Genomic DNA, 72,089 nt, shown 5'->3' on the forward strand with positions numbered 1-72,089 from the left:
TCGGGCCAAGCGGGCATGCAAACATGGTGTCCACCTTCTTATATTCCTTGGGAGTGTCTCTTTGGCCTCTAGATGTGAGGAAAGCTTGAAGCCTTTCCCTTGGGCTGAAGCTCCAGGCCAATAAGCCTTTTTCATGGCAAAATGGGGTGGTTTTTTGTCTGTCTGTGCAGGGCCCTGGGGATGCTGGCCTGCCAAGAGTGCTTTGTTCCTGATTGTTACCTGCTCGTGGAGCTCAGGAACACCGACCTTCTTGGCCACTAAGGCCAGGAAATCAAGGGGCATCCTCCGAGTGGATTGTGCCCTTCCGTGGCTTTGGCGAGGCGGCTGGAGAACGTGGGAGGTGGGCACACCTGCCAGCTTTAGAAAGGCAGCGGGCAAGCGTCTTGACCGTGTGCCCCCGGAGGTGCCAGGAATGTAGTGGCAGCAACAGGGTGCCACCGCCGCTCCTGTCCACCAGTCCCAGTCGGGGAGGGGAGGAGGGCGCACCTGTCTGTGCGCTCCAGCACAGCAAGACAGAGGGTTAGCGCCGTGACTGCTTGTCCCTGCCCGTCTCAACAAGGGTGCCACACTCGAGCTCGCCAACTTGTGCTGGCAGGGTCGGGAGAGAGTGCAAAGACTGTCCCTTGCCTTTCCAGCAGGTGCTTTTTGGTCAGAAAGTGTATCTCCTTCACATACAGTCCTCTTGCTTCTCACACTGCTGTTTCTTTGCTAGGTCTCGGGGCAAGTGAGACTGCATGTGAGCTCTTTAAAAGGGGAATCTCAGTTCCTCATAGCGCTTCGGGTCCCTCGGATGCCAGCCCTGTTGGTTTTCTAAACCACACACTTTCAGAACTCGTCTCTTCAGGGTAGATCCCCAGGACGTGGGTACCTTTTTGAAGCACCAAGCCCTCACTTCAGAGAGAAGTGCTGGGCTAGTGAGATTCCCTCTCTCTATTGTTCATTGCCATGCCAGGGATGGGGTTTCTGGTGAGGCCGTGTCTCTCTTACCTGTCTCAATGTGGTCTTTTTACCATTTTTTGTGGAGAAGCAATATATCCAGTTTTCAGATATTTTTCGGAGGCAGATGGTCCACTTGTCGTTGTAGATTTGGTGTATCTATGGAAGGATGTGAGTCCAGGATCTTCCTGCACCACCACCTTTCAGAAGTCCCCCCAAATAGGCATTCTTTTTTTTTTTTTTAATTTTTTTAACGTTTATTCATTTTTGAGACAGAGACAGAGCATGAACGGGGGAGGGGCAGAGAGAGGGAGACACAGAATCTGAAACAGGGTCCAGGCTCTGAGCTGTCAGCACAGAGCCCGACGCGGGGCTCGAACTCACGGACCGCGAGATCGTGACTTGAGCTGAAGTCGGCCACTCAACCGAGTGAGCCACCCAGGCGCCCCTGAATATGCATTCTTAAGTGTGCCTGTAACATTCTCCAGGAGAATCCACATGCTGGGCCAGAAAATACAGCTCAGTAAAAGTAAAAGGATTGAACTTTTACAAAGTGTACTCTTTTGTCACAACGGAGTGGAGTATGGAATTAATAACAAAAAGAAATTTGGGAAATTTAAAAATACGTGGAAATTAAACAAGATGCCAGTAAAGAACTCATGGATCAAAGGAGAAATCAGAGGGAAATGAAAAAAATACTTAAGGATGAATGGAAATGAAGACACAACACGTCAAACCTTATGGAATGCAGCTAAGGCAGTGCTTCGCATAAATTCTTACGTTCAAAAAGAAGAAAGATCTCAGACCAACAACTTAAGACACACAAAAGAAGAGAGAACGAAATCCAAAGTAGAAGCATCAACACGTTCAATTAGGGCAAGAAGCCAAACCGAAAGTAACAAACCTTTATTCACTTGTTGTGACAGTTCAGGCAAGAGGCAAAAGAGAAAGGTCCTGGCCTTCCAGTGTTCCAATATGCTCCAAGGAGCTTATTAAATGAAGGTGAAGTGACAGATGGGAGGCATGGTCTCACGGCCTAGGAGCTCCCCGCTCCTTGCCAAAGATGCCTGAACTTTTATGACCCTGATGAGACCAGAGGGATAAAGAAGGGGAAGGTCTAGGAGTGAAAAAGTACAAGTCAGCATGGAGAAAATGCTTCGGCCTACTCTGTCCCCACCCCCAAAAGAAGGCCTCTTCACAGAGGCACAGGGCTAGGAATGCAGATATCCATGTGAGCATAGTTGGCTCAAGTAGCCTAACTCCTTCCCTGCAAGTCCTTCCAGAGACCGCAACATCTTGGCTGTGCCCCAAGCCTGGTGTGGGGAGGCAGCTTCCCCCATGACCATGCAGGTAAAGCTTTGTCAGGCTTCAAAAATGGCGCACAAGATTTTGGCCTGAACTCCTCAGAAGAAAGGAAATAATGTGGATTACAGTGCAAATTAATGACATGGAGAACAGAAAAATAAGAGAAAAAAAGCAACGAAACCCAATGTTGGCTCTTTGGAAGATTCACAAAATTGACATACCAGTAGCTAGATTCACCCAGAAAAAAGGAAAACTAAAATCACTAAAGCCATGGATATGTGTGCCTGCAACCAAAGATGGGCTATTTGGGCCTAACATGATCTCTGGTATCCTGTCCTGGGTCTTTTTTTTTTTTTTTTCGCTATTTTATAGACTTAGTTTATTGTGAAAAGAATACTTAACATGAAACCAATCCTCTTAACATAATTTTAACTGTACAATGTGATATTGAATATAAGTAGAATGTTTTACAGCAGATTTATAGAGCTTAGTATCTTGCTTAAATGAAACTTTGGGTTTACATGGTCTTGGTGTCATATCTATAAAATAATTTCCAAGGTCAAGGTCAAATTCAAAAGATTTTGCCCTGTTTTCCTCTAGGAGATTTACAATTTCTGGTGTTTCATGTAAATCTTTTAAAAGTTTTTTTTTAAATTTACATCCACATTAGTTAGCATATAGTGCAAAAATGATTTTAGGAGTAGATTCCTTAGTGCCCCTTCCCCATTTAGCCCATCCCCCCTCCCATAACCCCTCCAGTAACCCTCAGTTTGTTCTCCATATTTATGAGTCTCTTCTGAATTGTCCCCCTCTCTGTTTTTATATTTTTGTTTCCTTTATCTTATGTTCATCTGTTTTGTCTCTTAAAGTCCTCATATGAGTGAAGTCAGATGATTTTTGTCTTTCTCTGACTAATTTCACTTAGCATAGTATCTTCCGTTCCATCCATGTAGTTGTAAATGACAAGATTTCATTCTTTTTGATTGCTGAGCAATACTCCGTTGTATATATAGACCACATCATCCATTCATCCATCGATGGACATTTGGGCTCTTTCCATACTTTGGCTCTCGTTGATAGTCCTGCTATAACCATTGGGATGCATGTGTCCCTTCGAAACAGCATACCTGTATGTATCCCTTGGATAAATACCTAGTAGTGCAATTGCTGGGTTGTAGAGTAGTTCTATTTTTAGCTTTTTGAGGATCCTCCATGCTGTTTTCCAGAGTGGCTGCACCAGCTTTCATTCCCAGTGTCTTGGGTCTTAATCTCCCTGTGGGAGGAAGGCTCTCCCCTTTCAGGTCCTTCTTTTGAGCTTTGGGAGGCCGTCTATCTCTTACCTTACAGAATCATTTTCTTCTGATTGATTTTATGGCTTTGGTTCCTGGAGAACTTGTTTCTCCGTGGTCTATTTCTTTCACCTAGAATTGATTTCCTAATCAGTTATAAGGGGTTAATTTTATCCTTGGGGTATAGGTTACTTCTGCCCCCAGATAGTCTCACTATTGGTCTGCTGACCTTCATGACAATCACTTTTATTCCAGAAGACTGTCTTGCACATAAGGCCCTGTTAAAGTTCACAGAGGATTTCTGTGTTTTGCTATTCTAACTCTCTGCTCCTTTGAAACCCTAAAAATTTGTGGTTCCAGTAAGATGATGGTGGCTGGGGGGCTGTAGTTCATAGCTCATCAGCTAAGCGGAGATGAGTAGTGTACTCTGAGCCTCGTGAAACCTCAGACTTGTCCAACTCAGTTTGTAGTTTTAGCCCCTTCTCTAGGTTATTTTAGCTGACTCATTTCAACTTTCTCTTTCTCAATTTACAGAGTCTTCCATAACTTGTAGCTACTGAGTGAAAACATGCCTCAACAACAAAAATATTTTCCATCAATAGAAAGATATTGAGCACTCCCTCAGAGAAGGTATTCTAGGCCAAGTGAGGTAGCAGGCCATGAATAAAAGGAAGTTAGGTGGAGAACCTTGTTTCTATATCTATACCTACATACAAAATTTTGATGTCAGTAGACTGTAATAAATTATGTGTTTATAATAAAATAGAGATGTATGTATAAGTTATATAGATATAATGCAATACCTAGAACAGCAACTAAAAGAATTAAATAAACAAATATACCCCAAACTACTATAGATAAATCAGAATAGAATACTAAAAATCAAGTAACCTATAGGAAGGCAAGCAAATAAAACAAAGAAACAAAACAAAGAGAACAAATAGAAAAAAATAATAAATGGCACATTTAAGCTCTATCATATCAACAACTTAAGTCTAAAAGGTCTAAGTATATGAATAAACACACAGAAATTGTCATAGTGGATAAAAATATCCTGGCCCTTGGCCAGGATATGCTATGTATAAGAAACTAACTTTCAATTCAGTGACATAAGTATGTTAAAGTAAAATGATTGGAAAAGTATGGCATGCCAACATTAACAAAAGAAAACAGAAATGTTCTGTAATGTATACTTTGGGACAAAAAATTTATCATGGAAAAAGAAGGACATTACAGGATAAAACAATTAATCCGTAATGAAGACATGGCAATCCTGAATGCATCCAACAGCACAGCTGAAAGAATTTGCTGCAAAAACTGTCACATAGAACTCTTCAGATTATAGTTGGAGACTACAACATTAAATACTCAACAATTGGTAGAACCACTAGACAGAAAAGCAACAAGATATAGAACTCAGTATTATCAAACAACAGGATCTAATTGACATTTATAGAATGCTCTATCCAACCACAGTAGAATACACATTCTTTTCATGTACCCATGAAACATTCACCCAAACAGACCATATTCTGGGTCATAAAAGAAATCTTAACGAATTTAAAAACAATTGAAATCTGAACACAATGGAATCAAACTAAAAATGAAAAAGAGAAAACTGGAAGTTTCCAACTACCTATAAACTAATGGACACACTTGAAATAATCCAGAGGTCAATGAGGAAGTCTCAATGGCAATCAAATAATATATTGAACTGAATAAAATGAAAGTAAAACTTAGCAAAATTGGGACGATGCAGCTAAAGTAGTGCTGGGAGGCAACTTCACAGCATTAAAGTGCTTACATTAAAAAAGAAGAGAAGTCCAAATTAACAATCTAAGCTCCCTCCTCAAGAGCCTAGGAAAGGAAGAGCACAGAAAACCCAAAACAAGTGTAAGAAAAGAAATAACAAAGGGGTGCCTGGGTGGCTGGGTCGGTTAAGTGCCCGACTTTGGCTCAGGTCATGATCTCGCTGTCCCTGAGTTCGAGCCCCAAGTCGGGCTCTGTGCTGACAGCTCAGAGCCTGGAGCCTGCTTCAGATTCTGTGTCTCCCTCTCTCTCTGACCCTCCCCCATTCATACTCTGTCTCTCTGTGTCTCAAAAATAAATAAACGTTAAAAAGTTTTTTTGAAAAAAAAAAAGAAAAGAAATAACAAAGATAAAGGATGTCAATGAAGTTGAAAACAGAAAAACAATAGAGAAAATCCATGAAACAAAATGTTGGTTTTCTGAAAAAAAAAAAAAAAAAAAATCAGTGAAATTGATTAACCAAGACTGAGAAAGACACAAAGAAGAAAAGATACAAATTTCTAATGTAAGAAATGAAGCAGAGGATAATAGTACAGAATCTGAAGACATAAAAAAAATTAATAAGGAAATTCAAATAACAATTCTACACATCTAAATCCAACAATTTAGATGACATAGACCAATTCCTTGAAAAAGACAACTCATTCAACATGAAATAGGTAATTTGAATAACCCCATAACTGTTAAGGAAATTGCACAAAGAAGTCTTTAACTACATGTAGTTTCACTGGAGAGTTACACTAAACATTTAGAGAAGATTTAACATCATTCTACATAATCTCCTCTGGAAAAATAAAAGGAGAGGGAACACTTGCCAAAGTATTCTATGAGATCTGTGTCATTATCATACCCAAACCAACAACAGTACAAGAAAAGAAAACTACAGACTAATAGCCCTTGTGGACACAGATGTCACAATTCTGAGCAAAATATTAGCAACATATCAAAAGAATTATACACAGTGAGTGAATGTGGCATATCCCAAAGATGAAAAGTTGATTCAACATTAAAAATCAACCAATGTAATCTACCATATCAACAGATTAAAGAAGAAAAATAATGTGATTATACCAATTGATCAGAAAAACATTCAATAGAATTCAATACCCATTCATTACAGAAAAAAAAAAAAAACCTCTCAGAAAAGTAGAAATAGAGGGGAACTTCCTCTACCTGATAAGAAACATCTAAAAAAACCCCACAGCTTAAATTACACTTAGTGGTGAAAGAGTAATTGCTTTCCCCTTAAGATCAGGAGAAAGGCAAGGGTGTGCATTTTAGCCAGTGATATTCAGCATAATTCTGGATGTTCTAGCCAATGCAGTAAGGTGAGAAAATGTTATAAAAGCATTGAGGTATGAAAGGAAGAAATAAAACTTCATATGCTGACAGCATGTTTGGCTACACAGAATAACTTAGAACTAACAAGTAGTTGAGGAAAGTTACAGGATACAAGATACACCTCTATCCAAATTAAAATATACAATATCAATTATAGTTGTTCCAAAGAAGATGAAATATATAGTAATAAATTTAATAAAACACACAATATTTGCATTCTGAAAACTACAAAATTCTGAAGAAACTGAAGATCCAAATTAGAAGAAGTTAGGGATCTGAATAATGGAGATGTATACCATGTTCAAGGATTGGAAGGGTCAGCATTGTAACAATGCTGGTTCTTCCTAAGTTCATATACAGGTTTAGTGCAACTCCTATTAAAATATCCACAATATTTTTGTAGATGTAAGCATGATTATCCTAAAATTTATATGTAAAGGCAGAAGAGCTAGAATAGTAGAACCGTCTGGGAAGGTAAAAATACAGCGTGAGGTGTCAGTCTACCTGCTTTCAAGACTAATATTCCAGTAATTAATACTGAGTGGTGTTGACAGATGGGTATACAAGTAAATCGGACAGAATAGAGAATCCAGAGAGAAAACTCACAAGAGCAAGGCCAGCTGATTTTTGATGAAGATACAAACACAGTTCAGTAGAAGGATGAATAGTGCTAGGGTATTCGATAACCATTGGCAAAAAACATAAACTTTGATTTAAACCTCACATGTTATACAAAAATCAACACGAGATGGATCACAGATTTAAAAGTGTAGACACTTTAGAAGATAAAATAGGGTAAAATTTTCAAGCTATAGGCTTTCAAGAAATCTTAGATATGACATCAAAATCATGAACAATAAAATTTTTAAAATGATACATGGGACTCAAATTAAAATCCTTTACTTTGCAGAAGAACTTGTTGAGACGATTAAAAAAAGCTAAAGCCTAGAGAAAACATTTGAAAACCACATATCTGACAAAGATCTCATATCTGGAATTTATGAAGTACTTTCGAAATTCAATAGTAGAAAAATAATCCATTTGGCAAGTTGGCAAAATACATAGACATTCACAGAAAATGACACGCAGGTGTCAAAGGAGCACATGAAAAGATATTCAACATCTCTAGCTATTAAGGACACACAAGATAAGATATCACTTTATACCTATTAGAACAACGAAGATTAAAAAAAATACTGGCAATACTAAATGCTGTTGTAGATGTAGAGAAATTGATTCTTTCATATATTGCTGGTGGGAATGTAAAATGGTACAGATACTCTAGGAAGTAATTTGGTACTTTGTTAAACAAACAAACAAACAAACAAACACATCATATACTTACCATGTAACCCATCAATTACACTGCTGGGCATTTATCTCAGAGACATAAAAACCGCCAACACCAAAACCTGTACGTGATTGTACTTAGTAACTGTATTTGTAATAGCCCCGAACCAAAAATACTGAAAATATCCCTAATAGATGATGGCTAAGTAAACTGCAGTATATCCATACCATGGAATGCAATTCAACAATAAAATGGAATGAATTGATGATTCTGGCAACATTCTGGGTCGATCTTCAGAGAATTATATGTTAGAGTATAGAATATAGAATGCTGTTGGAATATATAGAATTATATTATTATGAATAATAAGAGCAAATATCAAAGGTACACATGCTGCATAATTCCACTCATGGACCATTCTCAAAATGACAAAATTACAGTAATAGAAAATAGATTAGTGGCTGCCAGGGATTAAGGATGGTGAGGGGAGGAGTAGGTATGATTATAAAGTGTAACACAAAGGAGGCCTTTACAGTGATGGCGCAGTTCTGCATCTTGCCTGAGGTGGTGGTTGCTAGAGTCTGCACATCTGACAAAATAGCATAAAACTAGCACCCCCATTGCACCAACGCTGCTTTTCTGGCTTTGATTTCATGCTATGCTTCTGTAGGATGTAACCACTGGGGATAGCCGGGTGAAGGGTTCACGGAACCTCTTTATACTATCCCTGCAAATTCTTACAAATCTATAATTATTTCAAATAAAATGTTTTTTTTCAGTGTATTTGGTAGTCTCTAAAACAGCCTCCTAATCTCTGCCTCCTGTTTTCATACCCTTTGTAATTTCCTCCCTTTGAATGTAGGCTGGATTTAGTGGTTTACTTCTAATCAACAACATACAGCAGAAATGATGGGATGCCTTTCCTGATATTAGGTTATAGAAAGGTGGCTGCCTTTCTGGGGACCCATTGTTATTCTCTCTTTCTCCCTTTGGGGAACAAACTGCCTTATTGTGAGCAATTCTGTGGAGAGGTCCATGTGGCAAGGGAATGACATCTCTAACAACCAAAAAGGACCTGTGGTCTTCCAATGGCCACAAGAGGCAATCTTGAGATTCAACCCCCCAGTTAACCTGTGAGTTGGCTGTAGCTGTGGCAACGCCTTGGTGACCTTGTGAGGGGCTCTGAGCCTGAGGGGTTCAGGAGTACTTTGTTTCCTAACCCACAGAAACTGTAAGACATTACATGTCTGTTGTTTTACGCTACCAAAAAAGATAAAACTAAAAATAAAGGTGGTAAGGTGAACATTTTCATACAATGTTTCTTCTTTGACTGTTGATATGGTAGATTACATTGGCTGGTGTTTGAATATTGAACCAGCCTTGCAGTCCTGAAATAAACTTGACTTGGGACATGTATAGATCTAGATCTATCTGAATTTTATTTGCTAATATCTGATTAAGAATGTTTGCATCTAGGAGCGTCTGGGTGTCTCAGGCGGTTAAGCGTCCTACTTCGGCTCAGGTCACGATCTCATGGTTTCTGAGTTTGAGCCCCGCGTCGAGCTCTATGCTGACAGCTCAGAGCCTGGAGCCTGCTTCCGATTCTGTCTCATTCTCTCTCTGCCCCTCCCCCACTCGTGCTTTGTCATCTCTGTCTCTCGAAAACAAATACATGTAAAATGAAAAATTAAAAAAAAAGGAATTTATGCATCTATATTCATGAGTGATATCGGTCAATGTTTTTCTTTTTTGTACTGTATCTGGTTTTGTTATCAGGATTATACTACCTTTATAAATGAGATGGGAAGTGTTCTCTATTTTCGATTTTCTGGAACAGATTATGTATACTGGTGTTAAACTTTAAACATTTGGTATAATTCTTTGGGGAAAACATTTGCTAAAAAATGTCATTTTTGGAAGTTATAAATTATGAATTCAAATCTCCACATGTAGAGTTGATGAAATGATCTATTTCATACTGAGTGAATTGTGATATTTACTTTTTAAGAAATTGGTACATTTTATCTGTGTTGTCAATTTTACACTTGCAGAGGTGTTCATAGCAAGACATTTCATGCTCATGGATTGGAAGAACAAATATTGTTAAAATGTGTTCACTACCCAGGGATGCCTGGGCGGCTCAGTTGGTTAAACATCTGACTGGCTTAGGTCATGATCTCATGGTCTGTGGGTTCAAGCCCCATGTCGGGCTTGGTGCTGACAGCTCAGAGCCTGGAGCCTGCTTTGGATTCTGTGTCTCCCTCACTCTCTGACCCTCCCCCCACTCATGCTCTGTCTCTCTCTGTTCTCAAAAATAAACATTAAAAAATTAAAAAAAATGTGTATACTATCCAAATCAATCTACAGATTTTAATGCAAACCCTATCAAATACCAACAGCATTTTTCACACAGCTAAACAATCCTAAAATTCATGTGGAACAACAAAAGACCCCATATAGCCAAGCAACCACAGAAAAGAACAACAAAGCTGGAGGCATCACAATTCCAGATTTTAAGTTATCATACAAAGCAGTAATAAATAAAACAGTATAGTACTGGCATAAGAATAGACACATAGATCAATGGAATAGATTAAAAAAGCCATACGTAAACTCACAATTGTATGGTCAATTAATCTTTGACAAAGGAGGAAAGAATACACAATGGGGAAAAGTAAGTATCCGTAACAAATGGCATTGGGAAAACTGGACAGCCCCATGCAAAAGTATGAAACTGGACCACTTTCTTCCACATGCACAAAAAATAAACTGAAAATGGATTAAAGACCTAAATGTGAGACCTGAAACCATAACAATCTTTAAGAAGAGGACAGGCAGTAATGTCTCTGACATTGGCCACAGCAACATTTTTCTAGATATGTCTCCTGAGGCAAGGGAAATAAAAGCAAAAATAATCAATTGGGATTACATCAAAATAAAAGGTTTCTGCACAGTGAGGGAAACAATCAACAAAATTGAAAGCCAACCTACTGAATGGGAGAAGCTATTTGCAAATGACACATTTAATAAAGGATTAGTATCCAAAATATATAAAGAACTTAAACAACACCTAAAAAACAAAAAATCCAATTTAAAAATGAGCACAAGACATAAACAGACATTTCTCCAGAGAAGACATTCAGATGGCCAACAGACACATGAAAAGATACTCCGCATCACTCATCATCAGGGAAATGCAAATCAAAACTACAATGAGATATTTATTACCTCATAACCTGTCAGAATGGCTAAAATAAAAAATACAAGAAACAACAGGTGTCGGTGAAGATGTGGAGAAAGAGAAACCCTCTTGCACTGTTGGTGGGAATGCAAACTGGTGCAGCCACTCTGGAAAAGAGTATGGAGATTCCTCATAAAGTTAAAAATAGAACTATCCTATGAACCAGGAATCTGGCTACTGAGTATTTACCCAAAGAATACAAAAGCACTAATTCAACAGGATACATGCACTCCTATGTTTATAGTAGTATTATTTACAATAGCCAAATTGTGGAAGCAGCCTAAGGATACATTGACAGATGAACGGATAAAGAAGATAATATTCCACACAATGGAATATTATTCAGGCATTAAAAAGAATGAAATCTTGCCATTTACAATGACACAGACATAGCTAGAGAGTATAAGGCTAAGTGAAACAAATTACTCAGAGAAAGACAAATACTATATGATTTCACTCCTATGTGGAATTTAAGAAACAAAACAAATGAGCAAGGAAAAGAAAAGAGATAATCCAAGAAATCGGCTCTTAACACTAGAGAACAAACTGATGGTTACCAGAGGAGAAGTGAGGTGGGGGGGATGAGGAATAGGGGGTGGGGTTAAAAGAGTATATGTATCATGATGAACATAAAATATAAAATACACATAAATATATATAAAATACAAGGAACATAAAATATGATAAAGAGAAATGCCCAATAAACCTGTCTTAGCCCAAAACAACAACAACAACAACAACAACAACAAACCAAAAAACAAAAACAAAAACAAACACAAACACAAACACAAAATAGAGTTCTTCATAGCGTTACTTGGGAAGTGTTCCCTCTCTTCTAAATTTTCTGTAAGTCTATGGTAAAATTTATCTCTTAATGACCTAGGCCTGGAATTATCTTTTTTAGAGATTTAAATTACATATTCAGTTTATCTCATAGCTGTACAATTATTTAAGTTCTCTTCTTGGTAGTTTGTGTTTCCCAGGAATTTCTTATACGTTTAATTTACAAGTATAAAGTTGTTAGCAGTATTCCCTTAGCATCCTACAGAATGTTTGGTGATTTCACCTGATTTTTTCTTAATGTTGGTGACTTGTGTCTTCTGCCTTTCTACCATTGTCAACTTGCTTATAAATTTGTCAATTTCACTGACTTCCCCCCCCCCAAATAACCAACTTTCCCCCCATGAATTGTTTTTTTGTTTTCAATTTCATTGACTTCAGTCTTTATTATTTCCTTTGTTTTGCTTGCTTTTAGTTTCTTTTGCTTTGCTTTTCCTTCTTTGTGAAGTTGAAAATTAGATTTTTGATTTGAGATCCATCTTATTAATATTTTAGCTGCATCCCATAAATTTTGATGTTATGCCTTCATTTTTATTCATCGGCTCTTTTAAAAAATGTGCATTCTGTTGCCATTGGATGGAGGGTTCTATAAATGTCAGATCTTATTGGTTGATGGTGGTGTTGGGTTGCTTTATATCCTTGTTGATTTTCTGTCTAGTAGTTCTATCAATTTCTGAGAGTGGGTGTTGTGGTCCTCAAGTTTAATTTGTTTATTTCTCCTTTCACCTGTGCTAGTTGGAGCTCTGGTATTTCACGTGTACAAAATTAGAATTGCTATATATTCTTGAAGGATTGATGAATGTCCCCCTTTTACCCTAGTAATTGTCTTTGCCAGGAAATCTACTTTATTGGATATTAATATATCCACTGCTGCTTTTTAAAAATTCATGTTCCATAATGTACCTTTTCCTATCCTTTTACTTTAAATCTAGCTATGTGTTATGTTTCCGGTGAGTTTGTTGTAGACAATATATATTGGGGTCTTGTATTTTTTTTTTTTAATTAAACCACCGTGTTAACCTGTGTGCTTTTATTGGTATACTTGGATCATTTACATTTAAAGTAATTATTGTCATGGTAGGGCTTAGGCCTGATTTTTTAAAAATTTCTTTCCTGTTTATTCTGTTTCATATTTTTTCTTTTTATTTCTTTCTTTCCTGTGTTTAACCTGAACAGATTTTTAGAATTCCATTTTGATTTCTTCCTAATATTTTGAGGATATTACTTTGTAGAGTGTCCTTTCTGATTGTTCTATGTATCATCATATATATGTAACATCACAGTTTACTGGTGTTAATATTTCTCACTTTAAATGAAGTGTTGACCATGCTTTGAGCTAGGTCCCTTTTCTCTCCCTCATTTTTAAATATAATTGTCTTAAGTATTTCCTTTACATATATTAGCATCATATCAAATGGTGTTATAAATTTTGCCTCAACCATAAAATATGATTCATGTAACTCATCACAGAATAGCCCATTATGCTTACTTGTATTTTTACTCTTTTCATTGCTCTTTTTGTTCTGAAATTTTTAACTTTCTCTTATTATAACTTTCTTATGTTTCTAGAACTTCATGTGCCAGTCTTTTAGGATAGGTCTGCTGTAACAAATTGTCTTAGTTTTCCTTTGTCTGAGACTTTCTCTATTTCCTCTTCATTCCTCAAGGCTGGTTTGTTCAGATATAGGATTCACAACGGAGAGTTCTTTCCTCTTAGCGCTTGAAAATTGTGCTACTTCTTTCTGGCCCCCACGGTTTCAAATGAGAAATCTGCTGTCATATGAATGTTCTTTTATAAGTAATGTGTCATTTTACATTTTTTTCTTTGCCTTTAACTTTCATAAATTCAGTTATGATGTGCCTTGGTGTGGATTTCTTTGGGTGTATCACATTTAGATTTCTTTCAGTCTCTTGTAGGTTTATGTATTTTATCAAGTTTGGAAAGTTTTTAGTCCTATACTCTTTTCTCCTCTCCTTTGGGACTTTGAAAATGTGAATATTCGATCCTTTATTATCCCACAGATTCTTCATACTCTGTTCATTTTTAAGTCTATTTCCTTCCTGCTGTTCAGACTGAGTCAGTTTTATTGGTCTGTCTTCAAGTTCACTGAGTGTATCATCTATTGTCACTGCTCAACTATTGAGTTCATGAAGTAGTTTTAAAATTTTAGCTATTGTGGTTTTCCATTTTGTTCTTTTTTTCACTTAATTTCCATTCTGTTCTTTTTCTTTTTTAAAATGTTTTTATTTATCTATTCTGAGAAAGTGTGCGCTCACATGAATGGGGGAGGGGCAGAGAGAGAGAGAGAGAGAGAGAGAGGGAGAGGGAGAATCCTAAGCTGTCTGCCCTCACTCAAGGCTCACCTGAGCTGAAATCAGGAGTAAGATGCTTAACAGACTGAGGTACCTCTGCGCCCCCATTTTGTTCTTTCTCATTTCTTTACTGAGATTTTCTGTTGTTGCATTTGTTTTGAAATAACATTGAAACGTTTTTATGGTACGTGGCTTAAAATATATGTCTAACAATTCCAACTTTTAATTCAGCTCTGTTTTTGTGTCAGCTACTTATCTTTTTCATTGAAGTTTTAGTTCTATCAGCTCTTATGATGATGAGTAATTTTTTATTGTATCCTGGACATTTTTTTATTATATTAGGAGATTCTTAAACTATTTAAATCTTCTGCTTTAGCGGATCATTACTTTATTTATTTAATGTTTATTTTTGAGGGAGAGAGATAGAGTATGAGCAGGGGAGGGGCAGAGAGAGAGGGAGACACAGAATCTGAAGCAGCTCCAGGCTCTGAACTGTCAGCACAGAGCCCAACGTGTGGCTTAAACCCGTGAACTGAGAGATCATGACGTGAGTTGAAGTCGGACGCTTGACTGACTGAGCCACCCATTATCCTATTTCAATTTAGCCCATAGATGCTGACTCTTTTGTTGACTCTAGTTCCAATATTAATTTGGTTTTCAGACTTTTGCAGTGCTGTTCTGGTCTGATGAATTCTCCCGACACTTCTGGGGCTTCCTTTCCATCTCAGTGGGTGTTGCTTATGGGAATGGACAGAATGTCTCGGGTTGCCTCGTGTTGCTGGCCCACATTCTGTCACTGGGGGGCAGAAGCTCAGAAGCCAGGAGACCGAGGTGTCCTACGCGGTTGTCGGAGGGCAGGGCAACGGAGGGCTCTGCTCAGCGGGGCCTGCAGGTAGACTGGCCTGGCTGCTAGGGCCCAGGTCACAGAGAGGAAGTTGGGGCTTCCCTCCAGGACTCTGCTGGGTTTCCTCTTTCCCATCCCTTTGGCTAGAAAGTAAAGGTTAGAAAAGGTTTGTTGTTGTTTAGGGCTGCTGACAGTTCTGATTGGCAGGCTCCTCAGACCCCTTAGTCTGAGGTCTACGCAGACAGAAACCCAGCAAACCACGCTGCTTTGCCTCGGGTCTTGAAGTCTCTAGTCAGCTCATCTCCTTCTTTCCAGGCTTTTGAGATTGTTTTCATTCACTGTGTGTTTGTCATGTCCCGAGTTATTTAGCTGTACTTAGAGGAGCTAAGCAGAGAAAAGTGGGTATACACCATCTTGTTCCAGACCCAGGAGGCTTAAGTGGAGTTCGAAATGTGGACGTTTCCTTTGTGCTTGTGACGAAGTGCAAGAACTGCAGCTACAACTCTAGTCTGAGCTCAGAAATACACACCTGCTGCGCCTTGGGTGGGGGTGGGGTCTCGTCTGCTGTTTTAGATTTTAGCAGCACAGAAAGCGTATGAAGAATCCTGACATTACTTTTGATGCAGACAATGTTAGCTGCTCATGAAAGGACTTGATCACATTGTAAATATTGTGTATAAGCACTGTTTCTGTCCTACAAGTTTCGCTTGAATTTATTAAGAAATATTCTCAAATCTGTAGCGCGTGCCAATTTCCAGAGCTAGTTAGTGCTTGATTATAGTGGTCGGGGATGGTTCTTCCAACCATTTGAAACCACAGACACACAAAAACATTCTTAGCTTGAGCCATCAGAAAATAGGCAGAAGGCCTGCGTTTGTCTCTTTCTGCTGCATAACTTTTCCCAGTGGTATGCTGGTAAATATTTCACAGTTAGATCTCTGGAGACCAGAAGCCTGGAGACCAGGTTTATAGAGTTTGCTGGGTTTTGTGGTGGAAACACCCCCACCATGGCTGATCTCAAGTACCAGTGTGATGTCACGCAATGAGTTGTTCTGAAAACGTGTGCTTAGGGGCGCCTGGGTGGCTCAGTCGGTTAAGCGGCCGACTTCGGCTCAGGTCATGATCTCGCGGTCCGTGAGTTCGAGCCCCGCGTCGGGCTCTGTGCTGACAGCTCAGAGCCTGGAGCCTGTTTCAGATTCTGTGTCTCCCTCTCGCTGACCCTCCCCTGTTCATGCTCTGTCTCTCTCTGTCTCAAAAATAAATAAAACGTTAAAAAAAAAAACACACACAAAAAAAACGTGTGCTTAACAGGCTCTCTCGAGCTGGGGCTGGCAGCCTGCAGCAAACCATTGATGGAAGAGACCTTCAGAGACCCACTAAGGAGACCTTAGCTTCTATGCCACACACGCTGAATACCTGCAGCGGGCATCATATTTTGATACTTGTTCGCTTAGACTCGCTCTCACCTTTATAAAACATGCACACATACAGAAAAGTGGCTTTCTGCACAATGTCATTGTGACAGAACAGAACAGAGGAAGAAATAAATCAGATTTTTACTTTCCTGCACTGGGCCTGAAAAACTGGTTTAACCAATCCCACTATTTTCCTCATAAGCAAATGTTTACTTTTGCAATGACAAACCCTGCACCCAGGTAGTTGTTAATGCCACACGTTAAGCAATGTTTCTTTACGTTATTTACAGAGGCATTACCCTGGCTTGGGTCTCTGAAAACAAATGGCAAGTCTGGTTTTAGAGGTCTTTGTGGCAGCCTCTGTCGATATATCAAAGTGATAAAGAAATGTGCTTCTTTGCAAGTTAGCTACTCGGTCGGCTGCTTGCTTCCCTGCCCACGAATGGACACGTTTCCAACTGCACGGGCACCGGGGCCATGTCTCACGGAACATGCTGACTACAGCTGGCTCTTGTCCACTTTCTGGCCTCCCCTGCCCTCTGCCTCCTGTGGTACTGCAGCCTTTCGTCTACGGTACTGGCCACTTTGTAGCTCTGTGTTCTGCGGCCTCTGCTGTGTCCCCTCTGCCCCGGCCTACCCTCGGGGGTATGGAACACTACCAGGACCCATGCCTCCCTACCCGAATCAAAACAGTGGCTGGTATCTCCTGCCATTGGAGCCACCATGGCAAAGAAATGAAACCAGAGTGAGGGGTCTCTTTTACCTTGAGACCAGTTCCAGTGGGGGAGGGGTGTTTCCCTGCACCAACAAGCAGTTCTCAGACAGGAATTCAGCTTAATTCTGACACTTTCTACCTGGGGACTTTCTTTCCACAGGTTAAGGACTCAGTCCTTCAAGACTGCCCCCTACCCACTACTTCAGATGCCAGCCACAAGCCCCACGTTGTTACCTGGGCTACGATTGACCAACAGGCTGTAAGTCAGAGGTTTCCAGGTCATCCTGCCTAGATTTGAGTAACGTGCTGGAGCGGCTCACAGAACTCCGAGAAACATCTTACTAGATCATTTGTTTATTACAAAAAGATACAACTCAGGAAGAGCCGATGGAGGGGGACAAGGTATGGGGAAGGGGTGTGGGGCTCCCTCTCACCTCCATGTGTTCACCAGCCCCAGAGCCTCTGAATCCAGGCCTCTTGGGCTTTACGGAGGCTTCATTAAGCAGGCAGAATTGATTAGATCATTAGCTGCTGGCATCTGATCCCAATGTCCAGCCCCTCTCCTCCCCCTGGACATGGTGGGGGGGGTGGGGGCGTAGGACTGAGGGTCCCAACCTGCTAATCACATAATTGGCTTTACCTGAAACCAGCCCACATCCTTAGATGCCTTCCAGAAGCCGTCTCATTAACGTAACAAAACCACCTTTATCACTCTCAACACTTAGGAAATTCTCAGCATTTTGGGAGCTGGGAGCCAGGAACTGTGGATGAAGCCCAAATATATTTTCTTATATATATCTGAATGATCAAACATATATTTCTTATAAATCAGAGTATCGCAGGGCCAAAGACCTGATGGGCACTCTGCTTCAAATGCAGCTGCATTGTTAATCGAGAGCTCTTGTCTCCTCGGGTAATCTTGGGATGGTAGAATTTCTGGGAACAAGCAGGGCAGTGGGACAGTCAGGGTCCTCAGGGCAACTGCTGACCTCTGTCGCTCACAAGGCCTACCTGAAGTTTGGCATGAAGTCGGTAAAGTTGTCCCCTTTGCCTCATTTGTGGAGCTGTCAGTCACATGGGGTCAAAACACAGCTTAGTCCTGGAAACAAGGGGCTTGCATTTCTCCCCTGGGCCTCCCACTGACTCCGGAGTCTGTCCGCTCTTCTATTTTGGGGAATGGGACCCAGCCCCATCTGTGGGAGAGGCGTTTAAAAGCATTCTGCTGAATCCCTTTGTTATCACTCTTCATAAAGCCGAGGGACTATGCGTGGTGTGGGTGGAAGGGCACGGACAATGGCAGAGCAGGACCAGGGTCGCGGGGGTAGGTGGTGCGTGATGCCATCCCGTTCAGAGCCACCATGCTCTTTCGGGGGGTTGGTGACTGAAATTTATGATTGGAGGCTCCTTTGTTTTTCTTTTTCTTTTTTTTTAAGTTTCAAAAGTTTTATTTTTTTTTAATTTAATTTTTATTTTTTAAAATTTACATCCAAATTAGTTAGCATCTAGAGCCACAATGATTTCAGGAGTAGATTCCTTGAGCCCCTTCCCCATTTAGCCCATCCCCCCTCCCACAACCCCTCCAGTGACCCTCAGTTTGTTCTCCATATTTATGAGTCTCTTCTGTTTTGTCCCCTCCCTGTCTTTATATTATTTTTGTCTCCCTTCCCTTATGTTCATCTGTTTTGTCTCTTCAAGTCCTCATCTGAGTGAAGTCATATGATTTTTGTCTTTCTCTCACTGACTAATTTCACTTAGCATAATACCTTCCAGTTCCAACCACATAGTTGCAAATGGCAAGATTTCATTCTTTTTGATTGCCGAGTTAATACTCCATTGTATATATAGACCACATCTTCTTTATCCATTCATCCATCGATGGACATTTGGGCTCTTTCCATACTTTGACTATTGTTGATAGTGCTGTTCTAAACAGGGGGGTGCATGTATCCCTTCAAAACAGCACACCTGTATCCCGTGGATAAATGCCTAGTAGTGCAATTGCTGGGCCGTAGGGTAGTTCTATTTTTAGTTTTTTGAGGACCCTCCATACTGTTTTCCAGAGTGGCTGCACCAGCTTGCATTGCCACCAACAATGCAAAAGAGATCCTCTTTCTCCGCATCCTCGCCAACATATGCTGTTGCCTGACTTGTTAATGTGAGCCATTCTGACAGGTGTGAGGTGGTATCTCAGTGTGATTTTGATTTGTATTTCCCTGATGATGAGTGATGTGGAGCATTTTTTCATGTGTCGGTTGGCCATCTGAATGTCTTCTTTGGAGAAGTGTCTATTCATGTCTTTTGCCCATTTCTGTACTGGATTATTTATTTTTTGGGTGTTGAGTCTGATAAGTTCTTTATAGATTTTGGATACTAACCCTTTATCTGATATGTCATTTGCAATTATTTTCTCCTATTCTGTTGGCTGCCTTTTAGTTTTTCTGATTGTTTCCTCCTTTTTTTTTTCCTTATGGATGCATTGCTTGTGGAAAAGGAACCTTCCCAGAGAAAAGTGCAAAACTCCTTAAGAAGTTACCAGTGATTTAAATGCTTAATTGTGGTTCATTCATCATGTCCTTTTCAGAAGACTAGGGGCCAGCAATAATTTTATAAGAGGACTACATGATGCTCAGGACATTCATTGGGAGGACGTAGATGTGCCCACGGGATCCTTGTTTTCAAAGAATGTAGTTTTTATTCTAATTGAAACATATCCCGACTCAGTCGGGTCACAACCTCTCTCTAAAGCACAAAAGCAGAATGGGACTTGGCTGGCAAAAGAAAAAGAAATTTGCTTTCTGAGAGATGTCCAATCACCAGTGTCTTCAACACCTTCTATAGTTTCTTTCATATTACTGGATGTGGAGATTTCTGACTCAGAACAACATTCTAGGGCATTATATGATCTTATGTTATCAAAGGGAGATCGTCCTCAGTGCGAGCTTGGGGAGAGACAGCTAGCTTCTGCTGAGCACCTACTTTGAAGTGGGAACTTGTCTAAAGTTCTGTTAAACCTCATTCTCTTAGTCAGCTTGGGCTGTTCTAACAAATACCACAGACTGGGTGGCTTACACAACAAATATTTATGTTTCAGTTCTGGAGGCCGGAAGTCCAAGATCAAGGCTCTGGCTAACTGCATTTGCAGTGAGGGCCCACTTCTGGCTTGCACACAGCCACCTTCTCCCTGTGTCCTCACGCAGCCTCTCCTTGGTTCACAGGGAAGCAGAGATCCTCTCTCTTCCTTTTCTTAGAAGCCAGCAATCCTACCGGATTGGAACCCCACCTTTATGACTTCATTTAACCTCAGTATCTCTAAAAGTCCTTTCTCCAAACACAGTCACTTTGGGAGTTAGGGCTTCAACATACGAATTTTGGAGGACATGATTCAGTTCATAGCACCCACTTTGACTCAAGGTAGAGTGTGTTTAAGATAATGAAACAGTTGAGGAAGAGGAAACTGAGGCCACAGAGGTGAAGCAACCAACAAAGAAGCGGCTCGTAGACTCTGGAGTGCCGGCTGGCAGGATCCAGATGCACTCTCTTGGTGAGGATGCCGAGGCCCAGACACTGGGCTCTTTTCGGAGGATGGGCACGGTGAGGGCTGCATCCCGTCTGTCTGGGCTGAGCCCGAAAGCTTCCTGGAGAAGGGCAGGCACGTAGTGCTTCTCCTCTGTAGGTGTTTGGCAACTTGAAAAGCAAAATTCTGAAAACGCTGAGAGTTCCCTCTGAAATTCACGGCCCCGTTGTGCGCTCCATGGTCCTGAGAGAAGAACAGAGGCTCTAACAAGTGAATGATGCGGGCGAACTCCTGAGAACTTGTGACGGAACCACGGTGCCCGCTCAGGTGACCAGTCGCACCCCTGTCACCTGCGCTAAGTTATTCTCTATCCTACCTGTTCTCAGGGGAGTCGGAGCAGAGCTGTCAAAACCTTGCCGAGGCCAGTGAAGCCTTTCCTTTCAGTCACCCATTTAGCATTTGCTCATTAAATATTTGTTAGTACCTACAGGGTGTGGGGCCTGCGGGTGCTGGAGGTAAGGAGAGGAGCAGAACAAAGCTGCAAGCCGATTGCCAGCGCTCGGTCTCCTTCCCAGGAGGCAGGACGTGCAGGGGCCCGGTTACCTGAGGCTTTTGGACAGCCCTGCTGTTGTTTATCCTTACTTGGTCTTCTTTGACTCTTATTTAATGTACTTCATTTCATTTCACTTCATTTAGTTTAGGACAAATGTGGAAGGCCGTGCTGCCAGGGCAGGTAGTGCCACAGAAGAAGCGAATTATAAGGCCCAAGTGGTCTTACGCTGGCAGACGAAACACGGTTAATCGGGCACGCATGTCAGGACGCCCGTGGTCATCCCTGTGCTGTATGATAATCAGGCATAAATGGTCAGCAGGGAACCAAAGTAACTGTGATCAGCACGACTTTTACACAGACACGTGTTTTATTTTATTAGGCCTCTAGCCCTCAGCTCTGGTGTCGCTCTAGCTTTCCCGGTAGTGTGTGTGGGGGACAGAGCTCTTCATCCAGTGTGTTCCATCCGCGGGGCCTTCCTGCGCCCATGGCCCTGCTCCAGGTCCCTTCGGCACCTGCTTACTTTCACCAGGATTCCCACGTTCTCCCCCCTCCTCCCTCCAGGCACCTTTGCCCCAGTCCTGAGACCCACGCTCTCCCCCTCCTCCCTCCAGGCACCTTTGCCCCTGTCCTGAGACCAGTGCCGTAGGAGGAGACTGGGATCTGCAGGGCGTGGGGTCCGTCTCCCAGCGGGAGAAACCAAGTCGGGGAGGAGCGAGATGGCAAATCCACATCCCCTGGACAGCCCTGGGTGCAGGGGTGGGAGGGCGGCCACGAGCTAGGGTGAGGGCTGGATGGTGAGGGCAGGCGGAGAGGAGCGCAGTCCCTGAGCCTGTGCCTCTTTCGTACCCGGGCTCCCCTCTGCCGTGGATACGCAGTGCCCTCACAGTGGTGAGTATCCCCGCCCGTCATATCCGGGCTCCAGGAGCTCTTGATGTGATTGGACGTATAAGGAGGATTTATCCCAAATCCTACACACCCCTCTCCCCCCTCCCCCCCCAACCGGACATTCCTTCAACAAGACACAAAGCTGCCCTTTAATGACTGGAGATGACAATCTGAAATGCAAATGCTGGGAGAATTGCCCCTCTGGCTTGAAAGGGTTTGGGTTCCAGGAGAAATACGCTGCTTTCATTTAGAAAGGGGTTAGGAAGCCAGAGCCCAGGGAGACAAAAGAAGGCAGGACCGACATGCCTTTCAGGAGGGAAGGAGGAAAATGTGATTGGCTCCTGAATTCAGTTCCTGATTGGGCCTCAGGCCTCTGCTTTTCTAGATCTGTTCTAGGCCAGTGGGAGTTGTGGGTTATGTGACATTGGGCTACCTGCACGCCTCAGGTCACGGACCAGTGTGGCTTTCCTGCCAGAAGAAGTGGCTCTTGGTAGAAACAGATGACTCACATTAATATAGCGAGGGAATCGCGGGGAAGCTGTCGAACGTGTCAGGCACTACATTTCAGGGCAATTGGTGCTCTGGGTGGAGTTACAGGCATAAGGCCAAAGGTTGAATGCCGTGAAGCCACCCAAGTAGAATGATCCTTGCTGAGAAAAGGGTGGCCTGAAGTGTGGGGGGTTGGGTGGCCGGTGGGCTGGGAGTGAGTGGGGGCGGCTCCGCCTGGCAAGAGGATCTGGTGGGTGGCAATGCACGGCTTTGTAGGGAAGGCTTCCATGGAAGGATTGGGCGAACGCAGGAGCCCAGGAGAAGAGCAGCCACTGCGTTCCCTGTATCTGGCTGTGGACACACGGTCCCCATCCCGCTGGGGCCGGGGCAAAGCCTGCCCCCCAGCCAGGGCGCCCCACACAACCTGCGCGGAACATGCGAGGAAAACAGGAGAGATGCGGACCAAACTACAAATTTCTAAGGAGCCCTGGGAGGCAAACAAAGAGGCTCCCGATTCACGTTCGTCTAACCAGGGTCCTATCAGTACAACAGAATTACTGATTTCGAGCTAACTACTCCTTACTGACGGAGGCAATGCACCCGAAAAGAAACGAAAGACACATGGCTTGCTCTGAATCATATTTTTTATCGGACAATATTTAAGGCCAAAGGAAGTAGAAGAAAAAGATTAGAACCCAGAGTAGCCTCATGTAGCACATTCTCTTGTCATGATTGTTTCGATTTCTTGGATCTCACATGGGAGGTTGCTCTTACTTGGGACAGGGATCTAACTCTTGTCATTTAAGACGCATTTCACAAGGAAACACTGTTCTTGATGTCAAGGAAAAACACTGGTCTCTCTGAAAATCTTAAATTCTCGGAGTCATCTTACCCACTTTCTCCCACCATGGAGAATAACATGTGTTTCTCATAAAGTTGTACTTGTTTATCAAATATGTAAATTAACAAATACCATATCCATTTTTTGTATTATAAAATATATAAAAAATGTTTTATAGCTGATAGAGAGATTTTCTCCATCAGAAAGGGGGTGGAGGTTGGTCCACGCACCATAACCTTCTGTCTGGAGTGAATTCCATTCCTGGCCCCAATCCAAACTGTAGGCAGTTGGCCCACCTCTTCCTGACTCCCTGTCTCAGTCAGCAGAGGAAGCGGAAATAAATGCCCTGCGGTCACAGGAGCCCTGAGACTCATCTCATCCATGTTTCTTCCATGCGGTCCTTGAGTAGTTGGGACGTGCAGAGATTTAGGATATCAGACCCCGGGGTTGGGGGGGGGGGACACGTGTTCTCGAAGAAGCCCCCATTCCCACCCCAAGGATAAATGCACTTTTACCTATTCACAGAGCTAGTTAGACTTGCTGGGAAGGTTGAAGATATTGCTCGAAGTGAATTACCTTTTGATTTAGCTATGAGTTAGGATCGTTGGATCTGTTGTAAATTCATAAATAAGCACATAATGGTGTCCTTCCTATCATCTTTGCGCATCTGATCAGTTCCGCTCACAGATGGTCACTGAGGGTCTTTGTTCCCACAAGGAACGCGACCCTGCCCCACCAGGCCTCGGTCAAGGCTCTCTTCGTGAAAACTTCCCTGATGGACTCTCCCAGCGTGACTTTCCTTAGCCATCGAATCAGAGCTACAGCATCTAACTTACGTCTGAAAGCAAAATAGTAGTTAATTCCTGTTTAGCACTCACGACGTGCCGCTTACTGTTCCAAGTGCTTTTCGAATGTTAACTCATTCCACGTGCCTAAAACTACAAGACAGATGCCATCATTATTCTCTGTGTGCAGGCGAAGAAGGTGAAGGCCTGAATGTTTACCCGATTTCTTCAGGTCCCACCGCTTGTCAGAGCTGTGAGGCAAAGCCGTGCTTGTGGGCATCGGGTCCAGCCCCTTTCCATGGGCATGACTACTCTCCTGGGGAGGCATGGATATGAGAACACACCCTGCCGGTGGTTCCTGGCTGCATATCAGAGTGATCTGGGGAGTCTTTACAAATTAAAAGTTCCTGGGCTTCCCACTCAGAGTCTGCGATTCAGTGAATCAGGGAATGTCTGCAACATTCCTTCAGTGCTTTGAGGGCGAAGCCAAGTTTGGGGACCTTCTTTCCTGCAGCAGGATCCTAAAGGCACAGTAGGTGTAAAATGTGTGTGTGTGTGTGTGTGTGTGTGTGTGTGTGTGTGTTGCCTAGCAGAAAACTCAACATCAGAGTTCTCAGATGTATGTGAGTCTGTAGATCAGATGACAAGCCGCAGACACAGGAGAGCTGTCACTGATCCTATCAGATATAGGAAATTTTGACAATGGTGGGCGACTAATTTTAGGGAAATTTATTGTCATTTAAAATCAACACTTCTGATGGGAAGGCAGATTCCTCCCAAAGCGTGAGCTCCCAGCGTTGTCACTCAGTAACTACGGCGTCCACCAGGTCAGAGTGTGCCCGGCCATGCTCTTGGGTGACGCTGATGTCTACTCTCCAGAAGGACGAGGGCGAGCCAGCCGCGGAGCTGGGACAAAGGAGCCGGTCACTCTCGGTGGAGATGTGGCCTCAAACTGCATTAAGTTAGTTGTCTCACTGTGTTCCGAAGCCAGATCCAAACACCTTTTTAAAAGTATAGCACCTTGTTCATGGCACTGGGTCCACCGAGGGACGTTTTGTTTGGTTCAGAAGATGAACACTCTCTCAGCAGGACTGGCCTCCCCAGCGTGTGAGCGGCTGTCTCACTGCCCTTCCCGACTGCTTCCCTTCCACCAGCGCCCGAAGAAAGACATTTTAATATGAATTCCTGCTCCCTGCAAGCTTCCAAAGTTCACATCTTTCTCTCTTACATCAGAGCAAAACACAAAAAGCAAAAAATCCCAGGGCAGTAACTATCCAGGATTAATTTCCCCTTCCTTTTGGCCCTTCTCTCCTCCTCTAAGGGTTAAGTATGTGGAGGAAAGAATTGCTAGACTTTGTGTCTGTGCTTGGTGGGAACTATTAAATTACCGCTGGATGTTTTTGATTATACCACACATCAGTGCCTGAGCTCCGCGGTCCTGGGAGCCACATGTGCCTTGCCGGCCTGGCCCCCGGCGCCCGGCCCCACGCTCGCTCGCGGGGGCCTCTCCGTGGCACCGAAACAGTGCAAGGATGGGAGCTGGTCCTGGCAAAGCGAAAGGAAGCAGGCAATAAAACCGAGAGCTGAGCGGCTTAGTGCAGCCAGGACGCTGGGGTCTGCTTAATTGCTCTGAAATGAAAAAGATTCGGGGGTTTGCATGAAATCCCCTAGGTACACTTGCCAAGCCTCAAATATTAGATTGAATTACAGTTTCTAATCTCTCCCCTCTCCCGCAGCCATGTGTCTTATTTCTTCTGGAGGTTTGTCCACAGCTTCTGGCCGGGAGGAGGAAGGTTAACCCGAGGGGTGGCCAGGCTCCCCCAGGTCTCGGCAGGCACAGAGGCGCCCTCCGGGAGCCCTCATCTCTGGGCATCCGCCGTCCGTTGGTGCCAGTGCCCCAGAAACATCAACAACAAAGGTGCCCCCCCCCCCCCGCCCCCGCCCCAAGCCTAGGAGTGGCCATGCCCTGAGGCTGGCCAGGATCAAAGTGTACCGGTCACTTCTCTGGGCAGGATCGGTGTCTTTTATCAGAGTCTCAAGGAATCTTGCAAAAATTAAGAAGCACTAATAGAGAAAACAGAAGTATGAGAACACAGGGATTCTCCCGGGAGAGAAGATGATTTTAAGGACCGACGGAAGGAGGGATGGGAAAAGGGGCCGAGGCCGCTGAAGCCTGAAGGGTGGTAGACAGCCGGTAGCCAAATGACAGAGAGGGGAGGGGGCACCGTACTCTCCATCTGACCTCACCAGTGGGAAGTGTCTCACTGAGCAATTGAGGGCAGGAAGCCTGGCTGGGGTAGAGAGGATGTACACGCAGAGCAGCCCGATGAGTCATGCGCGATGAACACTGGCCTGTAATAAGCGCGCAGAATTGTTGGAGGGGAGAAGCCGAGAGCGCAGGGGGCTGGGTGGGGCGGGCGGGAGACGGGGCTGGCTACGCGGGCAGGGCAAGCCGTGCTGGTGGTGTGGCCCGCGGCGCCTCGGTTCACAGTGGCTTCACACTGTCCAGGCAAAGCCCGGAGGGGAAGGCTAGTGTGACCTCTGAGACTGAGCTAGAGGCAGGGACCTGTTCTTGATTGGAACAAGTGCACTAGGGTTATTTCACAAGGTACGGGCTTCCAGGTTGGGGGGGGGGGGCGTACAGCAGGTGCCTTCTGGGTGACAGAAACTCTCCGAATTCGGAACGCTGTGGGAATAACAGTGACAGAGGTGAATCAAGGGAAATTCGGAGGCCACCAAGGCTGATATGTAAGGAAAACGGGGGAGGTCTACCTGAGCGTGAGCTACTGTTGGCACCCTCATGGACGAAGACGTTCTTAGTTTTCTGGTTTACTGAGCACACGGCGTAGTGCGAACCGAATTGGGAGGTTCACTTCTTTTCTACATTCACAGCAATATGTTCATAATGTCTTCTGTGGCAGGATATTCACTGCTGCCGAGAGGTGGCACTTCTGTGACAAGGGTGGCGTTGCTCTCCTAATGGTCATCCTATTTCTTCCCGCCTCTCTGAGGTCCTACCTGGCATCCTGTGTTTGGTGCATGTTTGTAGTTGCTGGTTGTGGTTTCTCCCTCATCAACTCTGTGTCACCTTCTTGTGGTTTTGTCAGAGGGAGAAGGGCCTTGCCCTCGCGTTCTGTCTCTCAAAAATGCCACGTGACAGCATGGCATTCTAGAAGGAGTTGTCCCGACTTTCAGTGTGTGCTATCCCCCCAAAGGCCATGGGAGGTCTACCCCATGCTTCCCTGGCAGACAGAAAACTGGGATCCTGTGACACCGGTCTTCCTGGGATGACTCTTGTCTCCAAGGCACGGCATGGTCTTCAAGGTTAGGACACTTGCTGAACTTCAGGGTGAGGAAAAGCACTGTGGAGGCAGAGAGGCAGATGAGGCACAGGAGGACAATCCAAGTGGCTGTCCAGCTTCCCTAGCCCTCAGAGAGATGAACTATCCACATGCCTTGGTGCCCAGGCTTGTGTCATCACGCGAGGAAGGCCGATGCAGCCCGCGGGGGAACGTGGGCTGGCGAGGCACTCTTCAGAAGGACAGCACCCGTTGGCGGACCTCGTGGGCATGAGCCTTGCCTCACTCACGCTCACATGGCGGAAGAGGGGTCTCTGTGTCCTCTGTCTGCAGCTGGATGGAAGGAGGGAGCAGAGACATAACACACACCCTTGCAGGTACGCCGTGGGCCCTCCAACACACGTCATTTGATTTAAGCCTCACAAAAACTTCCTAGGTGCTAATTATTATTCCCATTATTTTATTTTTTATTTTTTAAGTATTTTGTATATATTTAATGTTTATTCACTTCTTGGGAGACAGAGACAGAGTGCGGGGGGGGGGGGAGGGGCAGAGAGAGAGGGAGACACAGAATGTGAAGCAGCTCCAGGCTCTGAGCTGTCAGCACAGAGCCCGACGCGGGGCTTGAACCCAGGAACCAAGCCGAAATCGGACGCCCAACCGAATGAGCTACCCAGGCACCCCAGTATTTTTTTTTTTATCATCCAGGTTGGGAAGAACATTTTTTTAATGCTTATTTACTTTTGAGAGAGAGAGAGAGAGAGAGAGCGCACGCGCGCACGAGGTGGAGGAGGGGCAGAGAGAGAGGGGGACAGAGGATCTGAAGCAGGCTCTGCACTGACAGCAGACAGCTGATGTGGGGCTTGAACTCATGAACCAGGAGACATGACTTGAGCCACAGTCAGACGCTTAACTGTCTGAGCCACCCAGGCGCCCCATATCATTATTTTAAAGGACAAAACTAAAGCCCAGAATCATCTTAGTTAAGAGTAGCTGCTGTAACAAATAAACCCCCACATGTAAAAGGTTTTAAAAATGACAAAGGTCTATTTCTCAGGACATTCATTCATCTAAGTCCCAAATGGCTGTTCCTTCCCAAGGGGAAATCTCTTCCAGGCATACTTCAGAAATGGGGTTCCCTCCACCCTTGAGACTTAAGCATTTTCTAGTCTTTTCCAGTGCTTTGGCCCTTATGGTGAGATCGATTTGAAATTTAGTGAGAATGGTATTTTAGAACTGGAATGAACCAAGCAATAAATAGTCCAAACGCTATACTTTATTAGTTAAGAAACTGAGATTCAAGGAGATTGAGGGATTGGTCAAGGTCTCAAAGCGAGGTCATATAAAAAATCTGTGGGGCGCCTGGGTGGCTGGGTCGGTTAAGCGTCCAACTTCGGCTCAGGTCATGATCTCACGGTCCATGAGTTCGAGCCCCGCGTCAGGCTCTGTGCTGACAGCTCAGAGCCTGGAGCCTGTTTCAGATTCTGTGTCTCCCTCTCTCTCTGCCCCTCCCCTGTTCATGCTCTGTCTCTCTCTGTCCCAAAAATAAATAAACGTTAAAAAAAAATTAAAAAAAATATGTTTGTGCATTCAGTTTTACAGATGTGAGTGAAAATTGCTGAATGGGCCAAGATATAGATAAGGTTCTCCCTCCTCCCCCACAATAAATTAACACACACACACACATACACACACACACACACACACACAAAGAAACCACAAATTCAATTCAGCTTTCTTTGTAGATATGAAGCATGGGAGTTCAAAGTTCTAGAAATCCTTGGTATGAATATTTGGGCAAGGAGAAACTAACGCATGTGACTGCACGCAATGTAGGAAATGCCTTTCAAGGGAGGTAACAGTAGGTGCTCTTCAATTTTCACCTGTTTTTCAAAATATTTATCTCTATTGACTAAGAGAAAGTGTTTCCAATAGGTGACAAGTAGGGTTTACTGATCGATCATCACAAGAGCAAATCTGATTGTGTCTTACCTTTGCTATTCCCTATGTTCCCATGAACTGCAGTGTGGGGCAGGATAGGAAAGAGAGAAAGCAAATGGTCCCCAGATATTTATCAGCCCCTCCCCCACCTCACCCCCCCTTCGCCCCGCCCCTGTCCCCACATCCAGCCCAGGAAAGCAGGAGATGACCCAGCTTGTAAGACTAGCATACAAGGACTGGCTAGAGGAGAGGGGGGTAGTGGACAGAGAGGAACCCAATGTTTTATTTTATTATTATTTTTTAATGTTTATTTATTAAAAAAATTTTTTTTAATGTTTATTTATTTTTGAGAGAGAGAGAAAGAGAGCAAGCGAGGGAGGGGCAGAGAGAGGGGGAGACAGGCTCCCTCCCAAAGCAGGCTCTAAGCTTTGAGCTTCCAGCATGAGCCTGACGTGGGGCTTGAACCCACAAACTGAGAGATCATGACCTGAGCTGAAGTCGGATGCTTAACCGACTTATCCACCCAGGCACCCCATAATGTTTATTTATTTTTGAAAGAGAGAGAGAGAGAGAGAGAGAGAGAGAGAAAACGAGCAGGGGAGGGGCAGAGATAGAGGGAGACACAGAATCTGAAGCAGGCTCCAAACTCACCAGGTGAGATCAGGACCTAGCCAAAGTCGGACGCTTAACGGATTGAGCCACACAGGTGCCCCAGGAACCCGGTGTTTTAAGTAGAAAACAACAGGGGCACCTCGGTGGCTCAGTTGGTTAAGTGTCTGACTTCAGTTCAGGTCATGATCTTGTGGTCTGTGAGTTCGAGCCTTGCGTGGGGCTCTGTGCTGACAACTCAGAGCCTGGAGCCTGCTTTGGACTCTGTGTCTCCCTCTTTCCCTGCCCCTTCCCCATGCGCATTCTGTCTCTCCAAAATGAATAAACGTTAAAAAATTTTAAACAGAAAGCAGCAGATAAAGATGAGTCAAAATAGCTCTGGCCCAAAAATGTATAGGGAGGGGATGAAGAAGTGATAGGGTAAATATCAGCCTTTGATTCTCCTCTATCTAGAGCCGCAGAATGAAATCACTTCTCTCCCTAGGAGATTAAAACCCAGTCTCGCTGTCTCCACCGCAGAACGTCTGCTTTTCTCATTAACTGGACTTCCATATGTGGTACGGGATGACATAAACTGTGAAGGGCAACAGGCTGACCAGAACAAAGGTCAGATTGTAATCTCCAAGCATCAGATCTATTTTTTGTCCACACTCTCAACATTCACTTCCTACCACCAAATAATAGGTAGAAGAGAGAATAACAACATAAAACTGTAACAACAATAGGGTGTGATATGCAAGAAAGCCCTGGAGGAGTCTATGTGCCGTTACCAACGCATTTAGGACTGAAATCCCCACCGCTCGTTCCTGTCCGGCTGTGACAGCCTGCAGGACGACCCTGGTGAAACCTGTAACAGTGGGGCCAGGAGACATACCCGGCCTGGTCAGGAGACCATCACCAAAATGGAACGTATGCTTCCTTTATCTGTAGATACAGTCAGCCAGGTTTACGCGATGCCTTTTCTTAAGTGAGAGAAATAATTTGTAAGAGAAAGAGTCATTGGTTTTGAACGCTATATTTCGTCCCTCTTTGGTCGTCTGTGTTTGCCAAATCTACCGAAGTACAAAATTTGAAAAAAAAAAAAAAGTGCCAAACAACTCGCGTTGAAATCACTTGGAAGATAGACAGTCTCCCAGAAACTCCCCCGTGTTTTCCTTTAAGTTTGACGAGTGGAGAGAAGTGGGTTTGTTGCCCCTGGAACCACGGGTTACAGAGGCGGAGTTTAAGTCTGAAGTTTGAAGCATTTTGATTCTTATCAATTGTGTAGTTCAAAGTGGAAATAAGTTACATCGATTTCAAGTAAAATTTGTTCCCCGAACTCTCTGGAGTCTTGGGTGATTTTAGTAGTAGAATTCTGATGCTCTCTAATACCAACAAAGGCAAAAACCCATACAAACCATAGCTCAGAGTGGAGAAATCTCAACTACGACAGAATTTTTAGACATCTCTTTTTAAAGGAGCACTGGCCTGAAAGATCTGGGAGATTCGTTATAATGTTCAGACCAGTTTCCTGGTAAAGGTAACTGTGTGGCCGGCAATGAAGTCAGAATGAAAAACACACATAGAGCGCGAAGGATAAAAGACATATTTCTTTTCAGTTGCAGAAGTTTCGTGACCAACTACCTTCTTTTACATTTTAAAGTTTTGTTTTATTTTCCGATTTTATTTGGTTTGTAATACTATTTTCCTTGGGCTTGATACGGCAAATGTGCAATACTTTCGGCTGCTTTGGAGAATAAGATGGAAAACCCTCAGTTTCTAGACAGGAAGAAACAGAGCTCCGCATAAGGCTGAAATGCCATTTGACCCTCACAGTGAAAGCAGCCTGTACATTCCTGCCTGCAGGCTCCCGGAGGGAGAGCCCGCTTGGGTCTCCACAACCCTCCTCCCCTCCTCCTCCCCCTCCTCCTCCCCCTTCTTCCTCCCCAACTTCTCCCAAACTGTGTAAGCTTCAAAGCAGTCCCTAGTAGCTGAGTGACCAAGTCTTGGAAGCTCAACGTTGGGATAAAACTTGGATGTTCTGGAAAAGACTTTGGAGACAGACTGGGGCAGGCAGCAAAACCCAGCTGCATCTAGAAACAGCTCCATTTCAGGGAGGGTTCCTGCGATGATTTTGAGTTGGCAAAATATCTCTTTAAAAAAAAAAAAAAACCAGATAATCTTCTGGCTGCTATGCTGAGTTTCTGTGTGTGTGTTTGTTTGGTATGAAACCATTTTTATAGTTCAGAAAACTTTCTTTAATAAAAAAAGTTATATATTTTCTTCAGTATTGCAGTCCGGGAGCTAAGGTGTCGAAAATGTTACCAGCCAAGAAACCCTATTTGTTGTAACTAACTTGGTCTGATGGCTTGCATTTTTCCTTCCATCTCGCTCCACATTTCTTTTGGTCTTATTAAAAGGATACCCATGCTGACCTCCTGGGTATATTTACGAAAAGAAAAAAAGATCCTTTTGTCTTAAATTCCATTAGTTTCTGAGCCTCTGGAATTTCACAAGAGGTGTCAAATTTAGCTGACCCCAAACTTTTCACTTGAACAGAAATAGAAGCCTAGAGGGGAAAAGCCATGCTGTGTGCTAAGGATATATGACCCATAAAAAGAACTACAATAGAATATTTTAAATGATCTTGTTAAGAGCATTATGGCTCCTCAGAGTTCTGTTTCATTCACCTCTGTTGAGTGGGGTGTATAGAACTTTGTTCATATTTGCTGTGGCTATCTCCTTTAACAACAACAACAACAACAACAACAACAAATCATACCCGAAATGAATTTTCATTCACTAGTTCAATGCTTTTACCAATGTTACTTTTTTTCTTTTCTTTACCTCTTTTGTTATCAGTTGCTATTCATTCACTGATCCAATTCTTTTTTTTTTCTTTTTAATGTTTATTTTTGAGAGAGAGAGAGAGAGACAGAGTGTGAGCAGGGGAGGGGCGGAGAGAGAGAGACAGAGAACCCGAAGCAGGCTCAGAGCCTGACGTGGGGCTCGAACTCACAAGCCTTGAGATCATGACCTGAGCCGAAGTTGGTGGCTTAACTGACTGAGCCCCCCAGGCGCCCCTTGTAGATTCAGTTCTTAATGAGTGCTCGTCACGTTTCCACGGGGAATAGAAACATAAACAAGACACTGATCCTACCTGCAAGGAGTTTCGTGTCAAGTTCGTAATTTTAAAATTGAAACACCATGTTTCTGATTTTTTGATTCCAATGAAATGATCAGATGTTATTTGCATGGCATGTCTTGAGTGCATCCTACAAATACACATTGGTATTCTACGGCAAACACAAGCTGGTTCTGAGGGACTTTTGCTCAGAGAACTCTCGCTGGTCTTCGGGGTTTGCTCAAAAGACCCTTTGCTATTTCTAGTACAGGACCTGGCACTTGCTGGTGATACCAGAGGTGTAGACCACACGCTTGTTCTTCCTCAGAGTCTGTGCAGTCACGTACAAGACTGCACATGAGCACAGGAAACCGTCCCTGCCGCAGGAACTCTCGGCACAGTGGGGGCAAACGCAGCAAACACCTACCATATGACAAGTTCCGCGACAAAGGTTCGTAACAGGTGCCACGATGGGGGGGGGGGGTAGCCGCTAGGACTTCGGAGAAGGGGTGTAGGTAGTCTGTGAAAGCTCACCCAGCAGATGACGCAGGATGTGTGTTCTTCCCAAACCCAGTCTCAAGAAATAACTACGACGCTCCAACACACGTGCCTGTGTGAGTCAGTCTAGACGTAACGGCCATTCACTTGCGGATACTCTGAGATTCTAGGGGAACTGTCCTTGGAGTCCCGGACGGTGTAACAGCCTGCCCTCTGCACTCAGAGGGGAAAACAATTCTTGAAGAATGTCTCTGCTGACTTCAGCACATGTCACCACATCTGCATCAAGACTGAGAAAGTCCCATATAAAGTCCTGGAGCGTGCCAGGCACAGCCTGACAGGCACTGGACGGTCTCAGCCTTGCCCTAGGGGTCTGCCCAAGGGCACAGAGCTGACGGGGGTGCAGCCCAGCTCTCGGGACCCTCTGTCCACTGTATGACATCAGTCTGAGTTATTAGAAATTGGCTTTTTTTAGACAAGGGCAGTCTTATGATTATGCAGAATAATAAACTGCTTTACAGGCATCTGAACATTCCTGGCATCTGAAATTCCGTCTCTAGGGATTTCTTCCTCCTGTGAATAGTTGTGAAAAGGGAACACTCCAGCAAGCCTTATCAGTTGTGTATGCAGAGAATATCAGAGGCTCTTATCAGAGCGGGATGTTACGGGGGAGGGGGACTCTCAGGGTGGGTGTTGCCCAGCTGTCACTGGGCAGGTGAGGGAGGACAGAGCCGCAGGAGCAACGAAAAGGAGCTGAGAACCATGTTACCCACCACATGCTTCTGCTCGGGACATGCTCGAACCACTTCTCGGATTGGCCATCGAAATTTGCCAGAACTTTGGTTGTCAATGTGACAGTGGCAATGAGGGAGGGCTGCCTGCTTTCTTTCCTTGTGATCCAGGCCTTAGGTTGTGGACTTTTTGGATGATTCCAGCGGGGTCCTCCTTGTCACCCATAATGAGAACTCGGTACAAAGTGGAGAGAAGCGGGGGCGGGACAGCCTCGCCTTCCCTGCAGGATGGCCTGACCACCGTACCCTGTAATACGACCCCTTCCCCTCAGCTCAGGGTGCCCTGTGAAGTGGGCACACTGGAGACGGCCTGGGAGTGTGGCCCGTTTCTGCTGCTGCGGGGAGACTCTGGGCAGATCAGGAGGGGCCGCGTAGGCGGCCTGTGTGCCCAGAGCCAATCGGCACCGCGAGCTGGAACACAATTAACGGGTAACTCTGTCCTCTTCCAGCCTAATTCAGATGTTCCATTAGGAGTCTTTAGAGTTGGGCCAAGCTAGTACAAATATCATTCTGTTTACCTGACCTAGTTAAATGGATTGTTTTTCTTCTTAAAACAAGGAACTGAATTTGTAGCTATTTTCACCCTATAATTATTGCACATGAGAGCTGGAAGGGAAACTTCTGGTTCTTAATTGCTTCATTTTGCAGAGTTGCAGTGTGCCCACGGTGGCCAGAGCACAGGCTTTGGAGGCCTGAGGATCTGGGTCCTGATTCTCAGGTCTTAACCGTGTGAGGTAGACAAGGTTTCGGTGTCTGAGTTTCTTCCTTTCTAGAAAGGGAATCGCAGCACTTACCCTCAGATTGCTGCAAGGATTATGTGAGGAGGGCAGGGTGCTGTGATCTCTGCTATCGGTATTATCGTCATTAAAGGCGCCGTGTGTGCTTAGAAAGACAGGTGCAGGCCCAAAGTGGCCCTCAGCTCTGAGTCTCGTCATTCTACACCGCGTGCCCCGTATTTGTATGTGGCGCTGCTCACAGCCACCCCCTCACTGTTGCAATGAAATCAAACCAAGGGCGCGAGCGGCATTCTTTCCCACGTTCGTTCCGTGTCCTGGGTAGACATGCTCCTGGGACACAGAGGAAGGAAACAAGCTTTAAGAAAACACAAGGCCTGACACGACTTTCAAGGAAGGCTCTACCCTGTCCCTGTGAAACCCGTGCGATGCCCTTGATTTCTCGAAACCTTGGTTTCCTCAGGTATAAAATGGGAACGGCAATCGAGCCGCCATCGTGGGGTGACTGGTAGGGGTGAACACTCGATGAGGGTGCTTTGCACAGCGGCTGGCACGTAGCCAGACCGCCCACATGGAGTTACTGATATTTCTGGTAGCATGCTTATCATCATCATGAGGGGCGCTGGCAGGAAACTGAGGTCACCGTCCTCTTCCATCCGAGCGCTGGGAGAGAACCTCAGCACTCTGCTCCCACAAACTCCACACAGTCACAACCTGTAATTAGACGGTCACTTGTGAGGAGCTTGCGTCCCTGCCCGTGTCCCTGCTCCACAGGGAGCTGGCTGGCTCTGTGAGGCAGGAATCCCATCTGTTTGCTTTTGCTTCTTGGGTCCTGGCTCCTGACCCAGGCACATGGTAGGTGCTCAATAAACATTTGCCGAACAGATGAATACAGAGGGATAACACATTTTTGTTACCTCTCTGGACCACCTCCTTCTGGGACGGTTGAAAGAACACAAGCTCCAGATGTAGCCTGGGTTCCACTCCTATGCATCTGGCGGACTGTCCTTGGTGGTGCTGCTGACCCTCGTGCCCGGGGCCCTCGGGCGTGCGGTACGGAACCGGTGACCACCCCGTCCGCCAGAGTCCTTCTGAACGTCCGGGGAAGTAGGGGAACGTCACCTCGGCAATGTCCCCTCCTTACGAAGACATCTCCTGGGAACAGAAATGGCACGCTGTGTGTAGTTCTCTTAATCACTGCATCGGACTTTTAATACCTTTTCCAAAGAGAGGAATTCTCCCGTTTTTCATTAGTTTTGTCTGTATAAACAGATGTGCTGGACATAAATGCACTAAACTTAAATCCAGTTTCTGAAAACTCATAAAAACTAAATTATGCCAGATTACCAATTTGAGCTTGTATTTCAGCCTTTAGGAGCTGACTACTTGGATTTGCTAAAAACGGGGTAGTGTTCTCACTGAGGCATCTTAGGGTGGCTCTCTGGTTTGTGTCTCTTGCTTTTTTATTTTTTTCTTTGTAATTTGTCTGCTAGACTAATCCTGATTCTAGCAAATGTCAAAGCAATACCTCTCTTTGATCCTTAGAGATACACCTCGATGAGAGCAGCTTACCCAAGAATAGGTGTCAGTTGGTCTTTGAGAATCTCCTCCAAAGACAGTTCTTTCCAGGAAGTACCCTCTCCTAATTCCAGGATCCCAGGAAGGATGCCATGACTTGGGCCTCCTCTCTCACTGCCTCCCACCTCACGGCAATGTAGATGGTGACCTGGCACCGGGCACCCAAGGCCATTATGGAGCATGAGGGCGAGGAGGCCCAGGCCCGAACTGGTCAGTCCACCCCGGCCACGCCCACTGAATTTCTGTCCCTGCAAATTGAAGGTGACAGCTTCTGCACGCAGCTCACAGAGCAAGGCTGCAGAGGTGGCTCGTGAAAACAGTCTGTGGGAAAAAGGTTCCTACGTTTCTGCTGGTGGAAACAAGGACTGTGGACCCACGAAGCGGGTTCCCCATGCTTTACTTGCTGGGACTCTCCCTGGGGAGCCGCCTCAGAAGGTCTCTGCTCCCCCTAATCAGCTCGGACACGTGGAGGCCCGGCCAGGCCCCGGGCCTGTCCAGCTACCGCCCCGCCCCTCCCCTCCCCCTTTGCATCTGACGCGTTTTGCTGCCTCCACGACCCTCACCGCCAGCGAGGCCCCACACCTTACTCAGGGGAGGGCTGTGCGCCTTCTGCTCCCCCGCGCGGTGACCTCAGTGCGCCCGCACCCAGCCTGGACCTGGGCGCTACGCCGGCCTCGCCCGGTGGGGGGCGCATTCCGCAGCTCTAGCTTCCCCTCTGCCTCGGGTCCCAGGCCCGGGCGCGACCCGCCCCCGCCCTGGGTCCCAAGTCCCGCGGCGCTGCCCCCGCTCCCGCCCAGCCTCCACCTGCCGCCCGCCCGGCCGCCCGCCTCCCCCGCGCTTCGCTGGCGCCAGCCGCTGGATGGGTCTTGCACTTTGATTATTTGTGTTAACAGTTAATTTAGCACCGTGGCCACGTGTGCCAAAGCTGCCTCCACTTCCTGCGGGCTCCCAACAAATGGCACTTTTATGAGACCTTTGGAAGCGACTCCCGGGCCGTCTCTGGCGTCGGTGGCCTCGGCCTGGGCGCACAGACCCCGCTCCTCTCGCCCTCCAACCTCCGCCGGGCGCCCCCTCTGATCGCGCCACGTCGCAGCTGCGGTCCAGAGGCGTTTGCAGGAAAAGAGCTATTTCTGGCCACCCCGCCCCTGCAGCCGCCGCGCTGTCTGATCTAGCGGAGATTTACGGGGCCGGGCCTGCGCGCTCGGCGGCGGCGCTTTCCCGGACGCCCGCGTGCGCCGGGGGCCTGGGGTCACACGCTGTGCGCTTGGGGTCCTAGCGGAAGGCTGGCCGCCGTCGTCACCGGCCCGGCGCACTCCCCGCCCCGCCCCCGCCTGGGGCCCCCAGTAGTTGCGTCAAATGTGGACACGCGCACAGAACCTTTCGGATTCCTTTCGGCTCCCTGCGACACCCCCTCCGTCCCTCAGATCTAATTCCTCTCGGTCTTCTCCGGGGTGGCGCCTTTTGCTAAAACTGCCTTGATGTCGTGAAACCCGCGTTTTGGCTTGTAATCCCTTCCTAAGTTTTTTTCCGAAGTTTGGTATTTTGCAGCAAGGAGAGTGAAATGGCGCCTCCTGGGATTTACAGGGAGGAGGCCTTGGATACTCATCAGAGTTTTCTAAATTCCGGCTCTTCTTTTAAAGAACCCATTTTTCCCTTGCTTAGATTTTTTAATATGGATGCTCCAGAATACTATTAATATGTAGTCTTTCACTTATGGGGAGAACTCTAGTCATGTTTGCAGCGAATGTTCTGGCACAGAGAAGGGGCTCTGTGAGCTGCTAGTCAGGGCTTAGAAAGAGGGGTCAGGCGTGAGCTGGCAGGGACCCGTCTTTCCTGGCCTAACAGACCCAGTAAGCCTCCGCGAATATTAGCGTACATTGGGGGTTGCAATCCGCTTTGCCATCACTCCAGAGTAGCTGAGAGCAGGGATTGCCCTCCTCGGGCTGAAATTTCTGCATATCCCGCCTTCTTCGTTCCATTTCGGGTGGCTGGAACCTGGGCCCCTCCAGTTCTCAGGGAAGGTTTCTAAGACAGACCGTAAATGGTGCAATTACCTTTTGTGTTGGGGCCGGGTGGGCATTTAACCTCACTTCTTTCTGTTTGACTCTTAACCTTCCACTTTCTCTGACCGTTCAGATTGAATGTTCCACCATAAGGTACCCACGTAGTTAACTACCATTTGGCTAAAACCCTAATTCTTCCGTTAAAATGAGTGTGTTTGGGATTGACCCCACGCCCTGAAGAGACAGAAGTGCCTGTTTCTAGATGGAAGTGTGAGTGCATGCTTTGAGCCCGTGTCTGTGTATTATGATAGCTGACCAGGGATAATGAAATCCATCTTCCACATCCACGGTGCTAAAACTATGTCTCTGAAGGTCAGCAGTGGCCTCCAGTGTGTTGTATTGAATGGTCAAGACTTAATCCTCGTTCCCATTAAGTTCTCAAGATTATTTGACAAAATTGACCAATCAGACTCTGTCTGGAAACTCCTCTGATCTTGTAGCCACAAACCAACTCCCTCCTTCCTTTTTCTACTCCTGTCCCCTGACTGGATGGGTGCAGGCTGCATTTGCAACACTTGTCTTCTTGCAGATGACTCTAAAATCGAAATGCTTAGTCCTAAACACCAGGTCCACGTTTCTAACTAAATCAGACATTTAAAATGAGTGGTCGAATCGCCATCATCTGAAATGTAACATGTTCATTCATTTGTTTGTTCAAATGATGCTGATAGCCTAGTGGTCTCTCTTCTTGGTGTTGGGGACACAGTAGTGAAAAAATGAAACATCAAGTTCCTGCAGTGATAGAGGTGAGAATCGACTGGTAGGAAGCTCCCCAGGACCCAGGACCCCTTATGCTTCTCATCTCCTGGGATCAGACATTGGAGTCTGTTTAATTTTCCTGTTGTTTATTTCTTACATTCCATCAAGGCCTGTTGGTTCTTCATTCACAATGTCCTTCCAATCCATTCTTCTCTTTTTGTTCTCTCCTTTTTGTTCTCTTTTTCTTCTTCCTTCTGAATTCTTTGCTTCTAGATTCTTCAGACCTCCCCCCCACCGTGTAGCTGTGATCTTTTCTCCCCCTTGCAGCTAGATTATTCCAAAAGTACGGATCTGATCAATTCAACTGTTCATTAAACAAGTATATTAAGAACGTACTATATGCCGGATACAAGGCTAAGGGCTGAGTTTACATGGAAAGAAAGAGACATCTCACCATCTACCTCACAGAGAACTGGACTGAAAGCCTAAATAAAATACAGCATGATAATAAGCCAGAACTATGATGGTCTATCATCCACTAGATTAAATTTCTGTGTTTTTTACTTTTTTATTTATTTATTTATTTATTTTCACCATGGATCCAAAGCTTGCCACCACCTGGGCCTCACCTAGTGTCCCAGCTTCCTTTAATCTGCTTCCTGTCCTCACGGCCACACTGCGCTAAGTGCCTCTTCCGGAGCGTGCCCCACCTTTCCTGCCATTCTGTTTTGCCTCCGCCGTTGCTGTTTGCCTGCAGTGCCCTCACCTTACCATCACTGTCACTTCAAATTCAATCTATCCTCTAGAACCGAGCTGAAGTCCCATGTTTTTCCAACTGAAAGTCTTAGCCCCTTTCCCAAGGTTTTGTTTTTTTTTTTTTTTAGCATTCTGTTTGGGTTCGTTCCATGACATCCTCAGACACTGCCAAATATTGGGGTTACTTGCACCCTTGTACCCCCTGCTATCTTGTAAGTTCCCTGAGCGCAGACGCCTTAGTCTTTATCTTTTTATACTCTACAGTCACACCGTAGCATATCAACCTGCAGATGTGAACCCGGAATGAATATTTTTGAGTGAATGGCTACTTGAGGGGTTCACAGAGGAAGTAGACTTCTTTGGGGGCTTACGAGGGGGGACATATTCCAGGTTACAGATATGAAGGATGAAGGATCCTTTCTGAGAAGAGAGGAGGTTATACACGTATAAGGTATTGGATAGAACCCACAGACAGAGAGAAGACAGCAGCATATGGATGGAACAGGGACCTGAGTTGGAGAGGCTCGTATCTTTAACCAAGTGTATTTTCAATTAGAATTTAAATATGATTGTGTCAGAGACCCCCAGAGGAAAAAGACCTGATTTTACACGAGCTAAAGGGAATGCTTCAGCCCTGGTCTCAGGGTGAAATTAGAATAGCCCAGCCCAGAAGAACAGTAGCCCCAGAGACTAAAGAGAAGTAATGACTAGAAGCTTTCACAAATTAGCGAATTCTTTTAACCAGTTAACTGAGTGATGTACTTTGCTCTTTTCTAATCTCTGCTGTACATAATTTGTACCCTGACTTTTCCGCCTGCTCCCGGGGGGCCCATTTTCTATGGAAGAACCATGGAGACTGACCTTCAAAAGGACGAAGGATTGTAGGGATCACAGAAACACAGAGGACCTCCTTACATTGTGGTTGAGGGAAGCAGGTTTTCAGTAGGTCATTAGTGGCAGAGTGGGGATATGGTCCTTTCTGTTGCATTTACAAGGTGGAGTTTTTGAGGATGCTTTCCGTTGCAAGTCGTTGAAAAGAGCATCTCAAAGTGGCTTTCAAAAGCAAAGAAAGGTATTTCTCATCTCTCTGAAAAGCCCCAGGGAAGGCAGGCTCCAGGTGGGCGACCCTTTCTTGGTGGAACCTGTCGTCCGCCTCGGTGCTGAGGCTCACTGGCTGCAGGGAGTCCCAGAACCTTCTCTCGCAAGGGTAACGGGATGTCAGCTTGACTTAGATGACTCAGGGCTCACTCACGGAGCTGGACATGCGGTCAGATTTCCCTGAGCTCTGTGAGCTATCTAGGCGGCTTCTTCCAAAAGGGGTAAGAGGGAGGGATGCTTGGGAAGCACCAGAGAATGGCCTGGAAAACGGAGGGCAGTTCTTCACACGCATCATGCTCGGGAGCCTACACAGCATCCAACAACTTACAGAGAATGTTGGTTGAGTTTTGAGTGCCTAGAGGACAGATATGTTACTTTTTAAAAACCACATCTGGCCTCTTAGAGCACGCTCCCGGCCTGGCAATCTGGGTCTGGGCCGGCCGTGCAGCTCTGGTCACATTTCACCCACCCAGGTCTGCATGCGTCCTGCCTTTCCTCCGGTCCCTCCCACCTCAGTTACCAGCTGGCTCTCTCTGCACGTTCTGTCTTCCGTTCTCTGTCTTTTCCCATCAGTCTTTTCTCTTTCTTCCGTGGATGCATGTGCCTGGTATACACACTGAAGTGGCATTTACATTCTGAGTTGAAGCAAATATTTAGGAAATTGGGGAGGTGCATTAAAACCTTTTCCATTCCTGGGGCACCCGGGTGGCTCAGTCAGTTGGGCATCTGACTTCAGCTCAGGTCATGATCTCACGGCTCGTGAGTTCGAGCCCCGCGTCAGGCTCTGTGCTGACGGCTCAGAGCCTGGAGCCCGCTTCGGATTCGGTGACTCCCTCTCTCTCTCTGCCCCTCCCCCACCTCATACTCTGTCTGTCTCTGTCTCAAAAAAAACATTAAAAAAGTAAAAAAAAAAAAAAAAACAAAAACACACACACACACACACACAAATCCTTTTCCATTCTAATCTTTTTAGTGCTGACTACTCTGTATTGAGCAAACCCCTGGACCGGACGTTATCTCATTGGAGCCCAGCAAGAGCTCTGTGATGGGGCTGTTGAGAGACTTGACTAAAATCATATAAATTGTTGGGGTTCTGGATTCATCCCCTATGCTTTTATCTTTACAATGTCCTGCCAAAGTCTATCTCATTGAGACAGATTTCGTATTGCCTAGTTTTTGGTCACCGGCATGGTGGCCTAGCAAAGGTCAGCATCTACAACCCACCAAAGAGGCCTTGTTGTTTTCCAACGACTCCCCCTCTTGTACATTTAATGTGGTCTGCCTGGGAACGCTGCACTCTGTAGAGTGGAACGGTCCTCACTGGTAGAGATCAGGGGCCATCTGTGCCTCTAACACATGTTTACATGTGGGTCGAGATACCATAGACCGATTGTACGGAGGCTAGCTTCTTCGGGACTGGGCGTCCTGCGCTGTCATGGAGGGACCTCGTGGTGCCACAGCCTTCGTGGTTGATGAGCAAAGCAGGAAGGAGACAGTTGAGGCTGGCCTTGGTTGGACATTTGCTTTACCTGTTCGCATCCTGCCGTGGCTCTTGCCACGTCGACATTGTCTACGCTGTGCCCATATGTACTGCACGGGCTGGTGGCAGTGCTTCTAAAAAGACAACAGGCCCAGGTGTGTGAAGAATGATCTGGCGTCTGGGACTCTCATCATGACAAAGTATCCCAGGGAAAAAATCACTGGCTTCCTGACTTAGGTTAAAATTAGCACCGTGGGGTTATTAACCAAGAGGCACTGAGCCCTGTTCTTCACATCCTCTCTGGATTCTCTGAGCTACTCCATACCTTTCAACGAATTGCTGTTTGCTTTAAGTTGGCCAAACATGTTTCTGTTTCTTGCAATCAAAGAGAACTAACTGAAACCGTGATGAGACAGCAGGTAGGTGGTGGTTTAGAAAACACAGAAATACGATTTGCTACTCGATCATCTCAGACAAATATGGCCAGCCTGGCATCCCAGCCTGTGTCTGTGAAGAAGCCACTTCAGGAATACACTGTTTAAATCATTTGCCTTGAGAGAGGGCCTCGTGGACACAGACCGTGATAATAGATCCAGCCTATCTGTTGGCAGCTTCTTAACCTTCTTACCGGTATCTATGCCCCCAGCTTCCATCTGACTCTGTGAAATACGCCTACTTGCCTACGCTGCACGACCTCTGAACCTCAGGTTCCTGGACCGAGCTGCAGCTACAGATAAAGACGAAGGGAAAAACAAAAGTGGAGGTACTGGTTTTCGAATGAGGATCAGGGATGGAATTTGGAGGAAAAACATATTTGGGTCTCTGGAGGGTATCTATAGACATTGGAATCCCCCTCCTCCCTCTCTCGAAAGGTTTCTTGTGCATTACAACAACCAGAGGGTCAAGACTAAGACTTTAATCCTCCAGCAGGCCAAAGGAAGGGTCAGTAGGCATGGTGGCTCTGTTAGTAAAGCAGAAAAGAGTTCAAGGCCTTCAGGGATCAGCAGCCTTCCCTCGCTTAGCAGGTGGAGACCCTGAAGTCCAGAGGAGTGAAACTGAGGTGAAGCGTCCCCCAGGGGTGGTGCCTTCTGCCAGGGTCAGGGGAGCACATCTTGTGTGTTAGCCTCGCGGTCCTTGGTTTGAGATTCACTGGGCCAGGTGGACACAGAACACCCCACAAGAAACAGACAGAGTTGAAGAAAGGCAAGTTGGCCAAAACGAAAGATGCACTGACTGATGGCTGTGTCCCCTGGTGCCCTGATGATGTCGAGCTGGACCCTATCACGCGTAGTCCCCAGAGGTCTTATCATTGTCACTCTGCTTGGGAATAAACAACCGTTCGAGGCTTTGATCAGTTGGAAGTACATCATTGCACTGATCTGAACATAAACAGACTGCAGGAGGTTACGGAAGAAGAAATGTGACTTGATCACGCATTGAGCTGGATTTATAGGCATGTAGGATTAGAAGTAGAACCATGAGAAGTTTGGGGGTCTGCAGTTAATGGCGTGTTTCCATGAACTTGGGTTTTTTTTTTCTCCCTATAGTTACAGGCTTTGCATTTCTCGGTATTGTTTTGTACATTCTTGGTTTGAAGGAAAGCTTCTCCTCATTCATTGGTCTTAATTCAATGTCAGAATCAAGTTTCTAGGGAGTAAATGACAGTTGGCATTCACGGTCACCGATTCAGTCGTTGTGAGAAAGGAAACCAAATCCAGAACCGTGCCGGCCAAACCTGCCTTCATGTGTACTGCCAGTGTTGTGAAACTATGGAGAAAGAGAGGAAAACAAGTCACTCTTCCGGAAGCGGTCGCAGGTTGTCCCCGAACTGCCGCGTGGCTAGTGGAGACGTGCCGTGCTCTCTCTGGGCTTTCTTCAGCTTACCTCTCCTGGCAAGGACAAGTCGGGAGCCTCCTCCGTCTCTTCACTTCTGCCTCAAACAGCTTCCTCTACACCGAGGGCCGTCCCATGTCTTAGTTCCCAGGATCCTATTGGAAGGAAACTCTCAGGGGGTTTCTGCATGCTCCAATTTGTGTTTTTACTTGGTTTGTGAGATGATGTTGTTTAAATCATTTCCTAGGTTGACTTCAAACACTGTTAGACTCACAGTCCATGAGGGGCTGTCTGATCTGTCTGGAATATATAAGGAATTAGTGCTTTCTGGCACAGAAAAAAAAAGCAACCCATTCTTAGATAATATTTTGAGCACCACAGAGAAGGGCTTTCTCGCAGAGATCTGCATGGGGTGTTATGTTCTCATCCGGAGATTTAAGATGCTTTGACTTTTAAAAGAATAACGGGTTTGTTTTTTTCCCCTCCGTGGGGGAACTTTCTCATCTTCCCTGCCCCCTGCTTAAGCTAAGAACCACGATGCAGAATTCTGAGGCTTCTCAAGGTTTTTACTTAAAATCTAGTAGCCTTGGTCTCCAAGTGCTAAATGGCATGGAATGAAAATGCTGAAAGTACCCGCGTGTCACAGCCAGTGATTTTCATATTCATTCAGGAGCCCGATGAGCTGCCCCCGGTCAGTGGGAGAAGTGGGACCGATCCCCTGAGGGCACTGTGAGCTGACAGCTTCTGAGGAGCTTGGAGCTCAGGGCCCTTGACTCGGAGTCAAACTCCAGGTTCCAGGATGGAACAGAGACTTAATGTCACATTAAAGTATCAAAATGTATGGATGCTTCTCCACCAGGCTATTTAATTTGCACGCAGTGGAAGCTATGTTGCTTCTTGTCAAATCTGCGTGGAAATACACTAAATTTCCCAGGAAACCCATAAAGGATAGATGTAGGGAAAGACTCTGTGGCAGGCTGGGAGCGCTTGCGTGGACACGCATCCACGGACCTGCCGTGTACACACGCTCTTGCTGGGAATCAGAACGTGCGTCTGCTCTTACAGCGACTCTGGGCCCTTGTTCAGGGCACCCACGCCTCACTCCTGTGGCACCGAAGCCACCCCACAGGCCGACTGCGAATCACTGGGCAAATCCCGGTGGGTGCTTGTGTTTCCCTACTTCGAACACAGTCCTTCTGTGCCACTTGGGTGCGGGGATCCTTGTTCTCTGGGGCCCCTGCCCACTGCAGGTGTCAGGGGAATCAGAAGAATTTTAAACCTGCCTCGGAGGACACTTGCGTCACCAGATGCAGCTGGTGCTTTTTTGAGTTTCCTGAATTTCCCGAGCTGTGTCCTGTGCCCCGGGCGTCGACTGGTACGTCGCATAAAACACTGTGTTTCATCCTCACAACGCTTCGGTAAGGTCTAGGCCATTTTCTCTACTTTATAAAAAAGGCAACTGAGTCACACAGAGAGAGAGAGAGAGAGAGGGTAGAGAACCTGGCCAAAATTTCATAGCGAGGGAGAGGCGTGGGTGGGATTTAGATGCAGGTCTACTTGGCTGAACTCTGTGCTTTTTCTCCCAAGGTGCGCTGTCTCTCCCGGCTGGCATGAGGACGGTGGAGAAGGGGGGCCCAAATGGGAAAGTGTCTCCTGCTGTGTAAGGTCCGTGTTTTCCTAGCCTCCATGCCTTCCCCTTGGATCCGCCGCCATTTACGCGGAAAGTGCGACGTCAACATTCTTAGTGTGCCGTAATGCAAAATCAGAGGAGTAAGGAAGAAGATGACTAACGTGAGAAAAGCCAGTGTGGCATCTGGTGCCTCGATGACTCATTTGTGTTCCATCGGGACGTCAGGTGGCTCGCTGTAGTGATTCGCACAGGCTACCTCTGCCTGGTGCGCACGGCCGGCCGTTGTCGTCTTCTTGGGCAGGGGTGTCTCCGTGGGACACGCGTGTGGCAGGCCTAGGCACCGCCCTCCCCGGGCCTCCTGCGTACTCCGGCCTTGTGTGTGGGCAGCCCTCGATTCCCGGGCTGGTGCCAAGGTCTCGCTTGGCCGAAGGGCACCCCCAGATGTTTTATGCCCCCGCGTTTGGAGAACCTGCTGCAGCCACAGAAACCTGACTCGCTTGAGAAGCTGGAACCTGGGTTCCACTTGCCTCACAGCTAAGTAAGCCGCATTCTTCTCATCTGGGCCAGATCAGCAATCACGCCTCCTCACTGCAAAAATGAGACCTCACCCTTCTCAGTTAGAGTCCTCTCACTTTGCCATCCCCACAGGAATGATCTAGAAGGAGTGTGCAGTTACAAAAAGAAAACGCACCATATTGTGATGTAGAGAAATTGGAATCCCTTTTCAAAGTTGTATTTGCTTCAGAAAAAGTGAGAAAAAAGAAACGACAATTTCTCTTTTTCGCCTCTCCCTCTCGATCTCTCACTGTCTTCCTCTGCACACATATGGACACACACACACACACACACACAGCTACAAGCATTGGTGGGGACCGCTCCCTGTTGCAAGCAAAGCTGCTGAGAAAGCACACGCCAGCCACGGTGGTGAAGTCATGCAAATGCTATGCCCCCAAAGGCCACAGGAATTGTGGAAAGATTTGTGTAAATATCTCATGCATTCTTGTGATCTAAGGTTTATGGAAATGAAAACCACAATCGAAAAGCCAATGCCACATTTATTCCTCCTTCTTCCTTTTCTCCTTTAGAATAAATTCATAGAACATTTTCTGGAGCAGCCAAGAAAATAAATTATTTCAACTCTATTACCGGGAAGACCTGAACCGCAGTGCACTGTTTAAGCAGGTTAAACAGGATCTGCTTGGGAAAAAGATGAGCCAACACGGCCGGTGTCTCGGCTGCCCACTGGGCCGGAGTCCTGAGCTGTGTGGACAGGGATGGCTCCCTCGTTTCCCCCATTTGCAGATGGTATTGGGAGGGCTAATGCTCAGTTGGTGCAAACCTCATCTCTCTCCCATGGACTCCAGGCTTGTTTTCCTCATCTCTCCTTCCTTAATCTTGTGGGGAACACTGCAACTGGAATGTCTCACATCCTCAGCACAGCTCAGACACTCAACTTGTTGGAGCGTCCCTGGCACCAAGTTTAAAGAAACCTTCAAGGAACACATGGTCTTCCCCACGCAGCTGGGGCTACGACCCCCCCCCCCCCGCACCCCCCTCCCCCCACCAGGATCCCAGCCGCTGGCCTTCGGGAGTCCTCTCTGCCTTGGCCACTTCGCAGGCCTGAGGGTGAGGAGGAACTCCATCTGGGGAGGAGGCTGGGGTGCTCTAGGCTTATGCTCGCCCCTTCCCTCATACCTTGCTTAACACAGCACGGAAGTTGTAGCAATAGCACAGTGAGAACACGTTTCGGGCCTAAGGTTTATAATGCACTTGGGTGTAGTATTGGATGTTCATGTAATTCCTGCCTCAAGTTTTTCTGACTTATGAGATGGAGCAGTGGGCTAAATCTGGGCCACCCTGACTCCCTGCTTTCTCCTGCCCCTCACCTTCCTCCGCTCATCTTCTGTTGATGTGTGTCTGTCAGACACGGGATGGCCTCGGTTTGGGAACGTGCAAAGCAGGAAACGATACTATTTTTACTTAATCTAGCTGAAGATTCTCTCACCGTCCTGGGGTGGGATCTTGGCCAGAACTCATAGCTCTCTTGTTCGCTTTCAGGTATTAAAAGTTCAGCCTGAATTACATAAAAACGTTCATCTCTCATCTAATTGGACTGCCCCTCACCCCGGTCCTAGATCTCAATTCCTGATCTCTGCCTGGGACCTGGCATTGGGGAAAGGGAAATTTTCTCCATCCTGTCTGCCTCCTCTGGAATTAGGGCTGGGGAAGGAGGGAAGTTTCCAACAGGAAGGTCCTTTTTTCTAATATAGCTGTTATCCAACTTCGGTGCCTTCTCTGGCTGCCCAGATCCTGGCTTTGCCTTCACATAGATGCTCCAGTGGATTCTTTGGAAAACACTCATTTTGAAAGAAGATCGCAAACGCTGAGCTGTTTTCTGCCACGCTTGCTCGGTCCAGCTGACTACTTTGATTCGCTCTTAACTTCTGTTCCCACAGCACCCCCCACCTGGACTCTTTCTGCTGGGTGGCCTCACTCTGGAGCCCTCTCAGGGCAGCATCATTTCAAGAAAGCTTAAGCACAGCCACTGGTGCCCCGTGCAATCTGGCTCACGGTGACGCAGACCATGTCCTGCGTCACAGGAAGAAATGCAGCCCCCGTTGCGACTTGTCGTCCTTGCTCTGCTGTCCGTCACAGGAGCTCGTGCAGCTTCTCGTGGTTAGGCTGTTCCAACAAGCAGCAAGAGCACTCATCCAACTCCTGAAGACCTCTCTGACCGGACCAGCAGGTCCCTGTCCACGAAGTACCCTCATCTGCTTTGCGGTACATGTTTTGGGGGATGAGAATACCATAGCACTTCCCCTCCCATAGGCTAAACACTTCTATCACAAAAAGATCCCTTTTTGGGAGGGTGGGTCAACAAAATGACAAAGTAGGCAGCCCCCTCCCTTCCACAAAGATGTGAAAAAATGAGCAGAAACCATCAGAATGAACTTACGAACTCTAAAAAGTGGTCAAAAGTTTACAGCGACCAAGAGAATGGCGAATCAGGGAAAACGTGTTTAAAGTGGTGTAGCATCTTTGTGGCATTTTTATTTTATTAAAAAAATTTTTTTAATGTTTATTTTTGAGAGAGAGAGAGAGACAGAGTGCAAGCCGGGGAGGGGCAGAGAGAGAGGGAGACAGAGAATCTGAAGCAGGCTCCAGGCTCTGAGCTGTCAGCACAGAGCCCGACGCAGGGCTCGAACCCACGAACTGAGAGATCATGACCTGAACCGAAGTCGGACGCTTAGCCGCCTGAGCCACCCAGGTGCCCCTTTGTGACATTTTTAGTAGCCTTACAAGACACCCCTTATAGTTGATGTCAGTCTTTGAAGAAGGCAGACTAAATTTCTCGAGTGGGACCCTGTTCTCCGACTCTAGACCTTATTTGAAAATTACCGTGCTTGTCTTCTTCTTACCTTTCTGGGAACTACTTGGAGGACTGACGCAAGGTGTTTGTCTCTGTTTCACCTAATTGGGCAGGAAAAGTAGTGGGCATTTGTTGAAAACATTGTAAGGCAAACAAACAATTCACAGCCTCCTGAGCAAAAGACTGTAGTTGAAACACGTACTAGATCACCTAAATCCTGGGAGGGAAACCTGAAGAGAGCTTTGTGTGTGTGTGTGTGTGTGTGTGTGTGTGTACGTGTGTGTATTAAATCAGGGCATTCCAAAGCACCTGCATATAGCATGAAATTTAGAAAGTAACATGCATGCATGCCCAGGGAAAAACTCATTAACGGGAAAGTTCTGAGACTTTTACCACGGACTAATCTATAGACTCAGCGCAAGCAGGAAATGAAGGCTAAAGCAACACTGCTAACAGATTGGCTAAGTGTTGAAGGAGTGCCCCAGTACGGGGTCAATCTTCTAAGATTACTAGAGATTTGTTTTGTTTTGCTTTGTTTTTTAGCTGTTGTGGCATTCAAAGAAATCTGTCAGGACACCAGTTGAAAGCAAGCTAAAGGAACAGTTTTCAGTCACCACACATGACTTGGAATACGGTATTTGGAAAAAAAAAAGTTTGGTTAAGTCATTACACAAATAGATGACTACAGCCTTCAAAACAAAAACACCAAACTGTCGGGAAGGAGAAGAATCTGATTTCCAGAGTAACCACCCTATAATATTTAAATATCCAATTTTCAGTAAGAAATCACACATACAAAGAAATCAGAAAGTGTGGCTCATTGAAAGAGACAAAGTAAATGGCTACAAATCATCCCTGAGAAAATTCAGACATTCAAGTTACTACACAAAGATTTAAGTCACTTGTCTTAAATATGTTCATAGAGCTAATGGAAATTATGGACAAAGAGCTAAAGAAAGCCAGATGGAAATTATTAAAAAGAGCTAAATAGAAATTCTGGAGTTAAAAAGTACAATAACTGAACTGAAAAATTCACTGGAGAATTTCCACATCAGATTCAACTAGACTGAACAAAGAGTCAGAAAAATTGAAAATAGAACAATTGAAATTATATAATCTGTGGAATAGAAAGAAAAAAAAATGAAGAAAAAAAGTAGTGCCCATGGAGTTTGTGAGATATTAAAAAAATGAACATATGCATTATGGGATTCCCAGAAGGAGAGGAGAGCTAGACAAAAAAAGCAGAAGGAATATTTGAAGAAATAATGGCTGAAGTTTTCCCAAACAGGAGGAGGAATGAATTTATAAAATCAAGAAGCTCAACAAACTCCAAGTAGGATAAATGGAAAGAAATTCACATTGAGACACATTACATAATGGTTGAAAGCCAAAGGCAATGAGAAAATCTTGAAAACAGCAGGAGAGAAGTGACTCATCACAACAGATGATGAGATCCTCAATTATATTAACAGCTGATTTCTCATCAGGAACATGGAGGAAAGATGACACATTTAAAATATGGAAGGAAAAAAAAACCTATCAACCAAGAATTCTGTATCTGGGAAGACCACCCTCAAAAATGAAAGACAAATTAAGACATTCCTGATAAAAGCTGGGGGAATTTGTTATCAGTAGGCTTTCCTTACAAGAAATACAAAGGGAACAAAGTGAAAGGACACTAGACAATAACTTTGAAGCCAGATGAACCAACAAAGATCTCCAGGAAAGATAGCCCTGTAGGTAAGTATGAAAGCCAATACAATTGCATTTTTGGTTTGTAATGCTACTTTTTATTCTCTACATTATTTAAAGACATATGTATAAAAACAATTAAAAATCTGTTATTGGATGCACAACTTATACAAATGTAATTTGTGACAACACAAATGAAAGGGGAAAGAACTGTATAGGAGCAAAGTTTTTGTATTCTACTGACGTTGAGTAGGTATCAATGATAGCAAAATTGTTATAAATTTGGGATGTTGACTGTAACCTCTGTTATAGCAACACAACAAAACTAAAAAAAATATATGAAAGAAAATGAGAAAGGAATCTAAATGGTTTACTAGAAAAAAACCCCTACAAAATACAAAAGAAGACAACAATGGAGGAAATGAGGGATAAAAATGGGACAAGACGTACAGAAAACAAATGTGAAAATATCAGAAGGAGATCCTTACTTATCCATTAGTCCTTCTTTTCCTACATTTAATTACATTAAATGCAGATATATTATATTAAATGCAGACTCTTCATTTCAAAATACAGATATTAACAAGTGAATAACAGATATTAACAAGTGAATAAAATACACAATCCAGTATCCTTTCATGATAAAAATTCTCATCAAAATAGGAATAGAAGGAAACTTCTTCAACAATATAAAAGTCATTTATGAAAAACCCACAGCTGACATCCCATTTAGAGTGGTGAAAGGTTGCAATCTTTCCCCATAAGGATATCCGCTTTTACCACTGCCATTCGACATTGTATTAGAAGTAGCCATGGATATTAGGCAAGAAGATAGGAAAAGACATCCACGGTGGAAAGTAAAAAGTAAAGCAATCTTTATTTTCAGATCATGTGATCCTATATAAATATATATTATATATATATATATAATACCAAAGAACCCACAAGAAAACTGCTAGAGCTAATAAACACATTCAACAAAGTTATAGGGTATAATATCAACACACAAAAATCAATTGTGCTTTTATACACCAGTAATGAGCAAGCCAAAAAAGGGAACAAGATAAGTTCATTTAAAATATCATCCAGAAGAATAAAATACTTAGGAATCATTTGAACCAAATAGGTGAAAGACTCATGCAGTGAAAACTACAAAACATTGCTGAAAGAAATTAAAGAAGACGAATAAATGGAAAGATATCCTAAGTGCATGGATTAAAAGACTTAATATTGTTAAGATGTTAATTCTACCCAAAACAATCTACAAATTCAATGTTTTCTTTATTAAAATTCCAATGACTTTTTTTGCACAAAAGGAAAAGCCAATCCTCAAATTAATATTGAATTATAGACGATTTTGAATAGCCAAAACAATCTTGAAAAAGGCAAAACAAAATTGGAGAACACGTATGTCCTTATTTCAAAAGTTACTACAAACTACAGTGATGAAAAGAGTGTGGTGCTGATATACATATAGACATACAGATCAATGGAAAAGAATTGAGATTCCAGAAATGAACCTATACATTGGTGGTCAACTGGTTTTTTACAAGTGTCCCATTCAACGGAGAGAAACAATCTCTTCAACAATGGTGCTGAGACAACCGGTTACCTATATGCAAAGAAAAAGTTAGATCCCAGTCTGATATCATATACAAGAATAAATGTAAGAACTAAAATCATAAAATCTTAGATGTATACATAGGGGTAAATGTTCAGAAACATGGGTTCGATAATAATGGATTCACAGATATGAGCAACACAAAAAAAAGTTGACAAACTGGACTTCATAAAAATTAAAAATTTTGTACATCTAAAGACAGTATCGACAGAGTGCAATGGCAACCTATAGAATGAAAGAAAATATTTGGAAATTATATATTTGATAAGAGTATAGATTCCAGAATATATGAAGAATTCATACAATGCAAAAACAAAGACAAACAACCAAATTGAAAAAAAAGTGTGTAGAAGATATTCTCCAAAGGAGATACATAAATGACTGACAAATACATGAAAAGAAAGGTGCTTAACATCATTAGTCAATGGAAACCCTTGTATGTTGCTGCTGGGAGTAGAAGATGGTACAACCTCTTGGAAGACAGTGTGGAGTTTCTTTAAAAAGTTAAGTGTAGAATTATCATATGACCCCGAAATTCCATTTGGCGAAATATACCCCAAACGGGTACTCAAACAAGAACGTGAACACACGCACTGATGGCAGCACTATTGGCAACAGCCGAAAGATGGAAACAGTTCTACTGCCCATCAGTGGATGGATGGATAGACAAAAGTGGTATATCTGCAGCTATAGGAAGGAATGAAATGCTGATACATACTATAATGCAGATTAACTTTGAAAAAATACTACGTGAAAGAAATCAGACACAACAGGTCATATATTGTATGATTTAATTTATACGAGATGTGCAGAATAGATAAATCCATAGAGACAGAGCTCGATTTGGTGGTTTTCAGGAGCTGAGGGGAGGAGGAAATGGGGATAAGCTACTGAATGGGGAAGAGGTTTTACTTTGGCGTGATGAAAATGTTTTGGAATTAGATAGAGGTGATAGCTGTGCAGCATTGTGAACGTACAAAATGCCACTGACTTGCTTACTTTAAAATGAGTAGTTTGATGAAATCTCCTCTCAATCTACTCCATCCATCTAGAGCCTCTCCTGAAGGAAGAGGCTGGAAGTGGGTGGAGACTAAGTGTCCCAGAACAGATGCTGGACTGTCTCTTGGAATGTCTATCAGTTTTCTCTAGAATGTGACTAGTGCTTTCATCCTTAGGACCTTAGTGAGATACCCTGTTACTATGTGTGCTCTGTGACTTATGTTGAGGCTCCATGCCTCTTCTCTCCAAAGAGGAGTGTGCAACAGAGTGGAGCCTTCGAGCACCAAGGAAATGGGATGCAATGTGCTCTTGACCTCTCAAGTGACTTTTGCGCTCTTACCTAAAGGAAGAACTTAATCCAGGACCAATGCCATGACTCCTCTTTGCAAGGTCCCATGAAAAATCATTCATCACCTAATTATCAGTCTTAGGTATCTTTAAAAAATTTTTTTTCAATGTTTAATATTTTTGAGAGACAGAGACAGAGCGTGAGCAGGGGAGGGGCAGAGAGAGAAGGAGACACAGAATCCGAAGCAGGCTCTGGGCTCCGAGCTGTCAGCACAGAGCCCGATGAGGGGCTGGAACCCACGAAGCATGAGGTCATGACCTGAGCCAAAGTCGGACACTTAACCGACTGAGCCACCCAGATGCCCCAAGAGTCCGAGGTATCTTAACGAGATGGAAACTTTTGAAAACTTTTCTAGCAACCACACGTTCCAGTTTCTTTCCTTTTACAGGTAAAACAAGGCTCAGGCATATTAAAAATTTGCCCGGAATCCATAGAAATAAAAGGTAGATTAGTGGTTGCGTAGGGCGGGAGTGGTTGGTGGTAAATAGGGAGTGGCTGCTAATGGGAGGGAGTTTTCTTTTGGGATGATAAAAATATTCTAAAATTGATGGTGGTTGTGGTTGTACAACTCTATGAATATACTAAAAATCATTGAATTGTACACACTACATACTATGTGAATTATATCTCCATAGAGCTGATCTATCTATCATCTATTATCTATCTATCTATCTGTCAATTGCCTGGGGCCATTCACAGCTAATTAGTGGCAGGGGAGCCCTTCAGTTCCATGATAATAATGACCTATCACTATGAGTCTCAAATGACCCTTTGTCCCAATACCTGTGTCTTTTTCCAGGACTGCTCTGAATAACTGCATTGCTCCTCTAAATTACTTGTTTACGTGACAGCTTCGTTGGTCTATCCCTATAAGACAGGTCAGATGATGCATGCTCTATAGGACTTCATATTCAAGTGGCTGATATTATGGCTAGACTCCCCTGTTGGAATGAAGATGTCTGTCTGTTTGGGAAACGAAATCTTCCAAGGAAGCAGATAATGAAGTTTTCAGTTCCTAAGCATTTTCTGATGCAGTGGCTCTGTTGGGAAAGCCCTTCTGGCCATCCTATAGGAGAAGGTCATGTGAGATGAAATAGAAAAGAATTCTCCCAAAGAGGAGGTCACTCCGCTTCTGAAATTATCTAGACACAAACCAGACAGAGGGGCACAAAAGCCCTCCTGGCAATTATGTTCCTAAGCCCCCTTGGTAATTGGTCAGCGCATTTGAGAAGCATTCAATGAATTATTGCTGGCAAAAATGCTTTTGTATGAACAGCGAGTCTAAAGCATATGGAAAACACTACCGGCCCAAATTATTTTATTCTTTCAAATACAATATCCCTACAGCCGTTGGGCCGACCTGAGGCCGGGGGGGAATGACTGAGGTCTTTTGAGTCCAGCTGCTCGTCTAGTTGAGGTTACTCCGATTGGTGGTTTTGGCCTCCGGAGCTGGGTCTGCACACACAAAGCCAAACGAAAGCTTGGTTGTCGCACTGACTCGGGGAGGGAATCCACTTAGGGAAGATGGCCAGTGTGCATTGTTCAGGAGTCCCTCCTTCCAGCAGGGATCTGCACGAAGAAACTAGAGGGCTCTCCACCACAGGCTTGACTTTGGGGCTACATGACCCGGCGTTTCCTTGGATGTTTTCCATCACGCTGCATTTGGTTAGTCTGTTCTCGCGGATGCTGCCTTCTATGCAGAAAGGAGCCATATTAGACTTAAGGAAATTTTCCTCAAAATAGCTTCTTTTTATACATGCCTCCAACACACTTCCTTCTTCGTCTGGTGTCTGTTCTGGGGGGGGGGGGGTTGGGGGAGGCTGCAACTCTCTGCTGACCTGAGTTCAGTGGTCTGTTGCTTATTTTATCTCCCCAAACAAAACAAATTTCTCTCCATTTTGTTCTATTTCCTACCAGATAGAATCTTTTGTTTTCACTTGCTGCCTTGTCAGCTTCCAAGAATTTTTTTCTTCTTGAGACTACTCGAGACACCCAGGGTTCAGTGGTCTGTGGCCGGCTCCGGCCCAAGGTCGAGGATTCCCTCCTTTTCCTTCCCAGTATTGTCCAGCATCCTGCGGGGCCCTGTCCCCGGCCACACCAGCGGACGGTGCGGCCTGGCACTGGCGTCCTCCTGCAGTCTTGGGGCACGGTTGTACCCTGGCCAGGCCTCACCACAGCTGCGTGCTCTCCCATGCCCGGGGCAGGAGGAAGCCAGAAGGTCCGAAGGAACGGGTTCCTCTTGGTCCTCGGCTTTCTGGGTTGTCCCCGTGAGAGCAGGTTGGAGGATCTCAGGACACCGCGTGTGTCACCTGCCAGGGGGTGGGCTGCATCTGTACTTTAGGGGGAGGCCCCAAATTAGTTTAGGAACACCGCAGCCTTGCTCCAGGGCCTTTTCAAGTAAGGAGGAGGCTTTCTCCCTTACAGTCTTTCCCGTAGACTAAGCTTGCGTGTTAAACACAGACTTAATAAATTCGGAAGTAAAGTCCTTTTAAAAATCTTCCGTGGCTTCCGTTACCCGCGGCACAAAGTGCAGTCGTGGCAGGCCGGCCCACCAGCCACCCACAGTCCACATCCTGGATAGGCCCTCCGGCCTGCCACCCTGCGGCTTTAGGCTTGCACGGCCCCCTAGTGCCCCTGTGCCCTAGTGCCCTGCTCCACCAGCCTGGCTCTAGGCTGTGCCACCCTAGTGAGGGGCTCCAATGACCAGGAGTACTCTGTAAGACGTCCGCAACTTTCTGGAAACTCACCACTGTCATTCACGATGACACGGCGTGCCAAGAGCCTCTCTGCCCATCTCCCCGCCTAGACCGTGAGCTCCCGGGCTGGCCTACAATGGTGTTTAGCGCATAGGAGGTGGCCAAGAAGTATTATTGGCTAGGCATCTGCAGGATGAAAGTGGAAAGGCTTTCAATTCCACTCAACGAACACGTTTTGAGCGCTAAGCCAGGCTGCGGGAGTGATATAACGCTGAAGGAGGGGCCCGTGGCTGAGGAAGCGGCACAGTGTATGACACGCAGGTGGTGGCTCCAGTCACATACAGGAGACCACTGGCGGCATCTCAGAAGGTTGCTGCTTTACCGATCGTTATTTATGAGCACAGAGTGTGGGCGGGGGGCTCACAGGGGCGTAACCTAGAGGGAGTCGTTTTCTGAAATCCAACGGACGCACGTGCAAGTACGTGTGTATGCTCGTCTTTCAGACTCCCAGATCGCTCAAGAAGATTCCCTCCGTCGTTTCTGTTCTGGGTGGGTGCCTTCGCCCAGGCAGTGAGTGAGATCGGTTTTCCCTTAAGGCAGTTGAAATCATCTCCTCTGAGGAATGGAGCAGGGGAGATTTAGTCGCCGCAGGCATGCTAGAGGAAGGAAGGCCTGGGACTCTGGCCCCGACTCCCCGAGCCTCTCAGTTCCAGGTCAGCACCGGCAGGCGTGTGGTAGGCATTGGGCAGACAACGGAGGGATGCTGCACCCGCTCTGACATCGTCACAAACGGCAGGTCGTCAGACTATTCAAAACGTGTGTCCTCCGAGTCTCCGCAGAGGATTTCTAGGTATTTTGCTGAGATCAAATACTTTCCAAGAACGTTGAACGGGGCTCTTTCCTGCAGAACCTCCACTGAGGCTTTCCCAATCACATTGGAGCAGGGACTCCCCTTTTCCATCCTAATCACTTCCATACCATACGTATTTGGAAATGCTGGTGTGTTGACAAGAAGGGACTCTGCAGCCAGAAGACTGAGCTTCCTCAAGTGACTTGGCCCTCAAGCCAGGTTCTCTGTGCTGTGCAGGCCGTGACGACGGGTGCGGGACGTGGGCTCGAGGGCCCGTTCCGTGAACATAAGTCTTGGTTCGTGCTTGATGGCTTTGCCCATGGTTGGAGGAACAGACCTCCTCTATTCAGGCTATTTATTCTTATGCCTATTCCCTCTTAGAAGAATGAGAGGTCATCCGTGAGCCTCAACTATGACGGCCCTGGAGTGCGTGAGTTCATAAAGAAGCAAGGACAGTTGTCCCCTTCGCTGCCAGCCTCATGACAGGAAATGCCTTACCATGGAAAGCGGGCCTGGCCACATGATTGTTTACTCTGATTGTTCATTCATTCATTCATTCATTCAACCAATACTGACCGTCTTTCTGCTGCCAGGCACTGTGTGTGGAGTACGGGGCTGTTATAGTGAAGAAAACCAGACACAGTCTCTACCCTTATGGGGTTGCTGTACAGTGTGGAAGACAGACTTCCCAGACGAGCGGAATCAGGGGCGCACACTTCTTCCGTAAAGGGCCAGAGAGTAAACACTTGAGGCTTTGCAGGCTGCGTGGTCTGGTGTGACTGCCCAGGCGTGCTGCTGCAGCCAGCGTGCACAACTGCACGGTCGCGTGGCCGGTATCACTTTAATTACAAAGATGGATGGAGAATGGACTTCGGCCGTGGGCCGGAGTTCGCCAGTCCCGGTCAAACAAATGCATGTTCACCTCATTCATTCAGACGCTTTGGATGATGAGAAGAAATCAGATAAAGTGGGGCGAAAAGAGCAGTTTAGGCAGATGCGGGGGTGGTTAGGGACTGAGGTGGAGCTGGCGAGGGAGGGAGGTGGACGCCGCTGGGCCGTCTGGCCAGGCTCAGCGCTCTCCTAAGCCACATCCTGTCGACTGTGCCGAAGAGAGTGGGTTGAAGAGGAAAGGGGCGGCCGTGGGCAGCCCGGGCGGGAGGCTGGTGTGGCTGTCCCGGCAAAGGTGGCAGGAATGAGGGCAAGAGGAGCACCGTGGAGCGGGAGGAAAGTGTAACTCGAAGCAATTCTCAGCGAGGAAAACAGCAAACTTCATTCTGGGTTTAGATCTGAGGGCGTAGGTGGAGCCCAGAATGACTCCCAGGGGTCTGGATTGTCTTATCGGATGGCTGTGTTTCTGAGAAGACCAGGGGAGGGGGCCACGTGGGGTCGGTGGGCTGGGGTGCATTTTGTGTATCCAAGGAGGCAAGAGTGGAGCTGGACCTCAGAGGAGAAAGCCGGGTGGAAACCATATATCCGGGTGGCAGTTGAAGACTTGAGAAGGGGTCTGTCCACTCAGGAGAGAGCGAAACCCCCTGGCTGCCAAAGCAGCTGGCCGCCTGCTCTGTAAGTAAAGTTTTCTCGGAACATGGTGGTGGTCGTGCGTGTATACACCACCTGCTGCTCCTTCTGTGCTGCACCGACACAGCTGAGCAGTTGCAACGGAGACCTGATGGCCACGAAGCCTGTAGCATTAACTCTCCGATCCCTAGAAGAAAAGGCGTGCTGACTCTTGGTACATAGAGTGAGGAAAATGTGGGTGTAGGGCCAATCCTTGAAGAGATCCCACATTTAATGTGCAAGGGGAAGGGCGTCAGCGTCCTAGGGGGTGGCAGACGGGGGGGGGGGCCCAAAGCCAAGAGAAGAGGGCATTTGAAGAAAAAGGCGTGGTCATGAGTGTCAGAGCTTTGGGGAGGTCAGAGGGAGATGAGGACAGGACCACCATCCACTAGACCCAGTGCTGGGGGTCAGTAGGGAGCCTGCAGGGACTCGTTCCACGAGACTGATGGGAGATGGTGTTTGGTGTTGGGGGCCAAGGAGAACAGAGAGGAGAGGACAAGGGGGCCGAGAGGGGGACTGAGCGACAGAATGGCAGAAGGGCAAAGCAAACACAAATTACCAAAAGTAAATATTAAAGTTCTGCATCGATTCTCTGTAAGCCTCCACCCATCTCCATGAGCCTTAGTAAAACCGTGTCACTGTGTGTGTGTGTGTGTGTGTGTGTGTGTGTGTGTAAATCAAGGAAAGATTTAGTTGTTGTAATATGTAATATGTATAGAACAAGAATTCAGGGCAGGCAGGAAATAGGAGACAGAGATGACTTTGAGAAGTAAATTCCATGGAACCTTGTTTGCAGAAAATTTTGGGAGATGACACTTTCCTCCATCCCCCCAGGGTTTAGGGTAGAGGTAGAATATGATATTATCTGGATCTTGAGGAGCTGGGAGTCCCCAGTGAACATCTGGATTACCAGAGCTGTGATTTGGGGTGGTGGTTGGGGAATAAAATATATTTATTGCCATCTCTCCTTCCCGAGGCGTAAGCCTCCTGAGAGAAATCCTGTCTGACTTGCTCATGGCTGCACCTCCTTTCACGTAGAACAGTGCCTGGCACAAAGTATGAGTGAGTCCTGAGAACAAGGAGGGACACATTTTTTATTATCACCATTTTATAGATCAGGAAACTGAGGTCTAGAGACCCAAGTGTGTGCATAAGGGATCCAGACTTTTCATTTCTAGTTTACATATAATCTATTTATTCTCAAGCCTTATGCTATATGGCCCATGAGGGTCCGCTCTCTTGGGCATCTCCCTGCATGACTATGTCCTCTGCACTGCCAGGTGCCTTTTTTGTGATGTTGGTGATAGATGGAGGGGAGCCCAGGAGGATGGCTGTCTGACCTCCTGTTTTGTAGTGGCTTCGACCGCAGCACCTACTTATCCCCTTCCAGAGCTCCCTGCCACTCTTCAGCGACTCCATTTTTCACCATCTGTTCAGTTCTCCACGCCTCCTACAGCTTTAGGCAGGCGCCCGTGTACATGAGTGCAGGTTACAGTAACAGACTAGGATGTCACATGAGCGAGACCGAAATCCCCCAATCCTTGGCTGGTCTATGGTTTCTTATTAGTGAATTGCTTTTGACGTGCATTTTTAAAAGGTTGCACAAGCTTCCAAGTGTGAGTGAAGGGTGTAGGGAGCGTGGGGCAGAGAACTTCATCTCTGAAGTTGACCTTGTGTGGTCAAGCCCAGTTATCAGCAGTGGCTGGAAATACACTGCCTAAGAAGTATTTAGAATATAAAAGCTGGGGCTACTTGCTTCCTTTTAGGAGGTTGCTAACATGCCTCCATGGCTCCACTCTTTAGGCACTGAAGTCTGAATTCTAATCTGGTTTGTAAGCATGATTTCCCACCGCAGCTCCCTCCTCACGGGAGCCCTCATGCCCTGCTGGTGGGCGTGCAAATGGGATGGTCATTTTGGACACAACTGACTCCCTTGAGCCAAATCAAGTAAGGGACTACTCTGTAGCCAGAAATAGCTCTGTGGGAATCCACTCGTGGTGATGGGTCTACAGATGTTCACTCCAGCGTCGCGTGTGCAGCGGGAGTTTGGGGCAACCTGCAGCAGGGCACGTGGGCCACAGAACACGTGTGCACTTAGAAGCAATGGGCCCCTGGGGCGCCTGGGTGGCTCAGTCGGTTGAGCGTCCGACTTCAGCTCAGGTCACGATCTCACGGTTCGTGAGTTCGAGCCCCGCGTCGGGCTCTGGGCTGACGGCTCAGAGCCTGGAGCCTGCTTCCGATTCTGTGTCTCCCTCGCTCTCTGCCCCTCCCCCATTCATGCTCTCTCAGTGTCTCAAAAATAAATAAACATTAAAAAAAATTAAAAAAAAAAAAGAAGCAATGGGCCCCTGTGTGCACAGTGGTGTGGACTGTCTGAAAAACAGAGCACTTGGATAAAAAAAAACAACCCAGGACATTTAAGGAGACAAATCACACCATCCATTTACATAAATAGAGAATACCGGTGCATAAAAATACAAAATGCACTTTGTAAGAACACATCAAATATGAAGAAGCGCACTGCAAGAGGGATTGCCTTTGAAGGGGAAAGGGACAGGGTGGGGAATGGGATATGGTAAAATTTAATAATTATAGCGACAGGGGACTTGTATGGGCTAATGATGATAATGTGCCAAGAACCGAGGAACATGATTAACTCAACCCTCTGCATTGGATGCTTAAAAAAATCCTTTGAGGCTTTTCTCTTGAGAAGTCTAATCCTTATAACAGGTGTTGGCGAGGATGTGGAGAAATTGGAACCCTTGTGCACTGTTGGTGAGAGTGTAAAATGATGCAGCTGCCGTGGAAAAAGTATGGAGGTTCCTCGAGAAGTTAAAAATGGAATTACCATATGATCTGGCAATTCTACTTCTGGATATTTAGCCCAGAGAATTGAAGAGTCTAGAAGAGATATTTGTATATTCATGTTCATAGCAGCATATTCATGACAGCTAAAACACTGAAGCAACCCAAGTGTCCGCAGACAGATGCGTAGAGAAACAAAATGTGGCACATGCGTACAATGGAATATTATTCAGCCTTGAAAAGGAAGGAGGGGCGCCTGGGTGGCTCAGTCGGTTAAGCGCCGACTTGGGCTCAGGTCGTGATCTTGTAGTTCATGAGTTCGAGCCCCGCGTCGGGCTCCGTGCTGACAGCTCGGAGCCAGGGGTCTTCTTCGGGTTCTGTGTCTCCCTCTCTCTCTGCCTCTTCCCCACTCGTGCTGTGTCTCTCAAAAATAAATAAACATGATAAAAAAAATTTTTTTTTAAAAAGGAAGGAGATTCTGACATATGCCACCACATGGATGAGCCCCTGGCAAAGTGAAATAAGCAGATACAAAGAATCAAATACCGTATGGCTCCACTTACGGGAGGTGCTCAGAGTAGTCGAAATCACAGAGACGGAAAGTAGACTAGCGGTGGCCAGGGTTTGGGGAGCAGGGAACGGGGTGATGCCGTTTCACGGCAACGGAATTTCAGTTTCGCAAGGTGAAAAGATTCCTGGAAGTGCAACAATATGAACGTACTCAACACGAACGAACGGTACGCTTAGAAAGGTTAAAACGGTAAATATTATGTGTATTTTACCGCTGTAAAAAATTGCAAAAAACGTCTATGCCTTAACATGGTTTAACGGTCTGGGTAACACTTTGTGGTCTGGTTGCCGCTTGCTCCTGCAAACCTCCCTTCACGGCACCCTCCAGTTCCCACTCCCCCAGGAGAGACACGCCCCCCCCAGAAGGACTGGCGGGTCCCTTGGCCTAAACCAGTTCCCGTTCCTCGTCACCTGGGTAATGCGTTCAGATCCCAGTCTAGATGGTGTTTTCACTGTCCAGCTCGCCTTGACCCTCAAGCTTGAGTAGATTTCTCTCCTCGGTTCTTTTACTACCCTCGCCTCCCTGAGCACTGTGCAGACCGGGCCCTCCTCTCCACTCACCTGGGAGGGAAGCAGGGACCACCCCCCAGCTCCCCCCACCCCTCGGTGCTTCAAAGCAGGACTCCCGGTGGGGGGGAGTCAGTAGGCGTCCTCTATCAAAGGAATGTTTTATTTTCGGAGGAAGCCCAAACATTCAGCTGAGCAGGGTAATAATAATCTTGCTTTCTGATAAATTCTCAGGGGAAAAAATAATTTGGGCTATTTCTTTTCAACTTGGAATTTCTTTTGAAAACTAGCCTCTTCAGCTGGCCTAGCTCCTGTGTTTGCTGACATGCCTCTGTGTGGGTGAGAAGCATTTTGTATCTGTCATACCCTGTGCTGTTTTCCCCCCGGGATGGGGTGATTTATGGTGAACAGCCCGCAGCCCTCCGGGGCCCTCCTCCACGGAAGTCTCCGTGAGAGATAGGCCAGTTCTCCCAGCAAACCACGTGCACCCCAAACATCAGCCGCTCTCCATCAGTGCACGCTGATGTCACTCTGGCCCCTTACTTCAGATCTGGACCGAGCCCCAAACAGGGACCGTCTTTGGAAGGAAGATAAAGAGAGTTAAAAGGAAGCCAGGACTTGAACTAAGAAGCGCCCCATCTGGGAGCCCTTGTCTCTGGTCACCGGCTCCGTGTAGCATGTGCATGGGGCAGGAGGGAGGGAGGGCGGATAATGGGGGCCTGGGGACGGGAGGCCCTGTGCCCTGCCCCGAGCTCTGAGGGGCTCCTGCTTTTGCCGGCCCCGCTGTGACGCTCCTGGCTCCGGGCTGGGCGTTGACCGAGCTTTCCTGGGTGCCTTTGTTCCTGAGCTCGTATCTCTGGGCAAATCCCAAGGACCCAGGCACCTTCGTTCAGTGGGGCCTGCCGACCCTCCTTCCCGGTACCTGCCACAAAGCCACAGCCCTTGCCTGCGTCCTCCCTCCCCGAGAGACCCTGTGCCCCATCCAAGAGGTGAGAACGGATGCCGCTCCTGCTCTGCTGGGTGTCCTCCTGCTACCCGCCAGCAACCCTGGTGGTCGGGGAACCTGGAATTCGGCCGCGGCTTCTGGTCTCGGGCTCGGGGTCTGCCCCTCAGGGCTGGGGGCAGGCAGGGGCTGGGCAGGGACCCTCCCTGGCTCGCCCACGTCTCCCCAGCCAAACCGAGCTATGAAAGGCCCCGTCTGGCCCGCGTGGAAGGTCTTCGGCCCCAGCCTCAGCTAATTTGTGTCCTTTTTTGAACGCGCAGTAACCGAGGATCGCCAGGTCTGGCAGTTTTTGAAAGAAGACTTTCTTTCCATCTTGGCAACTTGTCTCTTTAAAGACACTGCGTTCTTTTTATTGGATGGGAAACAATTTCACAAATAACACGTTTACTTGGGTAATAGGACCCCACCTCGTCCTCCGACCATCCACCTCTCACCAGTAGAATTTCTCTCTTATCTATTTGTTCCTTGGCCTCTGGTGTTAATTGTCATAAGGTCAAAGTATAAACTCTCTAGGGGATCCCGGCGTTGTAAGGATTTGACTGAAGATCAGAAACAAATTGCAGCGAAGTAAAAACATCAGGGCCGCAGCGCCGAAAGCTGTGAGCTCCCCAAACGGCCGCCATCTGTGCCGCGCTGGGCCTCCGGCTGGCGCCTGAGTCCGCTTGGCTTGGCAGGCTCTTACTCAACGCTCTGTTTTCCTTGGGGGGTGGGAGGGGGCGGGAGGGTGAATCGGGGAAGGAGGGAGGGAGAACTGAGGCAGCGAAGTTGCCCTTTCGCCTCATGATTTATATTTGGTCAGAGTAGCCCTGTTCCGCTTTCTACTAGCTGGAATGTGTGTTGGACATGTTGTTTCAATATGAGACAATCAGCTGGGCCCTCTGTGGAATGTCCCCGGAGACTGGAAACGACCTCCCAACAGGGTCATTTGTTCAGCAGACTTCTAAGTGGCATTCCTCAACATCTGCATTCTATTAATACCTTCAGAATATTTCCATCAGCTTTGGGAAATCAGAAGATGCTTTGAGAGATGGTCGGCACCGAATCCCGGGGAATGTTTAATTCCTCTTCGTGAGTCTTTGGCGTTGCCAGGGACCTCCTCCTGCCCTGTCCCTTCTCCTTCAGCGTCAGGCAGGTGGATATCCACGTTCGCCCAGTAAAACCCCAGGGCGAGGCGGTCTGTCAGGTGGACCGCTTTAGCCTAGGAGGGCCCACGGTGGAAGGCGAGTGTGTAAACACGCGGGAGAGAGTTGGATGCGGGCAGAGCCAGCCGGGACAGACACCCTGGCTGCGTCTGCTGGAAAGGAGTGGAGAGAAAGGCCACAGTGCAAGGGGCCCCAGCGCAGTGGTGCAGGGCTGGCTTCCAAGTGCCCATGGGCGCCTCGGCCCGGACGGCCGGCCCCGTCTTGTCCTCCCAGGGCACGGAGGCGTCGAGGGGAAGGTTTGAAAAGAGGGGTGCAACGAAGAGGTGGAAGCAAGGGGGCATTTCTTTAAGGAAAATGAAAAAAAAAAAAACCCAACTAGTTGAAATACACAGATCACGTGGAACTAAAACTTAGGTTAGTAAAGAGCACACTCGGGGAGGGTGGTGTGCTCCCGGACACTTGGCCTCCCGAGGAGCCGGATGTAGAGGAGACCTCGGGGAGGAAGTCGTGAGGGTGGAGGGCTGCTGGATGGGAAAGATGAGGGAGAAAACGGGGAATCTGTGAACCCGTGCAGGGCCAGTTCAACCCGGCTCAACTCAGAGGAGTGTTTCATGAATATTCACCGTGTGCAAACACGGAGTCAGGTACCCTGTAAAGCAGGCTTCGAGGTCACAGGAAACGTGATCAGAAAGTGAGATCTAACAGAGGGGGACAGTTTCCCAAGGGGCATCAAGGAGACACTCAGGGGAAGTACGGGCCCCGTGGACCGTGGGCCGGCCAAGCCGACGTGGGGGCCAGACCATGCACCTGCTGGGGGTAAGTGAAATGCATGTGCCTCGGTGCGGAAGCCCCCTCCCCAAATCTGTCACAGCAGCTGAAGAGGTGTGTGCAAACAGATCCATTCAGGTATTACCTTCATAGGATTAAAGAGTAAGCCTCTGCCTCTAAAAAGTCCTGGAAACGTAATTTTGCCCAACATGTACGTTACTGCTTAGAATGCTAATATGCAAGGCTGGAGGGATGAATTATAAGTCTTGGTAAAAATTATGGAGCAGTTTTCTTGGAAACTGAGAAGAATGCCAGACTCTGATAAGGCCCCTGATTGTGATAAACTGCTTCCTGCCTGTGTGATTCTGAGACAGCTTGTCTTCACTGGCCCAGAGGAGGCTGAGGCAGTGGGAAAGGCCCCCTCGCAATCCCGGACCCGAGGGGGTGCCTGCTGAGCAGCGTCCTCTGCCGGCGGGAGGGACCTGCTGGACGCCCGTCACCGCCGCCCACGCTCCACTGGCCCTGGCGGCAAACCCTGACCTCAGCCTGGCACTTCTTGCCCCGGTATCATGCGAGCATTCCGTGAGCAAAAGCTTAAAAAAGACACGACCGTCCGCGCCTGAGATCGAAATCTTCTTTCACTTTGTCAGAATCAGGCAGAATCACTTGGAAAACAAATAAACAGATACAACACATAGCTGGAGTCGGGTCTTTGGCTCAGGAAATTCTTGAGCTCACGTGTCTGCTCGGAAGAGGTTCCCACAGCCTGGCCGTTATTTTTTATCTATCCCCACAGGATGTACTCCTACACTGTCTCTTCCAGGGTCCCTTGCTTCCTGTCCATGTTCCCACAGCTGCCGAGGGTGACGGCTCCAGTTTGCACTCAGAGACTCCTGAACCCAGGGTCCTCGCTGTCTGCCTGAGCTGGTAGCTGCCTGCAAATGCGTGGCAGATGTTCGACATCAGGAATCAAAACCGAGTTTTCGCACCACGCGGCACATTCTTCCTCCCGGTCCTCTCGACAGGATGTGGAACAATTTCCCTCATCTGTTGCTTGCTCAGTGGGGCTGGGACTTTGTGGATTTTACGATGATACTTAGATTCCTCCCAAATCTCTTCCAAGAGGTTAAAAAACAAAGAAAACGTTGATTCAGTCACAGACGGTTTCTAGTTGAGGAGTTTCTGGCTTTGTGGGACACACAGGTGAAATCGGGCAGCAGAAGGAGAGGAACCACCTCATGGGGTTTCGTGAGTCTTGGCATCCAAAGAATGCCCTCCGGCTAGCTCAGGGGTCCTCTCAATTCTGAAGAAAACATGACCAATCTACAAGATTAAGGAAAAAAGCAAAAGGCAATCTCTGTTCATTTGCAAATTGGACAAATTCTGAGAATTACTGCGATCCTGCACTGGCACGGAGGGCACCCTGGTAGGGGACAGACAAGAGGGGCGCCATTTCTCGCAACTATACTCAGTATGTGATCGGTGTCCAGTGACACAATTTGGAAAATATGCCTACTGCAACGGTTTCCTTCTGGATTCCCAGGCTGTGTGAGTTCCCTTGGCTTAACTTCTTTGTTTTCGTCTTCCATTAGCAACCGGGAAGGCAAACCAACACTTGCAGCAGCTCACTGGGCCGGTCCCCTTTGCGTTGTTATCCCGGTCGATCCTCACAATTCCCTGGCATGAGTAGCGTATGCCCATTTCACTGATGGGGAAGCTGAGGTTCAAAAACATTAGGTCGGTTTCTCAAAGGTTGGCCGGCAGCTGGTATACTTGGATTCAAAGTAGGATCTCTAAGATTACAAAGCTGTGCTCTTTTTTCTATGCTGAAACTCTTTCATTGGGGATCTATAGTTCTCCAGGGCACTGGTTACGGAAAAAGGCACACGAAGAGAATTCAGGGGTTTTTGTTTGTTTGTTTGTTTTTTCCATTTTGCTATTTGAGAGAAATGGGCTGTTTTTCAACCACTCTCATTCCTGCTGCATGGTTTTCTCTTTGTCCCCACAGCACACTGGGTTCACAGATGCTGTCCTGCGTGGGCACGGCCCATCCAGTGTCTTGCACAAGCTGGGTGTCGGCGAGTGTTGGTGAAGGGGACCGAAGCACCCTTTATTTGTCTTTATTTGTGCAAGCACGGAACGGGACTGGAAGGCATCCAACTCAGCACCCTTACTTCTCATCCAGGATTTGAGCCTGGAGAGTCTGGGCCACGACTCTCATCAGGGTGGGCTTGACTGCTTACCAGTTACTGATGTAAGTGAACCACTGTACTAGATTCGAGGTTGGGGGCATGTGTCCTGTTGGTCCTTCGAGAGTTAATGACTTTTCACCATCTCTGGTAAACCACAGTGGAGTCTGTCCTCTTGGCTTCGTCCATAGCTTTCGGTTCAAATAGCCACACGCTGGCTCTCGGCTCTGTTTGGCCATTGACGGGGGTGGTGGGAAGTGACTGCTGACCTTTTGTGCGTTCCTAAGGCACCTCTCTGAGATGGTTTTCTTCCCCTGCCCTGCTTAGGGGCCCTGGAACGTTTCCATCTCCTGTGAGCGCTGCCTTGCGTGGCCTTTTCCAGCATGGCAGCCGTCCGCAGGAACCTATTAATAGTCTTCGTTTCCAGTATGTGCCCTGTAAAGTCAAGCCTCATTTTTAGCAGTGCTCTGTTACTCACAATTCTAGGAAAAGTTCCCTTGGACTGTCTTCCTGCCAGAGGACGGCTCAGCCCCCTCCGCCTCCTCGGGAAGGGGAGAAGGGAGCCCGTGGATATGTGTACGGTGGGCGGGACATTCCTCACAGGAGCCTCTCTCCCCCAGACCCGTCCTCTGGGGGACACGAGCGTCCTCGTTTGGACCTTGATGAGCACCCCCCGGGCGAGGAGGGCGAGGCGGTGGCCGCCCAGGGCCGAAGCCACGCTTGTGCCATCGGTTCCTCTCGCACCACACACCTAGTTGGTCAACACGTTCAAGATCCATCCAGGGACCGGTGTCTTCTGGCGGCTTCCCGCTCTGCCCGCTTGCCTGAGCGGGCCTTGTCCCTCCCCAGGCCCACGAGACGCCAGCGGCCTGGCCTCCACCCTTGCGTTACCCTCCGCACATACCCGGAGTAGGCTCCTAAGGCAGAAAGCGGACGAAGTCGCTTCGAGCGGCCGGCTGTCCCCGCCGAGCACCGGTTCGAGTCTCCGCCCGACCTGCACGACTTGCTCGAGCCGGCCTCTTCGACCTCGTCTCCCATCGCCTTCCTCCTTCCTTCCACTCAACTGTACCGTCCTTTCCTCTTGCCGCGGCCCCCGCCCCCGTGTTTTGCACCTGCTGTTCCTTCCACCTGCAATGGTTTTCCTCCTCTTTCTGGTCCCCGCTCAGACGTCCTCTTGGCAGAGCAGCCTTCCGGGACCACCTGAGGCAAAACGGCAGCCCTGCCGGGCCTCCTCTGTCTCCTTCCCTGCTCTGCCTTTACGGCCATCTGCTGCGCTGTGGGCTTGCTCGCTGCTCACCTCCCGCTGCTGGAAGGCAAGACAAGTGCCCTGAGGGGCAAGCGCGTGGTTCCGGGAGGATCCCCGGAAGACGGAGCAGGGGCTGCTCGGAACAAGTGCTCCCCAAATATCTGACGAAGGAGTAGTTGTTGAGCAAAGGGGGCATGAGATCATCAAACCGCATTTCACTCCTGGCCACGAGCAGGATGCCCCAGGGGGCTGACGCACGCACAGGGGCCACAGTCAGGATGCGCCCAGTGCCCCTGGCCTTCAACAGCTGGACGCTCCAAGGCAGAGCTTCACGGCGTCGACCCTCATGAGATACGACTTCCTCCCGTCCTCACCTGGACGTACCTTTGGCTTTTGTCTGGCAGGAGCGAATTCAAAAAAACTGAGCCCCCCAGCAAGGCGGTTACTACCTCGTTCACACTCACTGGAGCCAGAGGGCAGGAGAATAGAAGCAAACGGCCTCCAGAGAGGGGTCCCCTAGCATCTTACTGAAGGCATCAGCCAGGCACAGAACACAGAGTTAGATGCCGATCAATCTGATGGAGGTTTTAGGGGGCAGGTGACTCTAGTTTACATCTAGATATTCTCTTGGGCACCTCAGTTACTTTTTACTGGAAAACCCACCACAGACGCTCAGGCTAACGGAAGGGTAGAAGGAAGCTGGCATCAGTAACTCGATGCTACTTTTGGAGGGAAATCAGATAGTGAGCCCGCCATGTTTTCCATCAGCATCGTTAACTGCCAAAGTGTGGAGTTTTAAATGGAAGGAAATCTAAGAGTTATCCTGCCAGCTCCTCCTCGAGCCTGAGCTCCCTGAGGCTGGAACCATCACTCTCTGTGTTTATCTGGTCCTTATGCTGGGCAGGGTGTGACAGACCCCAAGCTCTTCTCTAAATGGAGGGTGAGGGAGGCCAATGGAATTAATGGATTGATTTTCTCCATAGCAAAGTAAGCCAGCTTTTCGTTGCTTATTTCTGGAGAAGAGATGTGTTTTCTCTACCAGTACACCAGTTTCTCTTTTCAGACGGCTAAAAAATGATCAATGTTAGAACTTCTTAAAAAATCAAAATCCTAGTCTGTCTATTCAATGTTCAAATATTTTTCTTTCTGGGCTAGTGAAAAGCAAGCTTATTCTCACTTTTACTAATATAGTTGTTGAAAATCTGTTGGGTCAGTTCGAATTTTTTTTTTTTTTTGGCAGTGGGAAAGATCACTATTAGAGTATAAGAATAATTATTAATAAATGTATCATGAGAAGGGATGACATCCTGTGTCCTGGGACAACACTCAGCCATTTCTTCTAAGATGGACATCTTTCTGGTGTTGGCTCCACTTTGCTGGAGAAGACTCTGAGCGTGTATCAGTGTAGGTTGCCCAACATCAGACAGGGACCAGACTGGGGAGCCTGGGCGGCTTAGTTGTTGAAGCATCCGACTTGGGCTCAGGTCATGGTCTCATGGTTCGTGAGTTCGAGCCCCACGTCAGGCTCTGTGCTGACAGCTCAGAGCCCGGAGTCTGCTTCGGATTCTGTGTCTCCCTCTCTCTCTGCCCCTCCCCACTCATTCTCTCTCTCTCTCTCTCTCTCTCTCAAAAATAATAAATAAATGTTAAAATATTAAAAAAAAGAAAGATGCCAGGTGGGGGGAGAATGACTGAGTATTGTCCAAGCACTGGGGCAACCCCACACAGCAAAGTACTACTCATGTGTTGCAGAAGGAAACTCTTCCCCGATAAACACAGTGTGTGGTTAGCGTGAATAGCCCTGCACCAGAAGTCGGAGAGGCCGGCACTCTTGTGTCCACTTAGATCTCATCCGCCTGAAGCCAGGGGGTGGTGGAAAGTCATGTCAGCTTGGTTGTGAACAATCCGATGCTAGTGGCTGCCGCACAGAGGTCCAGGCAAGGCCTTTATCTCCTGGACGGTGCTCCGACATCCTTGGCCCACAGCTCGAGGGTGCTGAGACTACAAGGTGCATCCAGCTGGCTTCTGCCTTTACCTCCGTTTAACTCCAGCGGTGTTGCTCAGGCCCCTCTGTCCAAGTAAGCCTCGAAAATGTTGGCGGCGAGGCTGTCCCTGCACCTGCCTTGGAGACGGACGGAGGAGCCGGGTCTGGGGGCCGCCGAGGGTGCTGTGGGTTCCCTCTGATGCCTCCCAGGGACTTTCTGGCT

The sequence above is a fragment of the Panthera leo genome, chromosome F2 (genome assembly GCF_018350215.1).
Source record: "Panthera leo isolate Ple1 chromosome F2, P.leo_Ple1_pat1.1, whole genome shotgun sequence".
In the NCBI taxonomy this organism is placed as follows: Eukaryota; Metazoa; Chordata; class Mammalia; order Carnivora; family Felidae; genus Panthera; species Panthera leo.